Here is a 72,089-nt window from a genome sequence, read left to right as displayed (position 1 = left end):
CACACATGAACACACATGCCTAGTTGTGCCTAGTGTACACACACACACACACACACCTCCCCACTCCTACCCGAAAGATCCTCACCAAACACGGCCGTGGCCCGGGCAAAATCGGGCCTTTCCACCCACATGAAAAGGCGCTTCGCGCAAAACTGCAATACTGCCCCCACGCGATGAAGGGGAGGCTGGAAAAGGGAAGGAGCGGGACACCAAACATAATGGTGTATCCATGCGTGCGCGTGCCTGATGCATTCGGCTGGTAAAGAGGGTTGGGGAGGGAGGGAGTGTTTTTCCCCCCGCTTCTCTGTGTGTGTGTCGGTGTCGGTTGGTTTCGCTGCAAAGTGGAAAAACGATGAGCGAGTTTTCCGACGACCCGCCCGCGGCGGCTACTTGGCTTCTCTTACCACCGGGTTTTGTGCTGCTGCTTGGTGGAGGGGAAGGAAAAGGGGTGTGTTGCTAGTGCACCGTTGTTGCACTCTATGAGTGTGTGTGTGAGAGAGAGAGAAAGGCCAGGGTGTGAGCGTGGAGTGGAAAAAGGTGAGAAATCGCTAAAGCAAATCATAGCAAAGCCGCACCACACGCTCCCAAACACCACTTGTATTTTCCGTTTTGAAAAAGAGAGAGAATGAGAGAGAGCGAGAGAGCATGTGAATGAGAGAGAGCGAGAAAAGAGGGGGAATGTTATTTTCCACCAGGGAAAATCAAACAGCAGACGTGCAAGAAGCAGTTGCAGCAGCAGCAATAGAACGGTTTGCCGGGTCCTTTCTCTCTCTCTCTCTTTCTTTGTTTAACTCTCTCTCTGTTGCTCCTTCACTCTTTCCGATGCAGTTTTGCTGCTGCAGTGTGGCGGTGTGGTGCATCTGCAGTGCGAAAAGAAGCGGCAGCAGAAGAAGCGGAAAAGCAAGAAAAACCGACTGAAACGAGTCGACCGCGCGCGCCGCTGGTAATTTACATCGTAAAGCTATGCCTTGTTTTTTGCTCGTTCTTGGGCTCTCTTTCTCTCTCTCTCTCTCTCTGTCGGTTGGATTGGGCTGCGAAATTCCCCCCCCCCCCTCGCTGTCTGCCGTTCAACAAGCTCTGGGGCAGTCTGGCGGGTTCTTTACTGTCTGCTGCCTGTTTTTTTTTTTGCTGCTGCTGCTCTAGCTCCGCGCTCTAGACGACGGGAAACCGATTCCACCCTTGGTTTTGGCACGCGGCAGGAATGCAAATGCGACAATGCAAGACGCACGCACGCACGCCCAACCGAATGGCCAATACAAAACTTCCCAAACACAGGCAGCAGTACAGAACGCTGCACAGCTCCAAAAAAAAAAAAACAAAGAAAAAAAAGGAAAGTGACTCGCCAGTTGTGAAGAGACGGCATTGGGGCCAGATTTTTGGAGAAGCAATGGGTCTGCATCGCACCGGAAATGTTACCAAGCTCGGTCGGATGGGAAGAACTTTTGCCACAGCACAGAGAGATGGGCAACGGAACATATCAAACGGAATTGGTGTGCCTGTCTGTCTGGCACGATGCAACGGATGTTGGAAAACTCAGTGAAGCTTGAAGTCGCAAGATAACACACAGCAGCGTAGCGTGCCATTGGTGAGCCGTGTAAGCACGGGTAGTGGTAGTGCTGGTTGGCAATAATGTGTGTCTCCGGCTCCGTTCGTGTCGTCAATAGCGGGACAAACGGGAAGCGACGGTGCAGTATTCAAATGGCTTGTCAACTGATGCGCTTTGCAGCATTTAACGTATTCTTCCTGTTTTCTGGGAAAGATCCTGAGGAAAACGGGCGCACTGAGGATAGTTCCACGTGGACGGCTACGAACGGACGACATCCCGGGACGTCGGGCGCTTCTTGTGGAATTGAATCAATGATTTTTTTCTTCTTTCTATCGCCTCCATTAATGTCCTTCCGTGATGTGTTGTCCCGCTCGGCCCAAGCCCGGTGCATCCACACAGCGTCCACGCGACGACGTGGCTTATCTTGGACGTGGATGGGATTTACTGGGTTAAGTAAATTGACTTTTGAGTCCGTTCAGGCTTTGTCTCTGTGCGCCTGTCGCTGTCCCATATTCAGGTCATCCATGGGAGGTTCGGGGTTCCCGGGAAGGTCCATGCGGGAGGGGTCTATGGGTGTGGCTGAAGACGCCGTGTTCTCTAGCTCACACACGGCACGGGGTTTTTGTCTTTCAAGTCTTCGCTGCGACGGTAACGTGCAAGAATGTTGGGAGCTTCCGCATGTACTTGCAAGACATCCAAGAGATGGAAGACATCCAGAAGACATTCCATGTAAGTCCCATTTCCAAAAGCCAAGAAAACATATTGTCAAGAATCGAACAGGAAATTGAACATATTTTTGTACGGAACTCCAGAAGTCTTCTCTTCGGTTTGCTTCTCCTTGCTATTGAATTCATTTGCTCAGTTCTTCCAAGCATCAACTAAATGAATTCGTCTGCACCTTCAAGCTCGAAACAATTTACCACTGCAGATCTAACTGCTGCTCGCCGAGCAAGACACCCTCGTTGAAGTCTCCCCGTGCTGCTCGTGCTTCCGATACACACGCTGCTGCGGAGGGCGAACACATTTTATTTCCGTTTTGCTCGAGATGAATATTCAAATTAGTTATTTTCGATATTGCATTTCATCTCGCTTCCCCATTGCTCCCCCCCCCCCCCCGCCCACTGAAATGCTCTGGAAATTGGAGCTCGAACGTTCGGACAAAGAAACGCTGTACCTCCACAAACCCAGCAGCAGCAGCAGCAGCAGCAGCGAGCTCTCCATGGAGTTCTCCGGAACAACGCTCTCTGGTGGTGTCTCATTACGGCCAAGCGACAAATGTGTTCGTCTGCAGTGGTCATATTTTTGCGTTTTCTTTTCCCTGCACTGTCTGCTCTCTTCACTGTCCCTTCTTTTTACTGTAGCATGGATGAGAAATTCAATTTCACTTGTGGGGGGTAAGCAAACACGGGTCGAGAAATGAGATAAATTCCCACAAAAAGTAATTTTGTGGGTTTTTTTTTGTTTTACTCATTCTCATCGTTTGTGGTGGTGTGCTTTATTAGACCGCACTAGCATCATGGTAGGCTCTATCTAGGTGCTGATGAATTGATTGCATGTCCCAAGAAGAGGGGTACCAAGGCACGAAAGCGCTCTCACACTGCGAGCCGTCCCGAAGTGTACTCAACATGGACTGCAGCTCAATGGATAGGTTTCGACGTAACAACATCGTCGACAGAAACAGGAAAAAAGGCACCTAAACGGTGGTTTTATTTGTACTTTTTATTTTCAAGCTATAAACGGTGCGTCGGCTGGTCGGCCCTTTTTTGTGTTACGTTTTTGTGTTGCCCGTTTCTGGCTTACCAGCGCTAATCCTTCCTGTGCTATCCCACCAAAACGCTTAAGTGAGATGAGGTTGCAGAGGAGCACGGCACACAAAAGGGGCAAATTGATGTGTTAAAATCGTGTCTCTTATGTCTTGGCTGTTTAAACAACCATTTATCGTGCTGGGGCAGGGGTTTCGGACAACAGCGTGCCCTTTTTGGCAGCGCAGCGTACGGGCGAACTTAACACGTACGTGCGATGAATTCCGAATGCACATTCCACCAACACTTCCATCCCAAAACTATCTCATCTCCAATAATAGACAAGTTTCTCCAGACAAGTTAGCCCCCCCCCCCGGGGTGGAGGGGGATGGTAGATGATGGGGGTAAGGATGAGCAAGTGTATCGGTTTCCCAAAGTCCGGAGATGTCCGGCAATGCTTTTGTTGTTTCTCTCTCTCCGGTTTGTTTGTCATGGCCGTGGGGTACATTAAGGATTCAACAGAATCTCTATCCCGCCACCCCGCCAAACGAAGAACGAAGAATGATGCCTTGCAAGGCAGATACGCTTTTCGGTCGGTGGTTGTCTTCTACATTTACATATTGTATTGTCATTGTCCGTTGAATGTTCCGTTTGCTGGGTGCATCAGCTTTGGAAAGGAAAAGTGCATTATCCATCCCTTGGGGTTGGGGTGTGTCTTCTTTGTTTCCGGGCTTTTTTGGGGTGCAGATCCTACCGCTGGAGGATTTGCCAGGACAACTGACAACTGTGGAGCCCCGTTTTCTGTACAGCTTACAGTATTTACTGAAGAAAGGCAAGGCGCATAGTTCCTTGCCTACTGGCGTAACGTTACACACAGGAAAGGATCATCGCTGTCGCCCCCATGATCCTAGTGCCCAGAATTGGCTATTCCTTATTGTCTGGGATCATTGGACATAAACACACACCCACAAAAAAGCAACATGATGTCACGTTTTTGGCTTGAAACCAGTGGAACGGTTTTTTTTCCAATAAAAAGGATTTCGTTCGTCTTTAGAATAATTAATGACTATTGTATCCAAACAGCGTTTAGGCTTCGGTCGGTTTGATTTGTCGGCCACAGCTACACACTACGTGATAAGCTTCCCCAACGCTCCAAAAAGCAGGGCCTGAGATATCAAAAAAGCATACCGCCGCATATGAAGAAGGGTCGTGTACTGGACAGTAATTCCCGGGGCAGGCATGACGTCGGGCGGATCGGTGTCGTACTTTTGGGTGAATGGGTGAAAAGAACTTCAACCCCAAAACAGTAAAAAGGTGTTTAGAAATGAGGAAACAAAACCCGGGGATGGAGAAAAGAGTTTTACATATTAATTTAAGCTCTCGCCAGCGCTTTTTTTGCCTTCTTCTTCTCACGGCTGTTTGAAGACGACGGGCGCGTTTTAGGCTTCTCTTTAGGCCGAGTTGGTTGGTTGATTTTTTAAATGTAGATAATCGCTTCCCTTTCGCTCTTCGGAGTGCTTCATTCGGAACGTTCTGAACGGGCAAAAAAAAAAACAAGAATAAAAGGGGTTGGTACACCGTACCGTAAACATAGTTTTGACATTTGCATAATGAGGCGATGTTCTCTCTCGCTTTCTCCTTGTCGCTCACGCGTACTCAGTGCGATGATTGACACATTGCGCTACGTACGTCTTCATCACTTGAGGGAAACCTTTATCTTTTTTAAGGTTGCTGTTGTTGAGTGGCATCCTCGCCCGGGCAAAGCGTTTGTTTGCGGCTCTCTCGCTCTCTGTCTCTCGTCATGCTAATCATGATTTGTTTGTTTTATTTTCATTAGCCACAGCCACACAAACTCCACTCATCATTCCCACACTGTGAGTGAGGAGCAATTAATGTCATGTCACTATTTTTAATCGCCGTCATTGTTTTGTTACCTCTTCTCCTGCCCTTGCAACTTGGGGTGTTGTGTTGTGCACAGCCAAATCTCCGCGAGCGCGAAGCTTAAGCAGCTTTAAGACTAATTTTCTTGCTTCCCTCCCCATGCCGTCTCCATCGCACTGGTTCTACAAACAATTTTGTAGGAAAATTCAATTCCCTCCTTCACAGGCATGAAAACGATTGCAAAGCGGTTCGTCTTGTTTTAGATGGGGCTTTAGCAGAAAACAGCAGAAAACAAGGTCGTGATGGTTTCGGCTGCATCGTACCACCATCTCCTGCTCCTGTTCCACGTCCACGGCCAGGTTAATGGACGGCGCTGTATTAAAAAAAAAGGCAAGACACACACAGAAAAGAGTGACCCTTTGCGCGGGATGCTTCTGCTTCTGCTTGTTGGGAGACTTTGTCTGGAAAGACAATGTCTCGGGTCATTTGTTGGTGGGTTTCTCGTACCGAGACTCCCCCCCCCTGTTTCGGTCATGTAAATATCGACCTCTTTTCCCCCTTGCTGAACTGGTGTGTGTGTATGTGTGTGTGTGTGTGGGGAACACTGTACTTCGACGAGATTGGGTACACACGCTGGCCGGTACGGTCCACCTTTCATGCCTTCAGGTCTGTCTGCAGGAATTGAAGTACAAGACGAACCGCTTCCCCTCATCAGCTCCCCCCCCCCCCTTCCCCTGGTATCATCTTCTTTCCGATGGGCTTCCTCGGGTGTTACTGTACTGTGTGTGTTTGTGTTGGAGTTGTTGGAAAATTCTTCAACTTCAAGAAACACGAGCATATGATGGGCATGGTGGCTCGTGGTGAATATGCTTGAACTCCGGACAGCATGTGTGCGTGTATATGTGTTGCAGGAGGCCTGTTTTGCCTTTTGGGTACCTTCCATTCATTCTTTTCCGCCGTCTCCCGTCGTCGTCTTTACGGCACGAAAATGGAAGTCATAAAGAAGAAAAAACAGTCCCCGTACGACGGTGCTGGCTTTACCGTGGTGTGCGTGTACCTGCCCGTGTGTTCGTTTCCAACCACCGCTTGAGAAGGGTGGAGAGAGGGGTGCAGAACTTGAGAACGGGCGCACAGCAGCGGCAACACCCTACTTTGAGGGGGGCGTGCAACACATCTAGAGAGAGAAAGAGAGAGAGAGAGAGAGAGAGAGAGAGATAGAGAGGATCGAAAGGAAAAACCGGTTGCGGTGCGATGAACGCGAAAGCCCAAAATTGACGCAAAGGGAAGAAGACTTGGGGCGGAGGGAGAAACAGGGCCCACAAATCGATCGACAACGACGCGCGAGGAGGCGTTTGGCCTCCTCTGCTTCCCTCCTTGTGGTCACTTTCAGCCACGAAGAGAGAGAGAGAGAGAGAGAGAGAGAGAGAGAGCGAGAGAGAAAAGAACGCATGAAAGAAAAAAAAGGGTTTCAGGCTTATGTTTTCGTACGGTTTTTGGGGTGCTTTCTGCTGTTGCGGCTGTTGTGTGGTGGAGCAGCTTTAGGGTGGGCAGTTGGGGAGAGGAAGGTCCAAAAGGCTCGGTAACACAGACATAAATTAAGTGGTGCTATGTTGTGTGTGGCGTGCGCGTCTCCTCTGTACGGGACGGAACAGAGAAGAAAAAAAGGCACCCGGGAACGGGCGGATTGGGGATTGATGTGTAGCTGTGTGTGTGTGTAACGAAACAAGAAAATTAGAACGCACGTTTTTATCGCTCTCCCTATCGTTCTGTGTGTGTGTGTGTGTGTGGGGGACGGTTTTTCGGGACCCTTTTCTTTCGGGTGGGGGCTGCTGACGAGCATGGAATTTATGTTTCTCGTTTTCTCATCGCAAGCGCAAAACGATCAGCTGAATTTGATCAGCTCCAACCCACTGTATGGGAGGGATAGAAAGAGAACAAGAGAGAGAGAGAGAGAGACAGAGAGAGAGAGAGAGAGAGAGAAAGAGAAGAAGAAGAGCTGTAAGATACTTAAGAAGCAATGCACGTGCAATGCTGTTCCTGCTGTGGGCTGCTGCTGCATTCTCCTTCGTGCTGGGAAGCCGCCTTCGTGCAACAAAGTCATTCGTGCAAAAGGCGCGTGTGTGTGTGTGTGTGCAAGCTTTTCAAGCTTCCCCAAAACGAAGCCAACCGCGGTGCCCAGTGTGTGCATCTCCATGATTTATTTCTTGTTTAATTCCCGCGCCGGCTCCGCTTTCACACAAGCGTCAGGCGAGCCGTTTTTTTATGGTCGTACCGTGCACTGGGCCTTTGGAAGACGTGAGCCCAAGACGGTTGCATCTAAGAGCTTCTCTGTGTGTGTGTGTGTGTGTGTGTGTGTGTGTGTGTGTGTGTGTGTGTGTGTGTGGATGTATAAAGCACCCGCGCGAGCCCGTAAAAGATGATCGGTGCAATTAAGAACAACTGTCAAGTGATCGCTTCACCGGCTCAGCTGCTGTTTCTTCTGTTGGGGTTTTGGGAGGGCTTTTTTGTCCATTTCTTTTTAGAGGGGTAGATGCAGGAGACAACCACCCTTAAAAGAAATGGCATTTTAGTGTACACATTAATAAGAGAGGGCTCTAAATTAACCTGAAAGTTGCACCGTGCAATTTAAGCGTGGCTTAAAAATATGGCCTTTCCACTTGGCTAGAACACCAATTTTGGGGTTGTGATTTATTTGAAGAACTTTTCAAACTAATTTTTAACGTGAAAAAAGGAGCATTTGAGGCCCCAGAGCAGCAACACCCAGCACAGAGCGGGTGCAACACTAGATAGTCGTCGCGCCGTAAGACTTCCGGTGCGTCAGGAGCAACCGGGAGAATCCTTTCCTTGCGAACGCGCACCAGGGAAGGAAAACCCTCGGTGAAATAAAACCTCTTGGCTGTGCCGTGGGGTGCTGTGGGAGGTGGGCTGTGGGTGGTGCATAAGCCATCTTATGTGCGTCTGGAAGTCGGCCTACTCCAGACGTGCACACATACACACACACACACACACACGTTCACAGTGAGCAACGCAGTGGCAAACGCAAACGCGTACGTCGCATAGAGGGATAGGCTTCGGTGAAACAAAAACCTTTTTTGCAAGGAAAAACTCCTGGAAAACCCCCCCCCCCGATGGAAACACAACACTCTTGCACACGTTTGCACACACGTACGACTTATTCCTGCAGGGGTTGAGGGGTTTTTTTTGCTTTGCTAGAAACACATAGAAACACACATAACGGGGGGAGGGAAAAAGAAAAGCGAGTTTGCAAAAGACAAGAGTGTGCAGTATGGGTGGACGACGGTTCTTGGGCCGGTTGGAAATAGCAAAATTGTGCTGCTGGGTGTGTGCGTAAACAGACGACGCTAGTTACTTTGTGTGTGTTGACTTTGTTGCGGGGTCCGGTGCAAAGGCCTGGGCAAAGGGGGAGTTAGAGAAATAAAAACCCCGTGCAACACTTGGCTGAACGCATTAACTAGCCTTCGTATATGCGTATGACGGTTGCAGTCGGTGATGTGATTTACGATTTATTAAATTGGCTCTGGTTGTGTGTGTGTGTGTGTGTGTTTGCTGAAGTGTGTTTTTGTAAGGGATCATGTGCGCTGCGCGTTCTGTGAGAAATCTATTCAAATAGCGGAAAATTCATCATTTGCTAAATGGAAGGGTGCAAGGGTCGCCAAAGAACAAGGGTTTGCGCTTGGTTGTTTAACAAGCATGGATTAATATAAACATAAATAATAGATAATTATTTTATTTTAAAGAAGATAAATGGTATTCATTTGAGAATTTAAATGTGATTTGCTTCTTTTCTAAGCATCCAAATACATTGTCGATGGTTTTTGGGATATTTCAAGTATTACCCCAAGCACAGTACAAGGGTAATACAACTTCCAAGTGAATCCCAGATATATGCAAATCTTCTTTTTCAATACTTTTGACACTCAAATATTTGAAAAGAAAAATCCTTTAATCGATTCTTTAAACCTTTAAGAAGCAAAATATTAAAAAAAACGAGGCATAAACTCAGCACTAAATCCTCGAGCAATTCTCCAATTTTTAGGGTTTGTTGATGTTGAGTTTAAGCGTTCTATTAGAGATAGGTTAAGTTGGCAACAAATGTGAAGTCGTCGCAGATCCGACTCCGAAAATTTTTGAGCCAACTTCGAAAGGTAGATCCGCCCAGCATTATCAGGAACCGTTTTGAATCGTCTGGAGCCATCTGGAGTTCCGGAAGTAGGAGTCGATCGAAGTCTGGATCGTCCGGAGTTGTGCAGGTCGTCCGGAGTTGTGCAGGTCGTCCGGAGTTGTGTTTGGGTCGTCTTCTCCAACTTCGACTCCTGAATGGTAAAGTCGAAAGAATGGTCTGTCTTAGAAGCGCACGCGCAAAGCGACTGAGGAAAAAATACACTCAAGCATGGAACGTCACCGGTCAACTTACGACTCCGCTCGACTCAGGACAACTCAGGACGACTCTGTCTCTGGGAAGAACTAATGATTCCGACTTTGCTACAGCCGAATTCGCACTAACAGTAAGTAGCCAGAGTCGGATTGGAGTTGTGAGGGATTACTTCAAATACTACTGTCGATGAACTCCTCCCAAAGAAGCGAATATTAAATCAGTTTAATTTTTTACATCATTTTCGCTTCCATTTTTAATACAGAAGTACAGTCGGTTGTCCTTCTGAGATGTTTTTTTTAATCCTTCAACCGAACTGGAAAAAAGTTTCTAATGGGAAGCCTTGTTTACCAAAAAAATATCGCTTAAACCATTCGCTCCAAAATGAATTAAAACCCTTTTTTCCTCACCATTACATCACACCAAACAGACGCTTGGCAGACGCCAGTACAGCCAACACTTTCCATCTTTAAAATGTTTTTGGGAGTTAAAAATCCCTTACCTCACCCCCCCCCCTCTCTCTCTCTCTCTCTCTCTCTCTCTCTCTCTCTCTCTCTCTCTCACTCCTAGTTGCTTGTTTTCCCTTCGTCCTCATCGCTCGTTCCAGCTCCGGTGGCACCGGAAAAATATCCGGAAGGTATGCCGCCGGGCAGACGCGGCCTTACCTGACACAGCTCGCTCGCTTGGACTTCAAAACTTTTCCGAGAAAATAACAAGCATAGCTCAGAAAAGAAGCATAAGAAAAAGAAGAGACTACCAAACAAAATAAAAACCTCCCACATCAACCTCCACCAAAATAAAGCACAAGCAAAAAAGGTCGTGCGTTGATACCGCGATAAAGAAAGGTCGCTCCAGTCCTCCCCGGGTCTAGTATGACACCTGTCAAAAAAGAAAACGGCCAGCGGGGCAAAGCGTGGAGAGATGACGCGTCCGAGGGGAAGGGTCGGGTGGGGTGTGGGGACAGTGAGAAATATTCTCGCACCCTTCGCCCGCCCGGCGAAGGTCCCCGGCCCGGCCGGCGTTTGGCATTGGCCATGAATTATTGATGGCACTTCCATAAACAATCTCATCTTCTTTTCAAACCGCCCTACTACCCCATTCACCGCCCCTCCCTCCCCCCACAAACTCGGGGTCGGACATCCGGTTGTTCCGGTCTGTGTTTTTGTGTGTGTGTGTGTGTGTGTGTGTGTGTGTGTGTGTCTATTTGCTGCTGCGTGGCCTCATTTTCGGGTTTTGTAGCCTTTTTTCCTCTTTCTCGCACTCTCTCTGTTCATTTCAATCGATGAAAAAACACGGTGGGAACTAAAAGTGTGTGTGTGTGTGTGTGTGTGGGAAAGAGGAGGAGGAATGGAGGAAAGATCCTTTTTTCGCATTCGTCAGACACTAATTGTGTTCCTGGCGTGAGCGGCCGCACTCGTCCCAGCTCCGTCCCATTTTACGCTCTCTTCTCCCCCAAAAATCACTCATCCAAAAACGAGGACGATTGAAAACTTTCATCGGAAAACACTTTCCCTAGCGCTACACCGTGGGGAGGGGAAACAAGGGAGGAAGTTGGAAGGTTGCTTTTTTTTTTGCTACGATTTCCCCGGGCTAGCTGAATTCGATCCCGTTGTTAGGGCGAGCATTTTAAGGGCATTTTTGGTTGCTTTTTTGGGGAATTGCCTCCATTTTGTGCTTATATGCTTTAGATGTCACTCAAACCTCAATTCCAGGATACATGAAAGAGGGATGGAGGTGAAAGGGTACGATGTGTGTGTGTGTGGGTGTGTTTCAATTCTAACAGCTTAGTTCCTGCTGCTGATGCTGGTAGAAGAAGAAGAGGATGCGGAAGAATCAGCTCAGTTGACGTTTAATCGATGTTTCAAAACTCCCCCCGACCAGAAACGCATTGATGAAGGACGCGATTTGTTAAAAGGAGCGGTTGCTTTCTATGTGTTGTGGGTCACGCAGAGGTGAAATGAACATTTTTGAATCATTGCGTGTCATAGACACACACTCACATACACACACGTTGATTGAAAGAAGTAATATGCAAAGCTGGTGCCTTTTTTTCGGCAAAAGCCTGAAAAAGCACAACGGGGCGATGGAGGAAGTACCCAATGACGTATACGCATGTTGACAAGAACATTTGCGTGTATGTGCTGCTGAGGGGGGAGGAGTGGACCATCACCAGCAGCATGCCAAGTGAAAGACATGATTAATCATCTTTTTTTTGCCTGCTCCGCCGGTGTTTCTCCCCCCTGCTGCTGCACATACATTCTAGTTTTCTATTCAATGCTGAAGGGCGGACTTTCGGCGGCACTCGGCGGTGGAGACATTTTTCCATAAATCTTGCCCCAAATGTCGTCGATCATTGAATACCCGATGTTACTGTGTTACTCGCTCCTTCTTCTCGATGTAGCTTGTAGCGCTGTCGTCGTTATCGTGCCATCGTGCCCAATATTGGACGTCGTTTGCGGTGCGGTGCGGCGCCATTTGACAGCGCGGAACACAAAGCGTTCGACGTGCGTTTATTATTATTTAATGCCAAATGGGACCCAGCATTGACAAGCCTCCCGAGGGAGATGGAAGAGGTTCGATATTGTAAATGAAAAAGCATTAATTTAGGCACATGTGTGTCAGCTATTCAATGTATATTCTGTACTTGGTCCTCATCAATATTGTTGTAGGATAGCTTTGAGTATGGAAAAATATCGAAATAATGTATTCATAAACAAAAATTGTTATTTGGACGAATATCCCAAGGATATTCTAAATCCCAAAGATATCCTGAGTCTCAAGAATATCCTGAGTCCTCATCTTGAGGATCTCTGCAAACTCTGTTTCATAAACCTCAAAAAGATATCAAGCATCTTCAATTAGGTCTGCATGTAGCTGTGAGCTCTGAATAAGAGCGAATGAGTGATTTGAATCCAGCAATGTAGTGGGAACTCAATTCTGCAAGATTGAACTCAACCAACTCACCAGCACTCCGAGCAGGTTATCGACTCAATCAGAGTGATTTGAATCGTGAAGGAGTGATGAGATACTCGGCGTGAAGAATCAGAGTGAAATTAATCACAAAAGAGTTCTTTCGAGCGAAGAATGAGCGAGTTGAGCTATCAAAGAGTAAAATCAGGAGAGCTAATGAGTTCAGTAATACGTACGAATGAGCTGCTCTGAAGCCCTCCAGGACTGTTGTGGTGCATTTTTGTGTGAACCTCAAAAAAGTGAGACAAATATTGTAATCCCTGCAACCACTGTTCCAATCCTGACACTCCAAATTCCAACTGAAAAGAGTGATTACTCTCCTCTCGAGCTCCGCACAGGCGCTCTTATCACATTGATTTATTTTTCAACAAGGAAAAATAGATTTTCTGGCCCCGTAAATACATTGGCCTGTTTTTTGGGTCTCCACTGACTGACTCCTCGCTCTTTCCTTTCCCTTCTCGCCCTGTCGATAGCTTGATTTGGGTTCCACGGGTTTTGCACCTCCCCCATCCCATCAACCCACATAATCAATCTTTTGTTTGGCTCCGAGTTTGTTTGGAATTTCCTTCGGGAGCTCTTCCTATTCTCCACTAACCGACCAAAAAAAAAAAGTGTGTCTTCACGTAACAGGACAACGATTGTGTTTGCAAACACAAAAGCCCGATTACAACCGAAGAAAAGCCTTACGAGATATGCCCCACTGCAGCTCCCGAGATGCTGATAAGGTGAATTGAAAGTATTTTCCGTACGCTCTTTGCCTTTCACAGGGACGAATTTCGGCTTGATTTTCTGGGCTGAGTCGTCGACATGTTCCCCGATACCCCCCAAACAGCCCGCTGATTTGTGTTCACCGTGAATGTCACAAAATACAGCAGCCGCCGCCACAGGATATGCATACCGAGCGCATTTTTATGGTGGCATTTCTTGGCCACCCGAAGCACACGAGATTTATTTGCTGTCGAGGGTGAACGAAAAACGTGAAAAAGAACAAACTGTCGGGATCAATCCTCCCCTGCGCTAGCAAAAGAAAAAGAAAAAAAAAACAACAGCAGTCCCCCACCCGAAAATCTAAACAGAAAATCTTGCAAAAAATCTACAATTCAAGATTCAAGAGCGACTGGTGGGAGGTGAAAGTTTCACTCGATAGAAAAAAAATACCCTCCATGCATAGGAAAAAAAAAAAGTTTGCACACAGGGAACACACAGGGCGTGGAGCGCGACAACGCACGCTCGCGCAATTCTGGCTGCGACGGAAGCAACGGAAGCACAAATTTATTTTATTTTGCCACAAACTTTTCCCTTCATCACGTTCGGCGTGGCAGTTTTTTTTTGTTTTGCCCCTCGAAGGCAATGTGATTAAGGCGGAAGGTTTTGTTGTTTGGTTAAGTTCGTGTTTTTTTTTGTTCTGTCTCGGTTTGCTGATCGTTCCTTCGTTCGTTTCGGTGGTTTGTTCTGGCAGAAATTCAGAATCCTCGCACTCTTCAGTAAGTTAAGCGGGTGTGTGTGTGTGTTGGATAGAATTTGCTTTCCCGGCACGCATTGCTGCAATCGTGTAAGCGATTTGTAACGTTTCCTTGTAGCTCGCGCGCGCCAAAGCAAGCAACAACACAAACCCAATCTTAACGTAGCTCGAGTGAGTGTGTCTGCTTTCCAAACGCAAAAAGTTCAGCCCATGGTGGTCTATCCCTCATATCACCACACTCTGTAACTCGTTTTGCTAAGAGTTTTACTATCCGCGCCACTCCACTCGTTGGCTCGCATTTATCTGCGCTTAAAGGCATCCCGATAAAATAAAGACTGTGATTCTGTGTGATGTTTTTCCCTTCTCGCTTTGCTGGGCCTAATGGGAACGATTGAGTTTTTTAAGTGAGCCAAACAGCATGAAAAGGAGGAATGGAAAATGGGAAAAGCTCTCCAGCTCTCTAGGATAGGTTCGTGTTTTTGTTTTGTTTTCTGTGGAGATGTTTTATTACTTTACTGCCAACCGAGAGCCTAGTTTGGAGTTGCGCTGCTATTTTTTGAATGGATAGCTGCTGCTGCTTCAGAAGGATGTTTTCTAATGGCCCCGGGAATGAGGAAATGATTGGCGACATTTTTCATTGCCCAAACCACGGCCACCGATCCGATAATTCCGTGCGATAGCCCGCCGCATGCCGCATCCACATTAGCTCTGTACTTTCGCTTTCGTTAAAGACGACCAAACAGGAAAAAATCCTACCCAGGAGACCTACTTCAAAGGTTCCTGTATAACGCAAGCCAAACAAGGCGTTGGCTGAAGCGCTAGAGAGGTTGTGTTTTGCTTTGTGATTTGCATAATTTAAGAGCGTTTGTTTTTATATTATCAGTTTCCGTTACTTTGCAAAAGCCTCGTACAAATTGGCGCCTTAAAGTATGCAGTTTGCATGACACAAGCGCGCTTATTAGCGCTTTTCCAGCAGGCTCCTGCTTGTTGCCGCTTGGGAAAACACGGACCGGATCGATCGTAGCGCCCGTCTGTCGTTAATTCACGCTGCTGCTCCATTCACTCCATCCTGCCATCATCATAAAAAAGCTTCCTTTTTTTCTACGAAAAAAAAAGCATCTCCCACAGGAGTAGAAAAGTTAGGCAATCTTTCCGGCCTTCTTTCCCTCCCCTGCCATGCTTTTTTGTATTTTCTATTCACCCGCGGCAGAACCCTATTCGTTTGATTTATGCGCCCGCGTAATGAAATCTTGGTCCCATTTGCCCCCCCCCCCCCCCTAAACTGCTACGCGAGGTGATGCGAACGCCCAGCAGCGTTTAATACGCACGCAATACAAATGGCGCAAGCATTAGCGTTTGCCGGGGGAATGGTGGTGGTGGTGCAAAATTGCTCTAAAAGCCAAAACAGCACCGACCATTCGGGGAGGGGAGGGTGGGGGGAAAAGGGATAAGGAAAAAGGCATAATAATATGCTCCCTTATGGGCCCCAGCGCATATTTGTGCTCCGCGCGCAGCCACACGCCGTTGGCTCTTTGGCGCTGGTTTCGTGATTGCTTGTTTGCTACCCGCTCGCTTGAGTGTGATGTGTACGGCGCTGCTGCACTGGGCATCTGGGCGTGTGCGGCATGCCCAGGGAAAAGTGTCACACACTTGGGCCTGTCCGCGGTTGATTGGCCGCTTTTCCATCTTGCTGTTTGGCGCACGATAAAATGTGAAGCGAGAGCTAATAGTCGTCGTTAGGTGTCGCGGGTTGAAGCTGTTTCGCTCCTAAAATGATGTCCCCCGCTCGCTCCTGCCGGTACAAATTCATTGCCCGGCCTGTGTCGTCGCGTGTTGGTTCTGTCATGGCTGCTGCTCAAATAAGCAACAACCAAAAAAAAGAAAAGAGTCAACCTCGCGATGGAGACGCATGGCCTTTTTCGTTACCACGTGGAGTGTAGGTTGTTGCATGGGTGAAAGGGATTGTGGGATTGGGGGGGGGGGGGGTGTAAAAAGGGGTGACAACCCCCAGTCACAGTGCTGTCTGTCAAACGGTCGACGTGTGTGTGTGCATGGTTGACGCGCCATCATTTGCTGCCACTGCTTCACGCCAGCCAAACGGAACAGCTTGACAGCTGAGAAAACGGGTGCCTTCGAATTCGGTTTCTCTCACCTGACACACACACACACACGCCGATAATGCCGAAGATGGATGGTGACAACAACAGAAACAGCAAAAAAAAGGTACACACTGAAAAAACATACTGATAGGCAACTAAAGAGCAAAAGAGATGGGACGACGATGCGTTTGTCACACTAATCTTTCACACGTGCGTGCATTGGTTTGCGTTGTCAAGCAGTCGCTGCCTGCCTGTCTGCCCCTTGATCGGAATGATTGATGTCTGTATGGGAAAGGGGGAGGGGTAGGTTTTGAGTGCTGCTGGGTGGTGAGTGGTGGGAGCTTCTTCCCTGCCTGATTGGCGAATAGAAATGGAGAACAAAATCGGCACCAGCTAAAAGAAGATGTAAAAGAAAAGTGTATTGCAACGCAACGCACGGCAGAAACCCGCCTGCCCAGTCGGGATGAATATCAAATGCAGGGCAAGAGGAGAGGTGGAAGATGGGGTGCTGTGGAGGCTTCCTGTAGGTCTTGATTTCTGAGGCGCTGGGAGGAAAGCGGGGCAAGCCCTCGTATCAAAGCCCGCTTGTTTCAATTACCGTATTCTTGTCACCTAAACCCGTTCGTTCCCCCTTTCTTTCACTCGGTTGTCTAGTTTCTTGCGTGTGATGCCTTCTTTTCTGCCTTCTTTTCAGCGAAAAACTCACCCACAGTTGAGCCGAGCTCGATAGATCAAGATAGGACGGGGAAAATAGAAAGGGGCACCCACACACGCCTAGAGTGTTGCTGTGCCTCTGTGCCTCTGTGCTGTAACGCCTACACGCGATCGAGCGAGCAAGACAGACAAAGAGCAGGAAAGGGAAGGGAAGCAAGATAAAAACATGCGACGCCTTAGGTGGCATGATGATGGTACGCTCCATATTTGGAGTGGCCACACACGCCAGCACATTTTTTACAACAGGCGCGCGCGCGGGAACGCTTTTTATGCGCGCCGTCTCTCTCCGTCGTCACACGCTGTTTTGAGCTTTTCAGCGAGCCGTTTGAATCTGTTAGTGAGGCAGCGGATGCGTGTGTGGCTTCTGATTTGCTATTACAGCGAAGAAAGACACCACCATGCGGGATTTTACTGTCTTGGCAAAACTGTTTATGGTGCAGCTTCTTCGTCCTCTGAGGTCTGAGGTCGGACACGTTGGTACGAAGTATTTGGTACGGAAATTTGTGCTGTGGAGATCACCATGACGTGTGTTGTTTGGTGTGCTTTTGCAGGGTAAGCACGCGTTGGTGTAGTAAGTGGGTGTAAAAAACTACTACTGTATTGCTATTTTTAACGTTTCTTTGGGTCAAAAAAGAATTGACGCACTAGAGTGTCTTATAAAGGAGATTTAGAAGATGTTAAGCTCTTTTGCTACTCTGCTCTTTGAAAAGTACAAATTCCATCAATTTGTCTGCTGAAGGTTTCATTCTGCTTTTGCCTTACTTAATTCCATGTAATAGACCTGTATGCGTACACGAAAAAGCCGTAGTAATCCATTTTTGTGTTGTTTCATTTTGAGATTCGATCGCAGAACCGCAATGTCAGCAGTACGCGTACTAATTGATTTGAATACGAGCGCTGATCCTTTCCGGATCGTCTCAATTGCACCAGTATCGTACTATTTCAATAGAAATGCTATTCTAAAGAAAGAGAAATTCTATATTTCCATTAAAAGCACCCCAAAACAGTTTTATAAAGTTGCTGTAAAAGCTTAAACTGAACTCTTCATGCTCCAGCAAGCGTACGGAATACTTTTAACCCATCCTATTCTAATGTAATAAGCACGTGCTGGACAGAGAAAAAACAACAACTGTGAGTCCAGATTTGTGGAAAAAAGTTTCCATTCTTATAGCGGGTTAAATCCCTTTTCCCCATTGTAAAATGCACACATTTTTGCACGCTCCGTAGTGAGTAAATGCATCGTTGCACTTAGTGGCGTGGAGCTGCTTCTCCTAACCCTGTGCGACAGACACAAAACACACACACATGTGCAGTAGCTGAATGCAGTTCTTCCTTTAGTGTGGGGAGAAAAGGGAAAAGAGGACAATGAAAGGATGGGGCTGGTGGCTGGCAACCCAAAGTACACTAGAAAAATGGCACTGGGCGACTGGGACGTTTCTTTTTTTTCTCTCTTTTCCTCTGTAAAGCATACAGACGCACACTGACGACAAAAAAAAAATACTGCCGACCACCGGAAAAGTAAGTACACGGCACAAAATGTTGAAAAGGATGTGTTGGAGAAGAGGTGGACACACGGACACACATACGCAGCGGGGGGGAATTGGAGTGGAAAACCCCCAGCAAGAATAAGACCGGGTGTGCACACACATGGTGGCTTGCTGGGAGGCGAAGCAAAAAGTGTCTCGCATGAGGATTGTAATTCTAGCGCAAAGAAGCGGGTGGAAGAGGATTGGTAGAAAGAGGCTTGGGTTATGCACTTGTATGCGCTCTTCACACGTCGTTGCATTTTCCCCTCCTTCCCTTCTGGGGGAGGTGGGTGGAAGGGGTTTGTTACACCCTCTTTCCTCTTAATGTACTTTTTTTTGTGCGCGTTTTGCTGCTTCCTTCGCGGTCTGTTCGTCTGTAAGGGATGTTCGTCCAACGTTCAAGAGTCGCCCGTTTTAGTCACATTTTCTTCTCTTTACAACACCCAGCGCTATTTTCCAACATCTCTTGTCCTTTTACTACACACACACGCACGCTGGTGACGCGTCACTCATCGTTTACAATGTCTGGTGTGCCAAACAAGGTACACACACGCGCGCGCGAACCTTATTCTTCTGCCCGGACAGGAGACAGAAGCCTGGGGAGTGTGAGGACCTAACTTCCGTCTGTCTATCTGAGGACACACACATGTGGAAGGTATGTGTGTGTGTGTGTGCATCCAAAGAGACAGAGAACAAAAAGAAGACTACATGGGGGTGTGTGGGTGTTTACAAAACCTTGCTGAAGGTGCAAAAAGCAGCCTATGTCGTCCCATTTTTGTTTTTTTTTTGCTGAACCTCTACCGATTTTCCTGCAAACTGCGACGACCCAACACTCTCTGCCGGTGTAAAATGTATCATCCGCGTCGCGTCTAGTTTGAGGGTTGACTTCTTTTTTTTCGCTGTCACACACTGCAACCCTTTCTCGAAAGGTAACTTCACTTGTTTTGGTGCACTGCGAGAGTGACTTCTATTCACATGAACTCCGCAAGACCTCGTGTGAGGGTGTGTTTGTTGCCAGAAGCGAAAAAAAGGGAAGCAACTAGCTTGTAACTTCGCTGCAGTTTACAGTGTTACATGAAAGTTTACACTTTCGTGTTTTTTTTTTGCTACGTTCGCGGACGACAATGTACAAATTTGGGCTAATCCCGACCCATTTGCGCCTGTCCGCCTGTCTCCCATCGCTTCTAGGCGTCTTGCAGCAGCACCATCTCGGGTAGCGAAGGCAAGTGGATGGGAAGGGTTTATTTCAGCACCTTTTAAGGGTGAATATTTGGCATTATTTTTCAATTTTACGACCCGATGTGTTTTGCGACCAATGCATACTGACATGGAGAGGTGCGAAACGTGCTGGAAGCTAGAAACTGCCAACACGAAGCTGAACCTAAAGGTGGTGGAGCATTTTTTTTTCTTCTTGTACCATCCCGTCTCGTTCTAGCCACTAATGGGAGGGCGTTTGAGAGGTTTACCTGTGGCCCCAGGTAGGAAAAGGGGAAAAAGAACGAATGCCAGCGAGCAAAACACATTTGTAACTGACTTTATGACGTTTTCACTTCACGCTTTTATGGTGATGATGATGACGGCGATGGGGCGGGGTAGGAGGGGCACTGGAAAGAGGTGTATGGGGAGCACACAAACAACACCGATCGATACCGTTGATACACGTTACCTGCTTGCGTGAGCTTTTGCCGGTTGTAACTTCTTAGCCTGCAAGCGTTTGCTCACTGCGGGATCCGTGTGCTCGCGTGGAAACCGTGCTTTGAAGGGTTATTTGGTACAATTTTTATTACTTTCTCCTGTGCGGGGAAGCAATAGAAAACGAATTTCAAAGCACAGCCCCCGCACGCACACACACACACACAGGAAGAACTTGCTGTCTGTTTGTACTCGCGTACAGGCAAAAGTTCTGCGCGTCGCGAGTTTTCACACGTTTACGACGGACGACTGCGGAAAAACCAGCACAACAGTCGAATTGGTTTTCCAATGGGTATTTTCCCTATTCTCTCTTCAACTTCAACATGACTAACGCTGTGTAACACATGTTGAAATGTAGCCGAAAAAACCAAAAACAAAAAAAGTCGTCGCACATGATCCTCACCCTCGTTACGTGCGTAATACGATAATAATGTGTGTGTGTATGTGCCGTGTTTCGAGACGGGAAGATGTATTTTTAATCACTTTCCTTGTTTTTTCACACCCTTCTGAGTTCGGGGAGGGGGAGGGGGGAAGGTATACGGGATGCTGCTCACTTTAATTAGGAAGAACAAATGCGACAAGCGCGGCGGGGGCACAGCGCAGCAAAAAAAGAAGCGATGAGGAACGCGGCGAGTTAAATGGAACAAATTTCTCATTTTACACCGACCGCGACATCCGCTGGTGTGTGCGCCCAACAACAAGAGAGGAAAAGCATACACACACACACACTAACACAGGGGAAAAAACCACCCATCCCATCCACCGGAGGCCCCAGGGCGCATACGGCGCAAACAAATGAATGGGTTGAAGTGAAATTATTATGGCACACATCTGGTACCACCGTGCCCGTTTGGCCCGGCTGGTGTGGTGGTCGTTGATCGTATAAAATAAACATTAAACAAATAATTAAATAGTAGCTACGGTCATGGGGACACAGCACACACACACACACACACGCTATGGGGTCGGCAAAGATGGTGTAAACCGTGCTGCTGCTAGAGCGTTTTGTCGCAGCGGCCAATGCGCTTTACCGCTGCTGGAACCGTTCCAAGGCGCTACTGCTGCCGACTGTTTATGTCGTGCTGGCGCAGTTGTGGTCGTCCGAGAGGAGGGGGGGATGATGATGGTCTAAGCGGGGAGCAGCAGGAAATGCAATAAAACCCGATAAAAATAACCCAAAAGCAGCAAGTCACTTCCAATACCAAAGGAAATGATGTAGCAAGAAATGGGGATTTAAGGAATTCAGTCTTTCCAATGTTGAAATTGGTAGCTTGGGAAGTAAGTTTTCTTTAAAAAGTTGCTAGAATGGTTTAAAAAGTGTACATCGTAATGTACCAAGCATAACTTTAGGCGTTTTGCTACGTGAGTTGCATACTTTAAGGCGCTCAATGTAGTAAATGTCGTATTTTATCCTAAATTTAGGCAATTCTAGTGACAAAAGCAGCTCGTTTTGCAGTTTGAAGACATTTTTTTAGCCCAACCCAGTCCCAAACCAATTGGAAATTGGTACCAAGAATCAATAATCTACTGTCCCAAAAATGCCTTCCTCAATCGTCCTGGAACTTTAATTTCGTTCCATGACATTAAATTTCTGGGAAAATGGAAAACCGAAAGGTACCGAAACTTCAACCTTCCACCAAAGCCAACGCAACGCAAGGTGATGAGAAATAGACTTCAGGCTTAAATGTCGTCATTATTATTGCCTTTCGCTACGTGCCTACGAGCCAGCCGGGAGGTATTTGGAGGAGAGAACGGAAGCAAAAACAACAAAATGCTTCCCCCCAAAATCATTTGGAACGCAGCGGAGCCGATGGTCCTGACTTGCATAACCCAAATTGTCCTTTCTTGAAGAAGCAGGGACAGGAGTGGAAGGATCGATCGATGGACGTTCCTCCCCACGTTTCCAGCTTCGCCAAGACACACACACACACGCACAGGTGCCGTGCAGGCAACAACGATTTTCGTCTGATAATTAATTTTCCATCGATCTGTCCTTGCCCGGCCACCGGATGGCCAGGGAGGGCTGGGGAATGTGACCACCCACCCCCCGGGGGTGGTGAAAGCAAATGGTGAAGAAAACTCCGGCCTGTGTGTGTGTGTGTGTGTGTGTGTGTGTGTGTGTGTGTGTGTGTGTGAGTGTATCGTAAAAGGCAAAAAGTATCAATTTTCCCGAGTTTTCCTGGGCAGTTTTGCTTTTCCGTCCGTGGCAGCCTTATTTGGGACAAATGAGAGACACCGAGCAGGGGACAGTCGTCGAGAAATGCGGAAACAAAAAATAGGAAATCGAAAATCTTTCTCTCCTCTTGCGCGGCTTGTTTCCATTCCGCCTCACCTGCTGCAAGTTCTTTCCACCCCGTCCCGCACCATGCGTTCCGTGTTTGACTGGGCGAGTAATTGGTCTGGATTTATTTGTGTGCCCTTAGGCCGGAATGGACGTGGAGGGTCGGTAAAACAGGCAGAAGCATCTCGTGTCTCGTCGTGTGCGCTGCGTGAGCCTGTCCTTTTAGGGCATTCCAATCCCCTCGAGATTGCCGACAAAAGAAAAAACCGTAGCACCCGGAAGGAACTGAAACTAGTACAACACACACCAGTAGAGCTCTCTCTCTCTCTCTTCCATGCAAACGATACGATATTTTGACAAACTGCTGGTTGACTTATAAGAAGGAAAGCGAAGAAGAAAGCATACCGCTCGACAATAATAGTCCTGACGAAAATGCTAAGAATCAATTGAAATCGCTCCTCTCTTCGGAAGCAACACGAAACGGCAATGGTACAGGTACAATGGAACCTCCCGCTCCCGGACCCGGAAACAATGTGTTCAATGGAGCGGGGAAAAGGGCACAGATGTGGAGCGGGTCGGGGGATCGATGGTAGTCGTCCTTTTGCTCGTTGATTTCTCCCCCCGCCCCCTGCTTACGTTGCCGAGAACAATGCAACCGTTTGCTTCCACCGTTTGCTCTCTGTGCAGAAAAATGGGAAAATTGCGCGGTGCGGGGGGGGAGGGTGGCAATCCCAGATAGAAATCATCAGTAAAACGGAAGAGACATAATAAAAGAACGTCTTTGCTGTTGTTGTTCGCTGTTCGCTGTCGTCTTAGATTGGTGCATCTTGTAGAAATTTTTGGCTGTTTTTTTGTGTTTTTGCTCTGCTGTTGTTTGGCTGAGCGTAAAAAATTTGTAACCGTTGAATTCTTTCATGTTTTTTGCGTTCCGATTTCGATCGGCGCCTCCACGCGGAAATTACCTATCTCGGTACAGTGCGTGCCGTAAAAATAGGGCGTTGATGTAGGGGAGGGATTATTTTTACTTAATTTATTTTTGTATTTTTGCAATTATCTAGTACAGGCGTTTCCCGAGTTACGACTCCCTAGAGTCACGACGATTCGCAGAAACGGCGATTTTGACTTTGACAGATGAAAGTTGTCATTGAGAATAAATATATTTTTTTTAATTTCTTACTGATAAACGTTACATTCACATTTATAAAGATTACCCAGCTACAAAAAAGATTAAATCGTGTAAACGACTTTTGAAGTAAAATTAATACATTATCGAACATTGTTTTAAATAAAAAAAGACACGATATCAAAGATTTCGATTCTTCAACCTCGGGCATAAACGTTACATTCATAGAAATTTGACATACAACTATTTCGACTTACGCCTTGCTTTGGGACATTGTTTAGGTCCCAAATACATTCGTATTTCGGGGGACACCTGTACATACGTTGCTTTATCAAAATTCGTATGGTAAACACTGACATACTTTTTATGTACGGTAATTATCAGTTATTACAATCCTACATTTGTCAGTTATTTAAGAAGAAGTATCAGTAGTCAGTCAGTATTTAAAGAAGAAGATACAACTAGTAACGAAAGATTACTATTTACTTTCAGGTTACATTTCATTAATGGTAACAGTAACTAGTAATCAATAACTGGTATTTGCATCTGTGCATCTGATTATTGAAATCATTCAATCGAAATCATTGAACGAAATCAAAGGAGAAATTTATTCAGTAAAGTAGCTAGTTAACTATATCAAGCTATAATAAAGTAGTTACAAGTAACTTAAAAACGGATAAAAGTATTGGCCAAAACAACCAATTACTCAGAAATTTTGCAACTATGTACTGAAATTTAAAGAAAATAATTGACCATATGTTGTCCAGTTTTAGTAAATTAGTCGCATCTCTGCCGGTACTGTACTTTGGAACTGGCTTCCTTGAAACTCATTCGCAAACATTGCGCTAGACATCCTTGCTCTTAAACATCCTTACATGCGATACCAAAGCTCTACTTCATGAGTTATGAAACCGTAAATTGTTGGCTTTTTTGACAGGTAAACTTTTTTGTCACACACTGTACCACAATTTGTACAGTTTTGATTTCGGCTTACTTTTTTTTCTTCTTTATATCCTGCACGGTCTTTACGGCGCAAAAAAAAAGAAAGAAAAATTGGCGCACGTCGCCCTACCCAAGAAGTGCCATTTTCCGGATGTTCTTTCAATCATCAATGCACACACACACGAACAACCTTCAGCACACTGTTGTCTCCTTGTGTTCCCCCTGCACCAGCTCTGCATCGGAAGAAAGAAAAGAAGGTTCGATTATTCGTCTCTAATGGCAAACGGTGGGACCAAGGGGAGAGGTTTTCGTCAGCCGCTTTCGCACACCGTGATTTGTTTGTAATGAGGAAAAAGCATCGCTCCAAGAGACGACATTTCGAAACGAAGGTGCTAATTTAGGGACGGTGAAAGCCCGAGAACCTGCTCCTGTTACACCACGACTTCCGGGAGCAAAGGGAGCAAACCGACACGAAGTGATTGTCATTTTGCGCACACACACACACACACACACACACACACACACACACACACACACACACACACACACACACACACACACACACACAACGATGTGCTTTGATGCTGCTGAATGAGCAAGGGCAGCATACCACTCGCACCGAAGGGGGAAAAGCGCGTAACAATGGCAATCGATCCAGCATCGATTGACGACCGGGAATCGTAGTCCTCTTCGTCGTCGTCATCATCAACGACGATGCTTTCGATCTATGTATATGTTTAATGCCGTACTTTCCTGCCGTGAAATGCTGCCTCCTGCCTCGGCCCTCATTTCATCCCTCGTTCGGGAAAATGGGCACGCTTTGTTTGTCACTTCCCGTACTATTTCCCGTTATATCGGTTTCCTTTTGCTTTGCGGGGGTTTCTTCCGTGGAGCAGCCCGCAACGAGTACGAGACGATTGGGCACGGTAGATAAGGTGCGCGTGTTCGGGAGCGGGCTGCTCACTGCTACTTTCAAACAAAAACGCACACACAAAACAGGGGGCCCCGAAGGGACTGTAATGTCCACCCGAGGGGAGACAGGGGGCTCTTTTTTTCGGGGTGCGTTTCGGGACGAGTTCTTAACCGGAGGGAGGCCTACGCTACTTTGCATAACAATGGGCTACTGAATTGGCTGCTGATGGTGAAGATCGATGCTTGGCTTTCGTCAAACTCTCCCCAACTCCTCCCACAAGACAACATTCAACAGCAACAACAACAACAACGAGATCCTAATGATGGTTGACGTTTCTGCCGAGCGGGGAACATTCCAACAATTGGCCGCCGATCAACCAAACGAGATCAGAAGCGCACCAACACCAACCTGGAGTGTCACTCCAGAGCTGTTTACTGGGAAGGTGAAGGTTTTGTGGGAGTTTGCTCGAGTACCTATCTCGCCAAACCGATCGCGTGCCCGATCAATTTCTCGGGAGTTCGGTCGCGGGTCGTTAAAAATTTAAATGAAAGATGATAGATTGGTACCAGCTTCCGTCGCTGGTTGCAGTTTGGGGGGAGGGGTGATGAGATGCCCGTTTGTTTGTATGTTTAAACGTCCGACGCTTTGTACGCGTCCGACCGGTGTTCCGTTAGTGCACGGAGCCCCTCTGGGTCCGGCAGCAGTTAATCTTGATCGGTTGGTGTGTGCCACACTCTGTCACACTGTATCCAGGAGCGGGTTCTCGGAGGTTCGCACCTTTCGTTGCTGGTCCTACCGACTTTCTGGTGACGTGTAGGGACATAAATGTCGCTTCGTACGTAAAACCGGTAGCTGGCAAACAACCAAACACACTCACACAGACGTACCATTACCGGGTGCTTCCGTTCTTATCCGCGTGTACGTGTACGTCCATCAGCACAATGCTTTTAGCTAATGTTGATAGACACATACACCTCTATTCAATTTACATTTGCAATCTATCCGCTCTCGCCCTCTCTCTCTCTCTGTCTCTTGCCCTGCACTTTGCAGTCCAGGAAACGGAGGCAAAAATCCCCGCCGATATACACACTGCGTGTAGGCTCAATTACTTCGTCTTATCTCAGAGCGCTCAACCCCGGTTTTGTGTTGTGTGTGTGCCGCACGCACCCCTTTTGTGAAACCAGCTCCGAGACCAGCTCGACGTTCGCCTACGCGACGACGACGACGACGACGACTTGCTTTAACGCCTGCGTTCATTACTCTCGGCCCGTCCGTCCCGGAGACACCGGACCGCGACACGGAACGGCCAGAGCAGCTACCGTACGCCACATCAAACCGGGCGCCCATAAAGGCAAGTCGCCGAGCGGCAGCGGCCAAGCACCCAGACACGGGCCTGGGCCTGAAAAGATGAATAGATTATTTATTATTAATTTTAATTAAATGTTTATCGCAAAATGGAGATTTGCCGTGCCGTTGCTCTGTAGAAAACCCAAATAAGGAACGGGAGGGTGGGACAGAAGGAATAGGGGGGGGGGGGGGGGTGTTTGTACGCGTGTTTGTCCATATGCCCATCAACAAAAAGGCGGCCCGGTGTTGTTTCGGATGCTTGTCCTCGTCTTCGGATGGACGGGGTCCATATGGACAGAGTAGAGTAGTAAAGCAGCAGCAGCAGCAGGCAAACCCACACGCATTGGCAACGCGTTTTGTGCAGGTCTTTGGGCTTTGAAGAAGCGAGGGAGTCTTAATCCTTCGCTTTGGACTTGAAGTTTGGAAGGGAAATGGCGAAACAATTCACACTAGCTTGACTTGGAGCTAGAGGACAGAGGGGATGTTGCAGGTCGTGCGTATCTCTACGAGCCTGTGCGGTATTGAAGCCTGTGCTTTGGAGTTTCTGGAGACGGGATGGATTGGAGGGGGAGGCTTTTGTAGTGTAACAGAGAGCATAAGCATCCGTTTATAAAGGTCTCGGTCTTGGGCTGGAGGTGGGAAGGTTTATATGAGACAAGAAACGGTAGTAATTGTTGCTCTGTGCCGCATTCTTGCGGAGTGCTCGGACGCATTGGAGCATCTTGGAGTTGCTGGAATGGTATGAGGAACTTGGAGTTGCTTCTAGGTTCCAGAGCGCACAGACGACAGTACGATCATGTTTTCCAGTCTTTCTCAAACAGATTGAAAAGTGATGCGTTTGACGTTTGCAGCTTTTTGTGGTGGTCATCAGATTCTGACATTGGGAGATATCTTTATCTTAGAGAGCACACTAAGTTATTGGATGTTGGTATTTCTCAATATCTTCAGGGTCATATTAACCTACAAAGGTTTTGTACAATTTTGAAGAATGATGCCTTAATCTTGAAAATCCTTCCTTGCAAATTCCTTATTAATTTCTTAGGCACCAGACGTGCCCCAAGTATATCTGGAACGATCCAACAGATGAGTTGAGCATCTGTACGATATCAGACATACACTGCACCTTCAGACAACAGGCTTGCAAACCCCTGGAACTATTGTTTTGCCTCACATTTAATGCATCCGTGTGCCATAACCGGAGACTTTCCATTTTAATGCAACCCTTTTTCATCCCAGCCCGCAGCAGCAGCAGTCCACATTGCTCCCATTGTTGAACAGTGAGAGAAGAGTCAGTTTGCAGTGCACTCTGCTGGTGCTGCTGCTGTTGCTGGTGCTGCTGTTGCCGCACCAAAAGTGCAATTAATTGTCGTGGCAGTTTATGGCTGGCCATGGGGAACCACTTGGTGCCATCTTTTAGGCGCACACAACGAAATCGCACATACAAAAGTGCACAGTCGGGATGGGTGGCCGAAAATTAGGTCATGCTGGCACAACAAACACAAAGGAAAGCCCACCGTCTGTGCAATTGTTTTCTTAAATGTATATCAATTAATGTCGTACGCATTACTGCCTGCAAAGAAGTGCGAGTAGTGGCCCCGGGCAGAATATGGTGACTGTCGCATCAATTTGTCTTCATTGTGCCGTGATTGTCCCGGTGCCGGTGCAATGTGTGCTATGGAGGAAACGCAAACCCATTGCGCTGCATCATCCTGCCTTTTGCCATTGCCCTTGACCCCACGGTGGGTGGCTTTTTAAGACAAGCAAACTCAATCGAACCGAGGCAGAAGCGACAGCACCATTAGAAGCAGACGGTTGTGTAACATTTGGCGTCACACACACACATACTCCAATGCTGGATCGAAGCTGCAAAAACAAAAAGCATTCATTTATCAATCAATCGCGCTGAGTTGTTTATTTTGCTGCTTTAAAGAGCAACCTCCCCGCGCACACCCGCGTATGGAACACGGCGCGCGTTAAGTGATTTTAATTTATGCCATTTGCGTACTGACTCGGTGTGTTGTTGGAGTCGGGCGTTTTGTCGTCGTCGTTGTCGCCACTGGTCGTCTGGCCCAGTGCTGGAATATAAAGTGCAAAGATTAAAAGACACGCTCGCGGAATCAATACTTGGACGGTGGAAGCGAGACGAATCCGATTGCCCGAAGGAATTTCAATTCTCCACGCTCGATCGCCGCGCACTGACTGAAGCGAGGGTGAAATCAATTTGTTTGATTAAAAAATTAATTAAAACAAAACCACTCTTTGCTGGGCCGGAAAATCCCAGCCCACAGCCAACGGACGATCAGCCACACTTAGGGGCCACACGATCGCAAGTGGCCAATAAAACGGTTCTAGGTTCTAGGTGCTTCGGGCGAGGATGCTGCGGGCCAGAAGAAACAAAAAAATCCTCCGAAATACACATTAAAGCTAAATGAAGCGTATCGCGATGGGAAATAGTCGGCAGCAAATATCCTGCTGGCTGTTCTTTTCTTTTTGTCTTGTTTGTGCTTCCTTTTTCTGATTTCTTGGAACGGATTTGAGCCCCCGTAGAACCGGTAGCAAGCACAGTTTTCCCTCTCCCAGAGCTGATTGTAGTGAAATAAAAATCCAAAATTGTTCCCGAAAGAAATACAGAAGCTATTACCTTTTCTCCCCCTTCGTTACGCAGCTCGTACAATTGCAAGGATTCGAAATTAGGTTTTCCAACCGGGTGACCGAAACACTAATCGACCTCCGGTGCGATTTGTCAGACGTGTGTTTTTTTTTTTGCTTAGTTGCTCCTTGACCGAGACTCTCAAGAATCTTGCTCAGTGGCATATTGAAGAAGGGGAAGCACGCGACCCATAATTAACTTGCAACATATTTTCCACCGCCCGACTTCGGATTTCGTGTGCCTGTTGAGCTTTGGATAGAATTTCCGTTTAAATTAACAGTGGGAAATGGCTTAAAAGAGGGAAGGAGAGAAAGAGAAAGAGGGAGAGTAATGCCATAAGACCTAGAAAGAAAGGCTCCTGATAATAGTGTGCGCAATGCTTTGCACGGTATCTTTTCCTAATTTTCCTTCAAAACCCGTTTAAGAAAAAAGGTTCCTGACGCATAGGGGAATAGTAAGGACACAGTGCTACGTATGTGTATGTGTGTTTTTATGAGATAAATAAAACTCTTGAGAAATTGTCGGGCTCGAAACCCGGATGAAAAGGGAAGAAAAAGGTGGCCTCTTGAAAATTGATCACCGATTTTGGTGGTGCGTTTTTTCGCTCTCTCTCTCTTCTTTAAATTCCCTTTCTTGAGGGCCATGCTTCATGAGGGGTACGGTAACAATAGACTGACACACATAATCGAGCATGTGCGTACGGTGTGTGAAGAGAGAAAGGTGGTACACCCGTCGAGTGCCGCCGTGTTGAGTGTCCCGTCCCTCGGGTGGGGTGCGCTGGGTCTAATCACATTCGTAGCACCGGATTCTCGCATCCCGTCCCGTCCCGAAAAAGGTGATCATACGCGGATTAAGAGGCTCTGAGTGGAAGAAATTGGGTGCAGGGAAAAGCGGGTTGTTTAGGGTTTTGCTGAATAGTTGGAAATGGGGAATTCCGTTTGAACTTTTTGATCAAGTTCTTGAAGATGCAGTAGCTCGCTGTATTTCAGCTTCAAGAGCATCTCAAGAACCTGTAATAGAGCATATGCAATTATGGTTGGGAAGTGGACATCAATTCTTCCGATACATCATGGGAATTAAGTCGTAAAACAATTCAAATTTAAAATGTTTAATAGAAATGTAACACAATAATACAATTTTCTTTAGCAAAAGTCGTACTGGAACATTAAAAAGACAGGCGAGACATCATACAATACATGTTCAATTCATTCTCAAATCTGCTTCAATTCCAGTTGTCTAGGGAAGGAAAGCGATCCCTCTCGAATGAAAAAATAAGAAGGCCGTTAGCTTGTTTTACACACCATTATTGTGTTCCGTCTGCTTACGAGTACGCTGCATTGGGAAGTCGTTTACCATTTCGGTTCGGACCCAGCAGTCTTTTTTACGCATTTTGGATCTTGAAAAGCGAAGCGAAACCAGCAACAACAAAAAAAAAACACCCAAACGAAAGACAAAACCACACCAGTAAAGGGACCACCAGACGCACACACCTATCATTCGACAACGAACACACACACATACACACATCTCGTAGAATCTCATATCCCAAGAATTGTTGTTAGAATTGTGTGTGAGTTTGGAGTGGAAAGATGGAAGAGGAAAGAGAAAAAGGGAATACCCCGAAAGGCCCAGGTATGCCAGTAGAACAACCTTCACCTTCTCCGCGCTCACAGCAGCGGAGAAAAGATTCGACTTTTGTGATTGTTCGACCCGGGACAGCGAGGTTGAAATGAGGGAAGAATTGGAATAGAATTGAACGGGGCAGGCACAGGGGAGACGATGGGAAGATCTTTCACAACGACGACGACCAAGCCAACGGGATCATTCATCGATCAGAGGGACTCGCAACAGCCGAACTGTCTGGGCCTGGCCCAGAAGCCGCACTCGTCGATGGGTCGAGGGTCCGGCCCATTCCGGGAAGGTTGAAATATTGTGTCTTACCTGCCCGGTGCCCCGAAGTGCCGTGTTGCGAAAAAAGGTAGACCCGCACGCACACGCAAGACATTCCAGTGCGCAGCTGCAGCTGGTTCGTCGCAGCAAACCGTCGATTGTTGTGACCGTTGTATGTTGAAGTGGCACCTCACCCTGGTGGTGCTTTGGGAGCGAATGGCACGTCACGGGATGTCGAGAGATAGAGAGAGAGAGCGCGGTGATGGATCTTGAAGGATTCGGTACACCTCAAAGGATCTGTGCTAATTCTGAATGAATAGAGCGCGGTCGTTTATGGGACTCTTTGTGCGTGTGTGAGTTTGTGTGTGAGCTGGATGTTGCACTTTCGGTTGGCGGTGTCAGCTGCACTGGCTCGGGGTTTGTTCCCGGTTTGCCATGTGTTTCTGCCCTGTCGGTGCTGCATTATGATCCATTCAGGCTGGGAGAGCTTGAAGAGGATATAATGAGCATCAAACGATCATCAAAGTATGTTGGTGTGATGCTGAGATGGGCTGAGAGCGCTTTTCATCGACCGCTCACCAGTCGATGGTGTACAGATGTTTCTGTCCCGTGTCTTGACTCTGAAAGGTTAGGCACTAGGTCATGTTTGATGTTGCATATGGAAAATCTTTCTTTGTTGAACAGTATGACAGTTGTTCACATTTTTTGATGCGCGCTGTTACTTGTCTAATCAATTCATTGCTCATTTATTTGTCCCTTCGTTCGTTCATTCGACATTCAATCAATGGGCAGTTCACAAAAACCTACTGAAATAATTCATTTTCTACTTGTTCATTCGATCGTTCATTCGCTCATTTGATCGATTATTCGTTTGTCCATTCCAATGGTATGCTCTCTGGAGCGCGCTTACCACTCCGATCCGACTCCGAATATTATTAGTCCAATTCCGTCTTCGGCAAAATCAGAACCACTAGCTTGAGTTAGACTCGCCCGGAGTTATCCACCTGACTCCAGCCGACGCCGGACGACTCCGACTCTGGAAAACTTCGGGAGACTCGGACTGATTCTAGACGACTCCGAGCGACTTGGGCTGACTTCAGACGACTTCGGATGACTCCGAACGACTCTGGATGACTCTGGATGACTCCGGTCGAACAGTTAGTTCGTTTCTTGGTTCGTCCGTCAAACGAGTAACTTTTATTACATGTTGACTCACAAACGAGAAATTGCAAAACACTTTGGTAAAGTCACTTCGTTAATTACCTAATGGATTGACTACTTCTACTTCATTCTTTCCAAATTGAATTGGAAGGTCTGAAAAATTAAAGAAATGCACTTGAAAATGGCTACATGTCTTTGGTCCTTCAGAAGTTAAGTCTCAATATGGTTTGTTTTAAATTAATTAAAAGCGATATCATTGGCATAGTCGTTAAGCGTCATTATTGTGACACAAAATGCGAACAAAAATATTAAAAAGCGGTTCTTCTTTTAACTAAAATAACTTCTTCTTTTAACTACTCCAAAGTAATGAGACTCTACTGAACAATATTGAAACTCATTCCCAACGTTACTCAAAACATTAATCTCAATTTGCGACCCAAGCATCAGAATCCGCAAATAACATACTGCCCGTCATGTTTTATTCCTCCCAATTTGCGCCTCAATAAATTCGAGCTCAAGAATCCAATTCCACCACTACGGGGCTCTAGCAATTACCCGCAACACCCGAAATCGTGCCTAATGACAGCCACCGCATTCATCCGTTACCTCATTAAAGCTCCTTTCAACCGGTCGCGAACTGTCCGCTTGCTGCTGCTGACCCGAAAAAGGGAGCGGGCTGCACCGAACCGAACCACACCGAATGAATGAATGAAAGCGCGCAATGTCAAGTTGAAAGTTATTGAAAGTTCGAGCGGGCTGTTGCTACAGGTCGCGTCCTATTCCTTCGGAGAAGGATGCCGTTGGTAACTGGATGAATTTTCACAATCACCAAACTCGTTTCGCAGACAGCAAAACGAGACCGATACATATAGAGCGGATAGGGAGCTGGGGAAGACAGGTGAAGGTGGGACGCAAAATGGATATCTTACCATTTAGTTTGCAACGATGGTTGGGATTAGCGGAAAATTTGAATATCTCTCGCAATGTGCATCGCGTCGATGGTGTTTCGCCCGTTTTTCCATCTCAAGAGGTTCGCTCGTTCTTCTGCTCCTATGCCCGGGACACTGCATCTTTTCGACCCTCGTCCTCAACAGATCGTTCCTTCTCCTACTGAATGTCACTCCCATTCCCTAACCCACCCTCACACACACCGAACGTACCGCCGACGGTTGTAAATACTAGACTGTGTAGGTATTAATAAATTAATTTAAACCGAAAATCGCGCACGATGAGGACGCATGGGGCAATGAGCCCACGGACGGACAAAAAAGCCATCGTTCGCCGGCAAGAGCTATTCGTCCCTCATTAACGGTGTTACAACTCCGTGATGGTCTTGACGTGTCGGTGGCTTACATCTGACCGATCCTGGTACGGGAGTTCGGTGCTATCGCGAAAAGCGCGAAAGTAGTATTATTATTAGGTCGGTTCGGTTCGATGCACCGAGCTGAAAATCGCATTCCCCCGAAATGAAATGTTCACACACACACACATACACGAGACACACGGGTGTGAGGTTAATTTACAAAAAGGCGATCGATCGCGCGACCCTGGTTGGGGTTGGTTGGTGCCCGAGTTAAGAAAGCTCGTTAGTTAAACAAAATTAAAGCGAAAATGAAAACAAACCATGTCATCATCGTCGTCAGCAAACAAGGGCCAGCGAGGTGGAACGAAATCGTCTCGGTTCTCGGTCGGTGGCCTGTGCCATGTTGTGGTGTGGCGTTTGTGGACATTGTTTGATGTGGACCATCATCGGGCAATAGGGGTGGGGATCAGATTAATGTGATGTGTGAGTGTGTTTGTTGAATCTACCAGAAACCAGGAACAAACAAACAGAAACTAAAAACACAAGTAAAAAAAGGGGCACATAGAGCAGATTGAGCGAAAAAGAACAAGAGAGAGAGAGAGAGAGAGAGAGAGAGAGAGAAAGAGAGAGAGAGAATGAGACTCAAACGTTTGAATGATTGAATGAAATAATTGACCGAAAAATGGAAATTGTTAAATGTATGTCAAGCCAACCAAAACCAAAAGCGACGACGACGGTTCATGGTGACGAGACATTTTTTTAAGCTTGTGTAAAACGATCGTGGGCACGGTGTGTGGTGTGTGTGTGTCGGTGGATTAAGTTTGCGATTTGAGCGAAGAACAGGAAACAGATTAACCACCCCTGAACAGAACAAAAATCATACACCCAAACAAACAAAAAATAACAAACCCAACAGGAAACGTTCACCCGACCCGCGAATGACTGTATTTAAATGTGATTTCGAAGAAGGATGAATTAATGTACGTGGAACAAAAAAAAAAGGGGCATAGATCACGCTACCAAAAATGCCATGCATGCATGAAGGGGACGAAATGGAGGGCTTTAAAAAGTGCGATGAAAAGGAAATGTCATGTAAAATGTAGAGAGAAAAAGAGAGAGAGAGAGAGAGATGAAAAAACCATTAAAGAGGGACGATTTTACTGAACTGCCTTGAAATTTTACTAAAAACGGCCTGAATATGGCGTAAAACGGTCCCAATTTGCGGAAGCGGGGGAGTGGTGAGAGAATAAAACCACAGAAATTGTACGTTAAAGAAAAAGAAAAGAAATACACTCATCCCCCCCCCCTCTCAACAGCGAGTATATTTAAATGTATTAATATGTAATGTAAAACATGAATGCAAAACACACAGACACGAAACATTAGGCTAAGTATTAATAAACCGGTGAACGGGAGCAGATGAAACGAGTAGTAAAACCGGTAAGTTGTTGGTGTTGTAAAAATAACAAAATAAACACAATGCGAAAGTAATGCAAATAAACTATAAAACAGTAGTGAAAAAGTGAAAAGAAACACACGACACATGAAAACGAGAGAGAGAGAGAGCGAGAAGGGAGAGAGAAGAAACTAATGCATTTAGAAGAGAAAAGCACGAAAACGGTTGAATGTGTGTTGTTGTGTGTGCGATAAACAAGTCAAAACACTCGAATGCAAACAAACTGTAAAAAAAACCGACGGGAGAGCGAGAAAGTTAGCAGAACAGCAATGGGAGAAGAGCTCCAACAAACAAACATAAACTAATGATGGATCGTGAAAATGGTCGGATTTGTTTCGAATGCGCGTCTCTTTGGTATCCACTGCACGCCCCCCCACACACACACACAAACACTAAATCCAGCCACACACGTGTTTTGGAGTTTGTTTTCCCTGTGTTTTCTGGGGAGGTTTTCCCGTGCCCCGGTGGAAAGTACTGTGGACGGCTGCCGTGATGCCTGTGGACACCGGTGTAAAACTTCAATGTTGTATAAATATTTGAAGCGTGTGGGTCTCAAAAGCGGGGGTGCTGGATCGGTAGTAGAAGGTGTGAAAGTAGGTGAATAAGTCATGCTGTCATAACTTTAAAGCTGCCGGACTTGGTGGCAATGGGAGGGACACACAACGACGGGGCCCGGGTGCGTTCAGAAAGAAAGAGGAAATTAGTAATTTATGGTAGTGTGTAAGGTGGTGTAGAATACAGTACTGCACTGCTGCGAGAAGAATCGGTGGGTGTGATTGTGTGTGTGTGTGTGGTAGTAAACTAAAGGAATACGAACGTGGGAAAAAACACGCACGGACCGGTGCAAGTGTCGTATAAATATATAAGTAGCGGAAAGATGTATGGGCGCGTGTGAAACTAAAACTAAACTGTATCGAAACCAGAAATTAAACGATTAGGTTAGAAAGAAGCGGAAGGGAAGGGTGAACTGAAGCAAGGAGAAAGGTGATGGTGTGTTGCAGCTAACAAACAGAATCAGTCAAGAAATCTCCAGTCCGTCGCGATGTTCCGTCTCTGTAGGAAGCGGAAACGAACGTAAATATAAATATATATATATACACATGATCGAAGTAATGTGCGTATGGAGGTGGATGTGTGTGTGTGTGTTTGCATGTGTGATAAATACGAATGAAAGGCCATTGAAGGAAAAAGAGAGGAAAAAAGATAAAAATTGTTGTATAAAGATAAAAACAAAAGAGGAAAATACTACATGAAAGGAAGAGAAAACGGAAAAAATAACTAGTAGAGGAAAATAATGTAAAAGCAAACGAAAAACTAATGAAAAACAAACGGTAGAAAAGGAGAAAAGGAGAGTTGAAAAAAGGAGTAAAACAAATGAAACGAATAAGCGACTAACAGACACCGCAAAAAACACATGTAAAAACAGATACCGAAAACATGCAAACATGAAACGGATACAAACAAATTGTTGATCCTTCCAAGCAAAACCAAAAAAAAAGGAAAACAACTGAAGAAAAAACAAACAAACAGCTAACAACAGGCTCCACCTTTCACACATTACCCCCATCAACTACAGATAGAAAACAACAGATCAGAGTGTACCGAAACAGCCGAAAAAGGGGATGTAAGGGCAGTGAAAATGAGTGCGGTTTGTTTTTGGGAATCTGATCTGCAAAACCAGCGCGAGCAAATATTGTAGCCATTCCTTTTTCGCCTCCCACTCCCCCACAAAAACAAACACACACACATACAGAGCAATAGAAGCAGCAGCAGCAGCAGCAGCAACAACAATACATAAGTCATAAAAATGCAATAGTTTACAGTGAAAGGAGCGTGCGTACGTGTGCGCTTCGCCGGTAATATGAATAAAATCCACCCAATCCCCAAATTACAAACCACGCCAACAACGGGCAAGCAAATAAACACAGTGGCCGATTCGGAATCGGAATCTCTTACAAAACACAAACAAACAATAGTTACAAAGCAAAGTATACCGTGCACCGATTGCAACAGCAGCATTCTATCACCCCGTTTCCCTTCTCATTGCCTTGCGGGGCAATTTCTACTCCCCACCCTGCTAGAAACTACTCTGCATCTGCTCTCAGCTCTTGCCCGAACTCGGCCAGCGAAATCGAACGATGGAATGCAAATAAACATCGAACCAGTGAACGAAACACGATTGGCGCACTAGCTGCTGGCGAGGACGGCGAAAACTCACCGGTAGGGAAAATAATGCAACAGTATACAGAAAAAGCCAATGTATAAACAAAAAAAGAGAAGGAAAATAGCAACTCTGTGTAAAGAAATAGATAATTATGAAACAAACAAAGAGTGAATGCAGCAAACAGGAACAGGAAAAAAGATTAAACAAAAACCAAACGAAAAAAAAGAAAAACGGGAATGCAAATAAATCACATGTAAATTGATGAAAGACACGAACAATTGATATTAAAGCAGAGAAAAAAGAGAAAACATAACACAAACAAAAAAAAAATGAGCAGAGTGTGTGAGTGGCAGATGAGAGTTAAATGAGGTAAAATGAAACAACCCCAACAACCCTCGTGTCCCGCGTGTCCCTATGCAACATCACTTACAACATACCAACAGGAGAAGAGAAAAGAAAACTGGAATGATAAGAAATAATATAACAAAACAAACAAACAAACAAAAAAACAACAACCCCATTGTGAAAGATTGTGAAAGGTCGTGATGGAAGGAGTGAACAGAAAAACCTGCAGAAATAAACAGTTTTATCGTAAAAAAAAAGTCAAATAAAAAATAACATCCTCCAGGGCGTTTTGATTGCCTCCCGCTGGAAGGAGGTGCCATCGATTGATAAAATAATATCACACAGCTTAGATCGACAATCGGCAACCGACCCTCACTCACTGCTTCGGACCGCAAAAGCCGTGTGTGGTGCCGGCGGGCGGCGCATCATAATTTGTCCATTTCCGGTCCCGCCGGATCCAAAACTTGCCCGAGCGACCCACAAAACGGATGACGATGAGTGTTCGTGGAAGAATCTGTTCCGAGGTCTTCCCCTTTTTGCTTTGCGTCTTGTGGTCGTTGTTTTACGGACTGCTTGTGGTCTTATCTTGCGTGCTGTATCGTTGTGTGTGGTACGGATGGAAACCTTCGAGGGATGTGTCTCCGGAGAGGGATTTGAACCGGGTGCGGCGCTATACCCCAAAAAAACAGGCAGACGATAATCGATAAGACCTTGCTGCTGCTGCTTCTGCTGTTGCTGGTGTTCGGTGTTGGGTTGTTGTTTCTTCGGACGCACGTCGGCAGGTAAGTGTCACATTTATTAACCTTTGCTGTTGCTAACTTTCCGTTATTAGCCCCGGCGATAGGATCTTCTTAGTGAACGGAGGTGGACCTTTTTCTTCGGACTTTCGTTCTAACTTTTTATGAGCTTGTAACACTTTTGTTGTCTGTCCAGCTTTTACGACAATCTGGGGTCTCTGGTGTCGTCTTCCTGCTTAGTGTCTTTTTTTCCCTGGAATTACCTCTCCCCCTTGATCGAATCCTAAATTGCATTTTATTCAACTAATCGCCGAAGCAAAACGACTGCCAACGATGATGTCGCGTGCAATCGCACACACACTTTGCTGTTTAAATATTTATAACCATTACCGGTCGATGGTCGTTGGCAATTTGTTCCGTCCATCGGGCAGTGTCCTCGTTGGTTGGAGCGCGCGGAGGAACAGCCGTTTCGCTTCTCGGAAAACCGCTTAAAAGGGTCTTGATCATCGCGGACATTCGATGGCGGGAAAGTTGACACTCGAGCTGGCCGCAACGTTAGAAGAAGAAAGGGCGTTTTGCGTTTGAGGCTGGTTTTGCGAGGCACGTCCATTCTACGTCCCGGTGTCATCTTCTTAACCGCGCGCCGGACCGGGGACAACCATGTGACAGGCGGCTAGGTGATTGCGATTGGCAGCCCATTGGCAGTCGGGCGTTGGTTTGGGACCGACGGTTTGGGACGACGGTATCATTAGTGTTGTGGACCCGATGTTCGGTAAAAGCTCATTACTTATTTAAGCTCGGTACGCTTGGGAGCTTCGTCCATTTGATGGGGTGAAAAGGTGTGCAATGCAAAGTGGAAGTTTGTGTTTTGTAACAGACGGGGCCTTTCTGTAGCAGCTCGTTGTGGACCGATCGAGTGACCGATGGAGATGTCGCGTTGCCAATAAGTTAAATTAATGTGTTAATTGCCTGTAACGTGGGAGACCCAGATAGTTTCCACCAAAAAGTGGTTGAGATTGTATACAGCGAAGAGTGCTATTCAATAGATCCATTCATGCTTTCTTGAATATATTGTTAGAGTAAATGTGACAATAGTGACTTAATTTGTAGCAATACAGATAGTTTAAGATTATTTAAATTTATTTTTTTTTGGCAAATTTTGAGCATATTGATATAGAAATACGCAGCATCTATTTAAAAAAGAGGAATTCTTGCATTAAAAAACCATTGAATTAATGAAAAAATAATCTGAAATTCCTGTTCAACCAATGTTCAATCTTACGATTTCTGGTAAATTTATCTTTCGTGTTTCGATGTAACTAGCTAGCGATGTAGTAGCTTTTTATAATTACCGGTGTTTGTGGATTGTTGAGTTGCCAAATTAGAAGACAGTTTATTTCTAGAACTACACTTATACTTATAAACTATTCACCCGAGCCGACAGCTTAACGAAACAATCTTCGTGTTTCGTTAAACACGGTCAGATTTATTTACTTATTTATTTATTCGTTACATTCAATGGATAACAAGGATTCCGGAGAATGATCTTAGTTTCTTATCTAATTTAAGATAGCTAGGTAGGTAAAACCCATGTTAAAGCTATTTTTGAAAGATTGGAACGTATCGCAGCAATTGAACAAAAGATTTACCTTATTAAATGCCCTACTCATCGAACTAAGTGGATCATTGTGGCCGTAGACAGTTCGCCATCGAGTCATAGAGAGTTATAGCCGAGAACGCAGAAAAGTGGTAGGCGCATACAAATTCAGGTGTCCGAGTAGGGATGGGCTGTCGATGTTCTTCGTTAGCAGGGCAGCCACGAATTGTTGTTGTGCTATGCGGCGACGAACGGAAACTGGTTAGAGACCGAGAAGCAAGAGCTTCGAATTATATGGCGGGAGTTGGCTATTTGGCGACCAAGGTAGAAGGCGGATCGCGAAGAGCAAGAGTCTTCGCTGGACAGACTCAAATCTCTTAGCTTGTCGTAGGGTTGCTGGCTTCCAAACCACCGACGCGTATTCTATTACAGGACGAACAATACTGCAGCATAGCGACTTACTACAAATTGGGTCTTTGAGTTCTTTCACCGTACTGGTTAGAAACCCCAGCAGTTGATTACACCTGGAAATCACTTCAGTTGTATGCCGTTCAAAGGTCAACTTTGAATCGAGTATGACTCCAAGATGATAGGGATTCCGTGCCTGTGTCTTAACATTCTCTGAAACATATGTCGTAATAATGATGATAATGATGTGTCCATATCAAATTGTTGATAAAAATGCCAACTTCGACAAGTTGATATGAAAATTATCATCCAGGATAATGCGTTTCTACTATGCACCAGCTCCACCAATCATGGGGCCCTTTCAGCACGTTCTGATAACGAGAGATTGTGCTATTCTGCTTCCTGCGAGAAGCCTCTGTAAATCGGTGTGTGTAGTGGATCGATCTTATTTGAGCGATCTCGACCAACAATCTTATTTTTATCTCTTAATAAAGCTCGTTAAAGTTAAAACTCTTGTGTTCGAGCATGGAGCGTGGAGGAGAAGGATGAACCACGAGCTTGCTGAGCTGTACGGCGAACCGAGTATCCCGACGGTGGTGAAGGCTGGGGGCATGTCATGATGTCATGGATGCCGGACTCATGCCCCACCAAGAAGGCGTTGGACAGCGATTCCCAGTTAGACATAAGGCGCTGGGGAGCACAGGGAACTCGATGGCTGGACCAGGTAAAGTGAGACCTGACGGAGATCGGGTGTCTGCATGGATGGGAGGATGCAGCCAGAGACCGAGCATCCTGGAGAATGATTGTTGACCGGGCCATGTCACATCGACGTGCTCTATCGCGAGCAGGCCAACAAGAGAGAGAAAGAGAAAGTTAAAACTATCTACGAGTAAGTGTTCCACTTACAAGTTCTTCCAGCAAAAGGCTTTGTGCAAAACCGGAGGGCAAACGAGCCTTTTGGAGATCATATGTGCTGTTGCTCGTCTTCCCTTACGTAGACAGTATATTGCTATTACTTCTTTATATGTCGCAACACAATTGTTAGGGAATTGTAAACTTCTCAATAAATATTCAAGAGAACATGTGTTTAGAAAAGCATACATTAATATCCTATTAATTTCTAATAATCTGAATTGCTCCAAAGCCTCTATTAATACATTCACCATACTAGTACAGGAATAGAATTGAACATTGAATTGAGCAGCCCCCTTATACACTACCCAACCAAATTAACCAACGTCAACCTGATTTCGAGAAAAGGGCAGCGGCAAACCACACAATCAACATGCCCGATTCTCCAGATATCTCATTACTTTAGATACCCAGAAGCGCTCTGGTGATGTCTATAATTTAGTTAAAACATTTCAACCTTCCTGATTCATCAGTCCACCACGTTCACCCGAAATTGCGCTCTGGGGTGAATATCACTTTCCCACGCACACTTCGGCAATGACCTCATGCCAGGACATTCCATTCCAGCAGTCCCAACTGGTTTGGAATGTTTCCACACCAGTTCGACTGCACCAAACAACGGCAACGACGACGTTGAGCGACAGGAAATGCATGTTTGCATCAATCACAATCACTCATCGAGCGGGTACCGTTTCGGAACTCGTGGAACTCGCCATCGCACCAAAATCCGACGTCCGATAAACAACCGACCGATATTTTTTTGGGATGTATCATCATCATCATCACCATCGACAACATCAACATCGTGCCCCGGACTATCCCGTACCCGCGATGACAGTGACGATGGCGGCGACCGCCGGTACAGTACAGTGATTCATTTGTGCCGAGGCGTCCGTGAGTTGGCCACATTTCCAACAGTCCACAGTGATTCGCCTGTGCGTGTGTGCGTACGCTTCCAAATGATCGTTTGATGATGTGCGATAGCGCGTGAGTCATCGAATCGCCGCAAATAGGGATCTTCTCGCGCGAACGCGTTGTGATTGATTGGGATTCCTTGTACCAGGTTCCCCCCGGGAGGATGATGACCAGCGGAATTACGTATCTACGTACGCACGAGGACGAAAGCCGAAGGAATGCTTCGATGGGAGATAAAGAATTCTAGCGTACCCTCATGTAAATAGACCAGACATTCCAAGATGCGGTCCGCCAATCAAGCAAGAAAATGCGGGTTCCTGGTCTTCCTGATGTCTTGCAGTTCCCGTCTTTTTTTGTGAAGGAACATTTCAAGGGGTCCCATCGTTTAATTAGCTTCATTTGAAATTATTTTCTCTCCCCACTTTCATTCCCAGAGTGTGTTGGCTTTGCTCTGTTGCTGAAGGCATTGTAAATTGAATTTGTATTCGACAAAATGTCACAACAGTTTGAGCAAACACAGCCCCAGCAGAAGACTGGGTTTCTGGGGGCTGGAAATGCCTTTGCTGCTGCTGCTGTGTGTACCGAGCACAGGTATTTGCAACCCACGAAACGTCGCTGCTCACTGTATTTACCTTGGGCATCAACACCACACTCAAAAAACGGGACGTGGTAAGTTACACGAATTAGTGACACGACACCGATTATCCTTGCCCGGGCGCGCGTGTTTGAAGTTGAACCGACACCGCGCTGGAGCCGCTCACAAGTCACATTAAGCGCCACCTTTACGCTGGCGGGCTTTTGGGAAAGAAAAACAGAGCGGAAGAACAGAAAAAAAGCCCCCACGTACACACACACACAGCGACACAGCAGACCACACACACGCTGTGCGGGAAGCTGACGGGGCACTCAAGCGAAAGTGCCGGAAAAACGTGTTCGTGGAGTTTAACTTGCCCTCAGCCGCACGGACGAGGGAGAAGCTTTTTCGGTGGTTTAGCCAGAGCCTAAGTCGCTTCGGGGACGGATTAACGAGCTGGTGGGTATCTCCGTGTGTGTGTGTGTGCGCGTGCCCACGTACGCACAAACTTGCTCGCTTTGGAAAGATTTGTATCACTCATTACGTGTCACGTCATACGTGGTCCCCGGTCCTCCGTCATCATCGTGGCGCTTTGACACTTTCGCTTGACTTGACGCTGTTGTTTACCCGTACCAAAAGGACACACCAGTGGGAGTGTTTCGCCTTCCTAATTGAGGGGGGTGGGTGGGAATGGTACGTTTTAGTGGAATTAGCATTGCTTCAACGCTCGCCCTAGCATTCTTTACCGACGCTCCATCCCGACCCGGGAAGAACTTCCGCTCGATTGGTTTTCGCTGGAAGAGCTTGGCTTTCCGGTTTAGGCGTAGGCCGCCATCTCACCCAGAACAGGTGAGATTTCCGGTAGAAAGATGATTAAAATTAGCGCTTTTCACGGCGACGGATTGACTTTCAGCTCCTCAGCAGCACTCCTCGTCCGAAGGTTCCTTCTCCAATGTCCCGCTCTCCAGCGCTTGGTTCCGCGAATTGGAGCGTCCTGCCTGTGTCGAGTGTGTCACCGTCGTGTGTCGATTCGGAAAATTTGCTAAATCCCCTCTTACGAACACAGACACACACATACACACAGAGGCATTCGCACGCTCTGTCAACGGTTTAAGGATTTAGCTGCTTTTCGCTAATCGGCCCAAAAACATTTCCACTCAAACGCGCCGGAGCCGCCAAAGCCGCTCGAAAGCGGCCCTGTTTGCTGTTTTCGGGAATTGTTTTTCCCCCAACCCCCCAACCTCTGGTGGTCGTCAGAGAGGGTGGGAGTGTAGGGAGAGTATCATGGCGCCATCGGCGTACAGTTCAGTGCACGGGAAAGTGGTATTAATTAGGTTAAAATAGGGAATTAGTATCTGCAACGCTTCCCCGGGACAACACGCGAGCGAACGAACGAGAAGGTACAGAATGTGGAACACAGACCACAGACACACACACACTCATCCTCAAATATATGACTTTGTTTGGTGCTGCACTTTACCCGCACACACAGCCACGCACTTGTGTAAAACAAGACCTTCCCCGCTGCACGTGGCGTTGGGCATGGACACTTCGGAACCGATGCGCAAACCGAGAACGTTAGGTAGAGGTGAAACCATACTCCCGGGGAGCAGGGGAAAAAAAGAAAGCATTCTAAGACCCACCAGCAGTGCCGACGACAACAACGCCGCCCGCTTGCCAGCACCCGTGGTAAAGGTGGCTTGATTTAATTAAATTAATTTTCCGTTTTCCTCCAGGGCCGGTGGCGAAAAAGCCGCGCGAGCGCGTGCGAAAGCCGAAGCGAAAGCGTGAGCTTAGTGGTTAACGGTGAGGTTAGAATTTCAAAACTACTACACCACACACAGTCACACACTCACACACACATGTAGAAGCGAGTACACCCTGTGAGTAAAATCACATTAAAACAGGACACCTACCCGCACACCCCCCAGTGTCTGTGGCATTCGGCAAAGGCGTCGCTCAGTGTGTGGCCATGTATTCCATGTAAGCCATGTTGGTATATATGTGCCACTTGAGAGTTCAGGGATTGGTATCACTCGGACTCATGGGGTACAAGAGCACCAGGGAGCCCGGAAAGCACGCAGCAACATACACACACACACACATGCCGTTCCGGCGCGCTTTTCCGGTTCCAGCTGGCAGCAGCTGCTGCTGCTGCTGCTCGCCCTTTTTTATGGACGATAATTATATACAATTTTCTAATAATCTTACCGTTACAGCGTGGTTCTGGATCTAATAAGGGGCGGCGGTATCCTTCTCTCTATCTCTCTCTTAGTGGGTGTGTGTTTGTGTGTGTGTCCTCCAATGGATACAACGTTGACTTCCCTTCGAGCCGAGAGCACCTTTTATTAGGCTCGTCCTCGCTGGATAATGATGGTTCTTGCTTCTCTTCCGGTGACTTCTTGGGAGCAAACGGCGGGCAATTAGGATACGATGTCCGATGTCCGATAGACAAAATAAGGCTGGCTATCTGACTGTACACATAGCACACAAACTGCAGAATCTATAATTATCCGGTCTGCCGACTGCAAAGAGCAAAAGGTTCTAATGTTAGCGTAAAGTAGACACACCTTTAAATAAGGTTACCAATTTCGCCCGGGATATCAGGATTCTACGTCTTGAGCTTCTCGGGTTGCTTTAGCGCCTGTCATACAACTCCGTTTGCGTCCTAGAGCAGGCGCCCCTTGGAAGAAGTAGGCGGTGACACACGATAGACTTCAGGGCACACCTGTCAGTTGCTACGCGCGTTTCAGCCGCTGTTGTAACGTTGGCTGCGTTGACCCGTCAATCATAGCAGGCCTTGGACAGTCTCGAACTCCACTCCCGATGCACGGGAAGGTGCTCCAAAGACCCAGACGTCCCAGAATTCGTCCTTCCGGTGAATCGAAATTCAATTTCCCTCTCAAGTTTTGTTGTTGCTCAATTCCGTCGCCTGCTTGCTTTGATGCGACTTCGGTTTCTTTTGCTTGTTGTTTGGACGAGCCGAGTACCTAAAATGTGTGTGTAGGATTCGGTTGTGTACTTGGAACCACTGGCCTACATATTCTGGGTTGCAAGCTTTTCCCTTGGAGCAAATTTAGCTGACGGGCGTCACGAAGCGGCGCCAGACATTTAAGGATAAGATACATAGAGAGAGAGAGAAAGAGAGCTGAAAAGAGAGGATAAGGTAAGGATAAAGGCTTCCTGTTCCACCCTCTAAATGCTACAGTTTGATCTTTGAAGCTTTGTGTGCAAACGGCAGGATCTTTTTTTTGCGTTGGGTAACTCGGGATAAAAAATAAAGCCATACCTTGTGTCCACTCGGTCTCGGTATGTCTCGGAGCGGATATTGAACTGTGAAGACATCCCAGGAAGTCGTGTCATGGGGATGTAGAGGTGTAGTATGTGTGTGTGTGTTTGTGAATGTCGTCGTGCGGAAAACAGCTTCCGGAAGAATACATAAAACATCCGGGCGCTACATTACCTATCAACCGAACCTGATTTGATGTTTGTGTTTGGGGTTTTTGCTTCCCCTTTTTTTTTTTTTGGAAGAGTTAAAGAAATGGCATTCTCCTGTTATTCTGGAGACCGCCTCTCTCCACTGCACTCCGTTACCGCTTGCTGTGTCCTCAGAAGGTCCTGCACCGCATGTGTTCTTCGAGAAATTGGAAACGAAGGCGAATTCGGCTATCGCAAGACTGATCGCCCGGTTGACAGGAGCACCTAAAAGCCACGACCTTCCCGTCTGCTGGCAGCAAGCGAGCAAGCAAAAACCCTCCTCTCCAATACCTCCAAGATAATGTCCTGACTGGAAAAAAAACCTTGATGCTAAAATGTGAGTCACCAAGCAACAAAAAAAGCCCCCAAGCAGCAAAACTACCAATCCAAATTCCTCACTTTGTACTCCGGAGGAGGGGCGGTTTTGTTGTTGTTGTTGGGGCGGTTGGGATATCATGTTTTTTGGATGTCCCTAACCCAATGGGGTGGCCTTTTCTTGGAACGTTTTAGTTTTCCGGATCACCATCTTCCCGACGCCTGCATGCTGCTGTGACCAAATACTCCTGGACACACTTTGAGTTGTTCAGACTTTGCTCGATAGAAATTTGGAAGACGCTGCGTGCAGAAAATCTCACAGTCTCCCCGGTACTGGGCCAGCTGTCCTGATTTTCAGCCCTCGATAGATTGGCCCTGTTGCCCCCTGCCACGTGAGTGGTCTGCTTTTTATTGCCCTTTTTATGTGGTATGTTAATATTATTTTATTCCACTCCCACCGCCGAATGAGCCGGAGGAAGATGTCGCCCGAGAACCGCCTTCTCTGAACACTGTGGGCTGTTGGTAGTTTTCAAATTGCGTCACAAACTGAGCTTCAGCTCCGAATAAAAGCACAAAAATCCGTAAATTCCTTTCCGCATTCTTTTACTTAACAGAGAGAACGAAGAGAGCTCCAGAAGGAGGATTTAACCTCCAACAAAGCGCTCATTTCGGTGGCTTTAACGATTTATCTGTTTGCCCATTTTGCCCTCCATCTTTTGCCGCGCCGGAACGCCGCTCCAGAAAACCAGTTACGCTTACGCACCCGCCAAAACTCCAAACAGCATCCTGAAGTGGGTGTGTACATCACCTGGAAATTATCCTCGCAAATCCTCGCACCGTGACGAAGCAGGGCAGAAGAAAGGGCGACAAGGGCGCCAAACAAAAACGCCGGCGAAAAGCGAATAAAAAGCCGGCCACAAGACGCACAAGACCGTTTTGCACAAGATTATTACACTCAGCGGCAGAAGAAGCCGGAACCGCGTTTTTCTCCTCGTGTGAAGGTTATTTTACGCTTTTTCTTTGGCAGATGATGATCCCCAGCACCATTCCTGCCGCCGGCCAGGCGTTCCTCTCGCAGACGCGTCCGGCAAAGGTTAATTTACGACACTTCACCTTCATTTTCGGGAGTTGTTGGCGGAGGAAAGTGCTGGCGGTTCCTTTTTGCTTGCCAGGAATTTCCTTCCTCGCAAATCGGAATCCGACTGCCATTTGATTTGATTGTGGTGGTGGTGGTAGTGATACGGTAAAAACGCGACCTTCTTCCTTCGCATTTGTCAGGGAAAGGAACTGCAAAAACAAAGCAAAAACCCACCGGAGCAAGGATCGTTAAAGGATTGAGTGTGATTTATTTAGTTTTTTGTTGTTGTCGTGGTTGGGGGAGCACTTTGTACCGGCTCGGTGGGTAGTTTTTGTTGATGGATATACTTAACGTTCTTGCCGTGCCGTGCCGTGCTTTGTACCTTTTGGAGTGTGTGTTTTTTTGTCGGTGCTGCTGAAACCAGGACAAGAACAATTGCGTTGCAATCTTTGTAACGCGCCGCTGCGCTGTGGATGGATGCAGGAGCGGCTTCAGTTTTTGTGCCCGAAGCGGGACACAGTTTAAACTGTGCTTACATTAGCTAATAGGTCAAGTTCGTCTCACTTAGCATGATTAACGGGCAGAAGAGTTTCAGGAGCACAAGCGGTTTACACTATCGCAAAAACGGTGCGCAAATGTTACAAGCAGCATCTTTACCGACATTACGTCAGACGAGGAAGACAAGGTTCGTAACATAAAAACCATGTCCACCGATGATGATGAGTTCATCTAGATGACAATCTGTCGCTCGTTAGCCTCGTGTCTAGCACGGTGAAGCACGGTGAAGGGTACAGAAAGGTCACCCATTTGCCAGACAGACAGCACCGGAAATAGCCGATAATCGTGCGGAGAATGCGCTTTAAACTAAGCCCACAAACCGTCGTGCTACCGATTGTCACAGTGTGTTGTGTTTTTTTTCGGTGGCAACATCTTTCACCTTTGACACATTTGACAACCACACGCGTGTTAACCCGGTTGACGTCGTAAAATTTCATCATTATTTTCCTTGCCACGTCAATCGCCAGCGCCCTGGTGTAGGGTTTTTCGTGCAGCAAAATTGGAGCACAGTGGATTCTGCCTGCTTAATGGTCCGGAAACGGAGCACTCCGTTCGAACGGATTGTGTAAAGTTTCGTTTGTTTTGTTTTCCTCGTTCACCGTTGATAAGGTGCTTATTTTGAAACAGAAACTTGGCCGTCGAAGATCATTTTTTTTGGGTGCAGGGGGGGTTTTAACATTTTTTCGCTATTTTGAGCGCCGCGTCTTGCTGTCTGGAATCGGCCGATAGATTGCGGTTCGTGTGTTATCAGTCAATTTTTCGTAATACGGGTTTTAATTAGTGAAGCACACAATCGCGCTTATTCAATTTAATGAATCAATTTGGGTCGAGAATGTTGGCTGAATGTTTGTTTGAATTCTGCATTTTATTTTTGAAAACTCGGACCTTGCCTGAGGTGCCCTGGAATTGCTACATTCATCTTGGAATGGAATTTTGAAAAAGACATTGAAGAATGAAGCGCATAGGCCGAATAAAGAATTTAAAATTAAAATCATGTAGGGTAAATGTACCTATAGTGGTGCTAGTACCAATAGTGGTGGTATTGCACTAAAATGTGGTTCATATGGCAAATTAAAAGTAATTAAGTTATTTACGTTAGTGTGAAATGTTCTTTAGCCTTTTACAAAGATTTAAAAAATGAAATGGGGCCATTCCGTTACTGAGTGACCGAAAAATCCATTATTTTGTGAAAGGTATCAACATTTTTCCAAAATCCTTAGGATTTCATAACTATACTCATATTTTTGTTAACGTTCTAAATGACCACATAACAACGCAATCATTAGTTTTTTAACATAATTGTTAACAAATGATATTATTTTATTCAAACTTGTTGGATTTTGACCATATTTATGCATTTTTAAGTGTTTTTTACCGTAGAGCCATTATAGGTACACAAAACAGGCATATTCCTATAGTGGTTATAGTTATAAAATCAATAAAAACAGGTCGTTTTAGATTTTTTCGAGAATATTTTTGACATTTCGTACTGTTTTCACTAAAATAAGCAACAAAGATGAGTTTTCTGTTAGTAATTTACCTAACAAATGCCGAAATTCGCTTATTCTACTGAGTGAAAAATCGACTTCCAATCAAGCAAACTCTTCTGGGTATGGGTTGAGGACAGCAGTACTTTAGTCAAGAGTTTCATCGATCATATTTATGCATTTTTTACGATCAAATTACGAAAGATATCATTATTATCGCAGTAAACCTTGCTATTCACACGAAAACAGCTTCAAAACTAAGTTACATTGATATTATATACTGTTTTGAGTATATAATACATCCTTGTTTACCACCACTATAGGAACACAATACGACGACTATAGGAACCATACCACCATTATAGGTACAACGAAGCAGTCACAAAAATATGTATTTTTTCGTAAATTTGATGTGCTTCCTGATGAAAATGATTGTGATTGCGAAGATAAAACATATTTCAATTGCTTTGTGTTAAAATATTCAGAAATTGTCCTTCCTGACACTTTAAATCCATTTAAACAAATCGGTACCTCTACAAATTGCACCACTATTGGTACATTTACCCTACGTCTTTTTTGCCGAGATACGACTGTATTTGGGATCGAATGCATGTCAGTAAGGTGTAGATCGAAAAAGTCGTACATCGAATATCTGTCAATATATAGTTTATATCCCAAGTTGAAGAGTCGAAATGTATGATATCGTGTATTTTATCTAAAATAATGTTCAATAATGTAATAATTTTATTCTTCTTCTTCTGCTATTTGGCGTAACGTCCTTAGCGGACATGCCGGCCTATACAGGTTTTCGAGACTTCATTCATTACCACGCAGCCGGATAGTCAATCCTTGCTACAGGGGGACGGTCCATTCTAGGCTTGAACCCATTACTTACTTACTTATCCGGCGGTACAACCGCGTTGCGGTCCTGGCCTGCCTCAGGAGTGTCCCAAACCGCTCCCGGTCTCGCGCCTTCGTCTGCCAGTCCGTTATCCCGGCCTTAAAAGCCTCCACGCCATCTTGTCACCTCAATTTGGGCCTACCACGCCTCCTCTGTCCTTGTGGACGGCCTAAAAAGACTTTACGGGCTGGGTCGTCCGTTTCCATGCGTACAACATGGCCAGCCCACCGGAGCCTGGCGAGCTTGATACGCTGTACAACAGTGAGGTCGCCGTACATCTCGTATAGCTCGTCATTTTAGCGGATCCTCCATTGTCCTTCCAAACATACGGGGCCAAATATCCTTCTGAGCATCTTCCTCTCGAACACGGCTAAGAGGGTTTCGTCTGATTTGGACAGTGTCCATGTCTCAGAGGCGTATGTGAGTACCGATACCAGCTTCGTCCGTCGCGACAGGTTCTTTAAGGTGAACTGATTTTTCAGGCTGTAGAATGAAGGCTTGAACCCCTTACGGGTATGTTATTGAGTCATTCGAGTTGACGACTGTACCATGGTACCGCCCTTGGATAATTTTATTACACAAGTCGTTTACACGATACAAGCTTGAGTAGTTGGGGAATCTTCAGAAATGTGATTGCAACGTTTATCTGTTGGAAATTTACCAAAAAATACATTAATTTGTTCTAAAAGACCGCATTCATCGGTCCCAATCAATGTCATCGTAGCTGCAAATTGACGTAACTTGAGGGTTGCCTGTATTTAATGTTCTTTCTATTACTTTAAATGTTTTGTAAAATATTGCTGTATGTTGATAATTTGATGATTCTACCTTTTTTTTATTCAGTTGAAATATTCTGCTCGATCGAGGGTTTGGTTGTCTTAAACGATTTCAACTATGTTTTTTTTTAAGTTTTTGCCATTTTAATGGCCATTCTTTTACTCAATTGTATTTATACTTCGAAGCCTCTAGATTATAACAAAAACTGACCCAGAAGGTATTTTACTCCTTAACATTAAATATATGCTGTTCTAACAAAACAAAATTAAACTTTAAGCTTAGTTTAGATTTTATCTGTTTGCTTTTCAACCTATCGTAGTTTGAATACCATTTTTCCAACTTTTGTCCTTCTTGGACGCTGCAATTCTCCCACTGTCCCGAATCAGCATGGTCAGCCAGGATCAAACGCAGCGTGGAAGGTAAAAATATCCCTTTTCCGCCATCAGGCGGTAAGGCAAATGGCCAATCGATATCACCATCTACAGCCACCACCACCGCACCTTCCACGTCTCACCTTGAACATTGACTAACCATTACCTTTTTCCCTCCTTCCTCTCGCGCATCCCCAGCACACTGCGTAGGCAAAACTGGACAAAGCGAAAACGTGATTCTTTACAAGGAAGCAGCGGTGAAACACGACCCCAGCCCAGCGCGTGCTCTTTCTCTCCTCCGCAACTCCATTTTCTATTGCGATTCGATTATTCCAGCCAGCATTTTCACATATTTTCCTCCCTCCCCCTCCCGGCGGCCAACTGTGCACGATAAAATTTATTAATATTAGTTCGAACCGTACACATTCCTCGCGCCGTCAGGTTTTGTTTCGGGATTGTTGTTTTTTTTTTTTGGCTTGGTCCATAGCAAAAGCCGACTTTCGATCCACGTGGACGTAGCGCTTTCCTTCCTTGTCCGTGAGGGAATGGGAAGTAAAGAATTTCCGACGCCCGGCGTGATTTCAATTTTTCCTGCATTTTCTTAACCCCTTTTCTCTCTCTACCTTTCTTTTCCTTTCTCACCCACAGCGAAAAGGCGAGTAGGTACTGGATTCTCTTCCGGTTCTGCAGATTATGGTGATGATGGAATCCGCTGGAATGCTACCGGTTTTCGGGCGGCTCAATGGCTTCAGGTATTTATTACGACGTTTTACTTACACAGCTCCCTTTACCCTTCACGTTCTGGATACGGGCAAGCAATAAGAAAACAATTGTACCTTGTTCTATTGTGTTCGATTGGCTCGAAACTACACAAATAGTTCTCTGTTGGGTTGGTTGTTGTACCTTCAGTGAAATACCGAATTCAGCGTGCTCTGGTGACTATTACACTGGTTAGAATCAATGTTTGTTGTGGTTCAAGGAAAAGGTACAAGGGTAATGGTGTTGTGGGGCACATTTTTGGGCCGCCTAATCCTGGATTACAGTGACTGCAATAGTAAGAGAGAACTAAGCCCAAATGTTATAATTATCAAACATGAACATCAATATAGGCCAAGGATGCCCTTTTACTGCCTTAATTCAATTTTTCTTTTCCAAAAAGCGATGCTTTTAAATAAATAATAACAAAACTTTGTGTTGAAAATGAACGAATGCTGTAAACTGTTTGGTGCCGTGACCAGGATTCATTCAAAACTCATATTTAAAGTAATCGAATGGATAACGATCTCGATCGCGCAACAAGATTGCAGTTCTACATCAAACAATCCAATTTCTTTAAACGAAAATTCTACATCACCCTGAACGGTCTATAATTTTATTTTTAATTAAATCCCAGTCACGGCACCATACACCTTAAAGTTCATTCATTCTCTGCGCCCATAAATAAAATTTCAATTTTGCGCCTCCCGTTTCGTAACGTTTTAAGCTAGCTTAAGCTTGTACTGGTGTACCATGGTGAGAAAAGTGCACGCCACTGTTTTTCGTACACGATGTTCTAAAGTGCAACACGAGAGAGAGAGAGAGAGAAAAGAGAGAAAGAGGGACACAGCAGCGCGAAAGACGACCAAGGTTCCCCCGAACGTTCTTCGCATGTTTTGATGCAATTGAAGCAATAATAAGGTAGAAATATATGTTTCTATCGAACCATGGCCGCTCGAGGGCACACCATTGTATAACGCCTTCCCCTTTCTGGTGTGGCGAGGTGGTGCGCTTGAACCACAACCACCCGAAACAACATCTCGCTCTCGGTAGCATTATGAGCGTGTGTATATGATTTGTGGTAACGAGCAGTTGCTCCCCTATTCGCCGTTTTAGAAAGCGATAGGAGAGCGAGCAGGCAGGGGTACTGAAAACCATCACACACCATCGTGATCGTGATTGGAATGTAAGTCATCGTAATGTGCCCTCCCCCCTCCCACCGTCTTGTTTTGAGATCCCTTTGGACGCCCCTTGCGACGAAAAAAAGCAAGAAAGAACGCGCCCCATTCAGCCAGCACGACGACAAGTCGCTTTGTCGCTGCGACGATGCTGAAAAACAGCAGCTCCCCCAACGCCCCATAGAACATGCTCGGTGTATACATTTCCAAACTGGATGGTCACACCAGGAAGAGGGCAAGCTCCCGAAAAACTAAACCCGCCTATTACACCATCAGCCGTCGTTCGCCGGCACTGGCACAATGGCGCACGGCGGACAAAATCACGGTCCCCCGCGTAACCGACCAAAAGAAGAAAGCCGACCGGCACGCACACCGGCACTCTTTCCTTTCCCACTCCGAAAAAATACAGACAGCTGGCAACGCGTTCCTGCACCGCCGAAACCATGGCCGATGGCGATTGCATTCAAATGAGCAAACGATTGCCTTCCCAAGTCTCCGCAAGTCGCCCCGCAGTTGGACCCACTGGTAATGGAACTTCCGGGATTTGTTTCATTGCTCGTTTCGTCGCTCGCTCTCGTTGATTTCCATTTGTGATCCACACGCCGGGACACACGGGACAGGGGTGCTTGGCTGGTTGAAGTAAGAATCCGTGCTTCGTTAGCGTCCCCTGCCCCTGAGAAACTGACCTCCGTGGGCGCCTGTGTCCCAGAAAGGTTTGTCGTTCTTGTGTTTTTTTTCTCGGAACAGCAAAGGTAAAACAGGCAATTTCCATACAAAACCGGGTTCGTGAGAAAAGCCAACACCAACACCAACGAGGAGGGAAGATGAATCGAAAATCGGGAAACCGAAAATGAAATTCAATCAAACCAGCTCACGCACGCACGCACCGGCTAGTGTGCGCCACGCTAGTACGTGCGACGTGTTCGGTGGGAAAGTGGTGGCCGAAATGGGCGACAAGGGTTATTTAAGGGTGTTTTTCCCCACCCCGGGGCGTTTCGGGGGGGGGGGGACATTAGCTTAAAAGGTGGGAAGGACAGAGAGGAGGGGCACATAATTGTGACGATTAGTATGCAATCTTGGGCGCGCGTAAGAGTGATGATTAGATAGAGGTTGCCACTGACTTTTTTCCCCGGTAAGAATCCGAGAGGAGGAGGTGTGAGGGATTCCATGGGATGGGAAGTCATTGGCTGATTGTGTATTGAAGCAATTGGGTCCTCGAATCACCATAAGAACCTGTTCCTTTATTGGGAACGATAATGTTGCTGGAGAAGATTGAAGTTAGATCTTGGCCGTGCGCTGTGCGGAATAACTTATGCCAGACACTAGTTGGTGCTTAAAGGGATCATTTGAACATTTTTATATTTACTTTTCTTTTATTTTATTTTTCAATTAAACTGAAAGCTGCATATTTTGACAGTTTGATGTGTCATTTAAATTCATTTACAATTGTGTTCATTAAATGATATGAAAATGTTAAAAAATATCAAAATATATATGTTGCTTATGAAAAATCGTCATAAGCCTAAATATTTAATTAAAAAGAAGTACGAATATATTTCTCAAAATTGAAATAAAAAATAAATAAATAAGTAAATAAATAAATAAATAAATAAATAAAAAAATTAAATGCATAAATAAATAAATGTATAAGTAAATAAATAAATAAATAAACAAATAAATGAACAAATAAATAAATTTATTGATTTGTTTAATTGTATAAGTGATTGGCCATCATTGATCTTATCGCTGATCTTATAAACTATTTAAGTTGTCTAGGGTAGCAATAATTAACACAAAGCATCACGGTAGAATATAGCATCAGCACAAAATAAATAACACAGAGTTTCACAACAAGAAATACAGGTTAACATAGGGAATTCCAGTCAAAAGAGTCATAGTGTGCATTAAAGTGAGTGATTTATAAATAAATAATAAATAAATAAATAAATAAATAAATAAATAATTAATTAATTAATTAAATAAACAAATAAAAAAAATAAATAAATAAATAATTTTAAATCATTATTTGATAATTTGTCTTAGTTTTTATGACTTTTATCGTTAATATGAGTCCACTCTGGCATCTATTCCTGGGGTACAGCTAGTATTACCACACCACCGACTAGTGTAAATCCTTCCCCACCGCTCACTCACGCTCAATCGGCACTAAGAACGCTCAATCGGATCAAAGACAAAATTAGGAGGAAGAATTATTACGCCCAAATTGAATGTCACCAAGGCACAAAATTATGGCCGGCTATACAAGATTATGAGATGTATTAATAATTATTTCGAATGTGATTATCCTTCCCTTAGCGAATAGCTAATAAACACATTACACTGACACTAATCCCTGCTGAGTTACAGCTTAATTGTCGGCATACGTGCACAGGCTCGCAGAGAGTACCAATACAGCAAGCCTATCAATCAATCTTTCGGGAGAAAAATGCAATAAAGGGTACATTTGGTGCGGGGCACTAATGGACCTTTCCCGATGCGATCGGAAGTTGTAAAACTGTTTTCGAAAAGCAAAGCTAGGAACAGGATCGCCATAAATTGCACACGGCAAACTTGCCGCGATACAAAACGAACGAAACGAACACGGCGCGCAATCCTCGGCCTAAATGGCAACGAGTCAAACTATTTATGAAGTTCTAGTGAAGAGAAAGAAGAACACGGTCGGAAGGCTGGAAAATCATCTCCGGAACGTTGAGCCAACTTTTCTGTGCCCGGGAAATGGAAACCTTTCATTTCATTCTCTTCGCTCTTTGTGTTGTACTCCTCTCTCTCTTTCTTTTGTTTTTTATCAACCCAAAGTTTCTGCTCATTCCGCACGAACAGGTTAATTTTAAGTCATTTGGAAAACTTTTCATGCCACTAGTAACTTCCTCCCTTCGGCAAAAGGTGGGCTGCGGGCGGTGGGCTAGGTGTAGCCCGCTGATCAGCGCAAAAATTGGAACAACATTTCCGGCTCACCGGAGACTGTGGCTCACCTAGGCGACACTTTCAGCCCAAAATGAGCAGTGCTGGCGGAGATAAAGTTTTGCAGCAAAATTCCATTCTTGACAATAAAAAAAAAAAACAAAAACTGGATCGCTTTCCGCCCACAAGCAACCGGCAAGCGCAACGAGCTGGCGTGGCTGCAACCATAGAGTTGAGTTGTTTAGCTCGGGGTTTGCGTTGGAACACAAAGTGTGCAAAACAATCAGAAACGGGGAAAGCAAAGGGGGTACAAAAGCGGGTACGAAAAATGTAACAAAAATGGCGATAAAAAAATGCTTAACTCAATTGTGCTTCCCTGGAACCAATAAATATTCTTTTCGATTCAGTTTTTTGTTCCTTCCCTGTGGATTGTTTTCCAATAGGTGTTTGGATGCATATTTTCAATCGAAAACTGCAGTTCAATTTTTCCTCCGATTCCGAAGCAGTAGCAACAACAACAGCAAAAAAATTGGAAGGAAAATAGGAAGTTATAAAGAATAAAGAAGGACGCTCCCAACGACTGCGGGCGAAACACTTTTGTTGCACGATAAAGTGAAGTGCGAGATGGACAAAACTTTTCCTATTTATAAATCGTTAACATCATATTTCAAAATAGATCGACTAGCAGCCCCAGCAGCACCAGCCCAGCAGCATCCGGGCAGCAAATCGGTGTATCGCTTCCGTGTCTAAGTCCTCCCCACACCAGCCGCCCATTCACTCACTCCCTCTCACATTCCAGTGCCCTACGGGGGATTCGGGTTTTTGCATCATCGTCGTCGTCGTCGTCGTCATCGTTTGCGTATTGCAACTTTTAATTATGTTGTGTAAAGTTTTTCTCTCCCTCTCCCCCCGTTCCTCAGTCGCGGGTACGGGTTTTACGGATGATGATTCGATGCGGTTTTCCGCCCTCACCCTATGCCCTTCTTGCTCGCTTACTGTTCGCCGTGCCGTATCCCGGAGTACGCTTTTTCCCGAGCGTTTGTAAAAGTTTACTCTTTATTGTGTACCGTGCAATTTCCATCCGTCCGGGCTACCGTAGGGAAACAAAACAAACCTCCCCAAAAAAAAAAAGAGAAAAAGAACTGCAAGAAACACAGAACGTTCATGCTTCATTCTGCTGGTCGCAAACTCACCCATTCCCGTTCGATTTGGGCGGAGTGGAGTGTTCCAATTTGGTAAATTTCGACAGCAAATGATTCAAACGTGCGGCATCGGTGTCGGTGGTGTGTGTGTGTGTGTGTGTGTGTGTGTGTGTGTGTGTGTGTGTGTGTGTGTGTGTGTGTGTGAGTGTGGAGCTGCAGAAGGCTTGCGAGATGCGTACGAGATGCACCGATTTGTGCCGGCCTTTTTCCCGGAGAGATTGTTCAATCGGGAAGGAAAGCGAGGAAAGTGGGGATAGAAGAAAGAATCGTTCCATTAGTTGTGAAAAGCAAATTTGTCCATATTGCAAACTGTGTTGTTTGGTTTTGTTGCAGAGCGTGTTTTGTGTTTTGGCTTGTGTAACGGGGACGGTTGCTAAAACTTGTGTAACTTGTATTGTTGAAGAATTGGAGAATGTTTAGAAACGGAATGGCTTATGTTTTCATTCTGTTTATTCGTTGTTGTGGAAAGATATAATATTTTTGACTGTTATTTCATTTATTATTGTTACTCTTTTTATCGATTGTGTAAGAATGTGTAATAGTTTTTCAATTATTTTCTTTTCTTTTTAGTGTTTTAGGTTTTATGAATTTATTTTCCTATTGTCTTATTTTGATACATACTCATTATTGTATTTTATCTTTTTGGTTCAATGATTTTGTGTTTTTTCCCCTATTCTACTTGTAGCATATTTAGTATTCTGTTTTCTCTTTGTGTGCTTTTCTGTTATGATTTTCTCTATATAGTGTTTTTATTGCAAATTTTGTATTCTATTTTCTCTTTTGTGTTAGTTTGTTATTTTCTCTTTTAGTTGTATTCTTTTTTGTGTTTTTTTTTTTAATTTTATTTTCTGTTTTACTACTATTTTCTTTGTTTTTTTGCTTTATATTTTATTTTCTGGTCTTCGACAAAAGTGTAAGTGCAAATTATACGTTTTATGGATTTTGTAATCAATTTTCTGCTTTGTGTTTTTCCTTATTCAATGTTTTTCTTGCTTATTTAGTTTTCTATTTTCTTTTTTTGTTGTATTTTCATTGTTGTTCTATTTTATTTTCTTTTCAACAAATTTTTTCGTTGGTTTCGTTCGCTTTATATTTCATTTTCTGGTCTTTGACAAAAGTGTAAGTGCAAATTGTACGTTTTATGGATTAATTGTGAATTTATATATTTATTATGTTTTTATCATGCTTTTTACTACTTTAGATTTCTTTATATCTTTCCCTTTATGTTACTATTCGTCTATTATTTATTTTTGCTTTTACTTTCGATCGAAATTATCAGCTTTATTTAAAAAAGTGTTATGCACTTCTATGAAATTAATGTTTTACTACCACCCGAAACCAGCTAGTTTCCGGTTCAACTTCTCATCGCTAACTTGACAAAACACTCTCCGACTTTCATAAAATCTCATTAATAAATCATTAAGAGCAAAAGTTTCAGCAACAGCAAATTGATTATGTTGCATAGCAAAATATAACTCGCCAGGCCAGCAGTAAAGCTGCACGCATAGACCAATTTATTAAACACAATTTGATTACACATCCCACAGCGGTGCGCGGGACGGAACGGAACGGGGGGGAATGCGTTGTAGTCACCGTTGGAGAGAATATGGCATCCCTTTAACGATGACTGTTTCCTACCGTGCAGGCCATCATGTACAACATCGCCCTCCCCCACGACGACAATTTTGCGGTAAAGCAGAGTGCAGCCAGGGGTTTTTACAGCAAAAAGTGACAAAAAAGTAGAAAACAAAACCATTCCACCCCACCGAAACGTAGCACAACAGCAGTGACACTCGAGAGCGATGGCTGTTGCTGGAAATAGGGCGATAGATGGCGCTGTTAAAAAGGAGTTGGGCGATAACTTTTCCGATAGTGTGGACCCGAACCGGGGCACCACCGAGAACGATGGTGACGCGAACGGGGCTAGAGCGGGAAATTAATTTCATATCGCACTGTGTGCCTGTGTGCCTGTGTGTGTGTGCGCGTAGAGACCACCCACGATTTTCACAACGGTGTCTGGTTTTAGCTTTCTTTTCTATTTTCTGCACCGCACAAGGGGTTGTCGTTTTTTTCTGTTTCTGTTTCATCGGTGGTGGTGGTTTTCGATGGTTCAAGCACAAGCCCGGTTTCGGGTTGGGAGCATTCCCTCTCTTTCGAGCTACCCCATCTCTATTGTTTTATAAGATAAATTCAAATAACGCTCCCCGCGCATCACTCTGTTAGCCGAATGCATCCGACCGAACTTCAGGGGCGAGCGATACAGACGCGATCCTCCTTCCCCGTTCATTCCTGCTCCAACTGCCAACCGGAAGCACTAGTTGCCAAAGTGCAGCCCCGGCAGAACCTTCTCACTCGCATCCTTTCTCGGCCATTTTTACCGATTTTCACTGCTGCTGGGTTCGTCGGACCAAGTCAACACGCCCGTCTGGGATGCAAGTCCGGCATCAGATTTTCACTGTTCCCCAAACACCACTCCAACGCCCTCCGAAATACCGAACCTCCATCGTCTGCGGGGTGGAGGCTGCCTTTTGTGTGTGTGAGTGCTGAGCTGCCTCTCTCCCTTTCCCTCTTCCATATCCTCGTGGACGCTGAAGTAGAACACTTACTTCCGGTTTCGGCTTCCGCAGCGTTTCGGGATAAGGAGGCGGACACAGAAGCGCTAGTTGCGCTCGCAATGCGGGCTGAAATTCTAAACTTTCCAGCACGGGAAAAACCCAGAGTGTGTAACCCTGGGTGACGGCGACGGTGCGAAACCGTGTACAAAGTTTCATCGACCGTGGAGGCCGAGTGGGATGAGTGGGGCAGGAGCCAATGCCACTGGCGGCCATATTCTTTCCATCCCGGCCATATCCTCCTAACGATCTTTCCCGGACGCCTCACGGTGACGATCCTTTTCGGTAGCTTTTTGTATGCAGCATCAGCATAAAACTCGCCAAAGGAAAGGTAGTTTCAACGTCCGTGTGTGCTGTGGTGTAGGAAGCTGTCTGCTATTTTGTGGGTATTTCGCTCTAGCGATGGATGGTTTTGCTGCTTTTTACTTCGGCTGCTTTTTTTGTTGTTGGATACTGCTCGAACCTGCCTATGCTACCTAGGTGCAAGCCGGTGACCGTGTGCATATGCAAATGTGGGTGGTTCCCGGTTCACGCGTAATCATATTTGGTGCCGGTGTAGTGTTCACACGGGCATGGAATTTCGCTTTCGCCCTATCGCACGAATATCGCGTGCGAAAGTTTTGTAGCGCACTGTGTAACGAAACTCCCTGCTCCAAAAGAGGGTGGGAGGGAGTGTCGCTTTTACCATCCGTTAACTGACTGCCGGGGGGGAGTGGAGCAGTACGCGGACGAAAAAGTACACTTTTTCCACAACCGACACACACACACACACACTCTCGTTCGCTCCCGGAAGCTAGCAAATCAGTTTCGACAAAACCACTTTCTTGCCTTTGGGAGCCCATTTTAGGCAGGGTGGATGGGTCTGGCGGTGGAGACGAAGGATGAGTCATAAAATATGGCATAATGAATAATGGTAGGCGAAAAAATATTTCAAATAATTCGCAAACCCCATCCCCGAACCCCCCCCCCCTCCCTCACAACCGTAGCCCGATTGAATATTCGGTACATCAGGAACGGGCACGGTAGGATGTTGGAAGGACAAATGTCTTTTTTCTAATGGATTTGGGTTTGTAGGAATATTTAACAAAAAAAACTTTTTATGTGTGTTTGATTATTGCAATAATTGAATACTTTTTTATGTAGAATATTTTCGAGCTACTGAACTTCAACCTTATGCATTAATCATTAAATTTGTAGTGTTTATAATGCATACGACAGATGACTGACTGTTCATTAATTTGTATGGGAAATTCTTCTTCTGCTTGTTCCTTTTCTTCTTCTTCTTCTTCTTCTTCTTCTTCTTCTTCTTCTTCTATTTCCTTTTTTCTGTTTCTTCTTACTATTCTTCTTCGAATGTCTTTTGTTTTTCTTTTGTCTTTTACTTTTTTGTATTTGTTTTTCTTTTTATTTTCATTTTATTGTTTTTTCATCTTCTTCTTTTACTTCTGCTTATTTTCTTCTGATTATTTTCTTTTGCTTATGTTCTTCTTTTTTTCATTGTTTTTCTTCTTAAGTTCCGTTTCATCTCCTTTCTCGTCTTTGTCATTCTTTTCTTTTCTTCCTTCTTCTTCTTCTTCTTCTTCTTCTTCTTCTTCTTCTTCTTCTTCTTCTTCTCCTTATTCTTCTTCTTCTTCTTATTCTTAGCCGCAAAACCGTTATCAGTCAAGATAGTAGAGGGGTTTAGCTATCAGTGACTTATTTTGACTATCCACAGACTTTGTTAACTATCCACAGACAAAAAGATTTTTTTTTCACTGCCAAAAAACATATCTGCCAGACAAAACTGAACATAACTGCTAGAATATAGATTAAAACTAAAAAAACTAGCGATGGGTTAAATAAAAAAAAAACGAAGATTGTTATGTCTGAGTTAACTCAACGACAATTACATGACCAGAAATATCCTTGTTTGGTTTTCATCAAGTCAACTATTTATAATATTCCTTTTTTAATGTAACCATATAACATATGACCACCATTCTACCTATTGTGCAATCCTTTCTGCCGTGCTGCAAATTCGCATATCGCCGGTTTTACCGCGTCGCAAAGTCCTACCTAAAAAAATCCTACCAAAGTATAGTAATACAACGATGAAAATGGGGAGTAAAAAATCCATGCAAATATCTACGTCGCGCGCGTGTTCGAATCGGATGCTGCCACTGCTGCTGCTGCTACTGCTGCTACCGACGTGTCCTGTTCCGATGAATTCGATGCGCTAAAATGCCATTCCGATGTGATCCGGCGCTTCCCTTGTCTCCCGGCTTCCATCCACTTGTGCAAGCCAGTCGCCCATCGGTCCGTCCGGATATTGTCACCGGATGTTGGACCACTCGGGCCGTGGACGGTGGAAGCGAAGCGAGTGGTCCAAAAGGTCGACCGGATTTCGGCATCGGTAGAGTGATGATGGATGTTGGTTTTTGGTTACACTTTTCATATGGCCTTTTTTGTTTTGTTTTTATTTCGGTTGTTGACGTTTCGATTTGTTTTCCCCGCTCCGTGTGGCGCTAAAATCCACTGCTGTCGCGGAGAGCCGCGCAGAGAGTGAGAGTATGGGGTGACAAATACATTAATGGCCTGGTGGATTATTAGTTGCCTGTTAGGTCTGGCATGCAGGAGAATGCTTTTTTTGGTATAGTTTATGTCATTTTTTTAAGTTATTGAAAACAGAACCTGGCGATGGATGCATATTTATGCGTCGCAATTGGTACTAAGAGAAAAATCTGGCTCACGTTTGCATTTATTACTTCTGTCAACACGGGGCTTTGCGGCGTTTTTTGTCTGATTCGTGTGGAAAGATATGAGGAAAGCCACCAGCCTCCTGCCGGTTTTAGTTATTTTACGAAACACAAAGTAACGAAAAAACATCCGACGTATTAAGTTAATTGATATTTGTAGTCAAACAAATTCGGGAAATGGAACTTCATGAGCAATGCTTTTGGTTTTCTGCTTCAGAATACCTTTTTTGGTTATTGTTTTTGTTGATGTTGATTTATATGTTTGAATTTTGAGCGATAATTTAAAGGTGGAATGTACATTGCAATACTTTTTCGATTATTGTAATAGCTATTTTAATTAATAAAGCTAGACTTGGTTCCACTGTTTAGTTTCTTCATCTTCACATGGTTATTACCATTACCATCATTTCCTTCAATTGTTAAGCCATTGTAATATTTATTGTTCCTGATTTCACATCTCCTCTCACTTGCACTTTTTAAGTTTTTTTTGAATTCGTTCATTGTAGGCTTTTATTTATTCTGTATATTTTCGTAGAGATTTAAATCTCTGCATTGTTTGTATTTTTCGAGTTTTTATACATTTTTAAATCAAGTTTCAAACAAATCTCTAATCATACCATGTTGTATCATATCTTTGTTTTGAAAATCAAAAGTCATTCTTAAACTTTCTTTACAATATCTTCTATCTGGAACTCCAATAATCCTGCAACAATGGCACCTTCTCATGTTGATCCTGATCCTGTATCCTGTATCTTCAACAGCTCATCATCACACGAAAACTGTCACCTTAACCTCTCACTCGAGTCTCTGTTTCATGAAATCCATGAAAAATACGGATCATCACTTCGTTAAACGAATGTCACCGGTTCGAAACGCACATTAACATAAGCTAATCCCCTGTACGGCACTGCACCTCAGCAGCTCATTATCTTCCAAATCGCTGCAACCTAATCCGCAACGCGCAATGAGTCAGGGACGGGAGCACTGCCAGCGCAAGTCAAGTAAACCAGAAGTGACTCATATTTACAAGGCCATTAGCTACCATGACGTGCAAACCCCGGGGCTGCGCCGACCATGACCCCTGGGGGGGACGGTTAAGACCGTTCCCCGGGTGCAGCTGCAACTCGTATGATGTCGATCTCTTGCGCGCCGATTCCATTTGACCTTCCCGTTTGGTGACTTCCGTGGTAAACAGTTTCCAATCATGATGCACCGCTGGTGCATTCTTCTGGTAAACAGCGGCTGCGTTCGAGGTCGGTTCGTTTCGCTACGCCCCTGCCCCGTCACAGCCCTCAATCACCAGAGGCGGCTTGCGTCAGCGAAATGTGTTCAAGTGCAAGGCGCCACCCGCAGTGTTTGTCAACGGCCCACCGGTCCCGGGGCGAAGCGAATGGAACGAAAGGTTATTTGATCTGTGTTGCTCCGTTTTTGTTTTTTGTTTTTGGCAGATGTTTGCGATGCTTTCAGGGTTGCTGGGTTCAAGCTCTTTGCTTTTGAAACAATGTGTGAATAGTTAAATTGTTGGTTTCTGTAAGAAAAGCCGTGGGTGGTAGAGAGACCCAAACAACAGCAGAAAACCAAGACGCCTATTAACATTTCCGTCTGCTCAAGATGGTCACGCGTTATAGTGTTTTGGTGCTTTTATTGAATTTTGCAGCTCATATTTTGAGGTTCTATTGCTCATCAGACAACTGGGAATCATGATGAAGGCATCTGCGTGGAAGCATTAAGCTAGCAAAATGGCTCAAATGGATTGGAAACTACCGGCAACAGAAGAATTTCGCCTTTACGTTTTGCCGTTCGCTTCGTGGTCGGTTTTTTCACCTTTCCAGTGGAAAGAGAATTCCACACAGCAAAACCCAACCTCTGCCGGATGGAAAAACAAACACACCAGGGTCTCGGCTGACTCGGCGAGAAGATGAAACAAAGTGCTCGCCACGAGAAGGTCGCCAGCACCCTCTTAAACCGCATCTCGACCTCTGTTTGGGTTTGTTTTTGTTTTTGCCTGTGTTTACCTCCCGGAATAGTTGCCGCTGGGCTGTGGCATGGACCCCACGCTCGGACTTCTCCGCAACATTGATACACTTCTAATAGACATTTAATAGTGTATTAAACGCTACACCTACCCTATGCCGTGTGCCGTACCGTTGATGTAATGGCATCCACTTCCACTTCACTCATTAATTGCCATTTATAAACCTTCCTGTTTGTGCGATGCGCTTTCCATCTTACTGCCATTCTGGCTGGCTGGCCGTGACTTATCCACCCTACCGAGAAGCCCGTGGGATGATGGTCCAAGGGATTAGGATGTTTTTCCTATATTTTTTTTCTCTCTCTCCGTTCCCTTCTTGCCACCTTACCCCATCATCTGCTAGCTTAAAACCGCGTCCAAGCGGGCGCTAATGGAGTGCGAGTAGAAGCGGAACGGCTAAACAAACGGAAACCGGCATACACAGAGAGAGACAGAGCGAGAGAGGATGAGAGTGGATGAGGCGGCGGTAAAACAATCAGTTTGACAGTGAAGCACCGCACCCGACCGCGGCTTCAGTCTTAAGTGGCCCAGGTGTATTTATGAGCTTCACACACACACACACACACATACAGAAACCAAACCGATCATCCCGACCTTCATATCTCATCGGTCTGATGGGCTCCAGGGGATGGGCTAAAAAGGTTTCTTCAAACTATTTACTCAGCAATTTTGCGTCCCGTGTGTACCTTTCATATTCTCCAAACCCTTCGGGATGTTTTGTTTTTGTGTCTGTGTGTGTGTAAGTGCTGGAAGGCTCATCCTGGGTTCGGTGGAAGTAGGTGGCCAAGTGTTGGTACAGCACCGGGTTGGGGGTTTATGCAGGATGTTATTCTTTTAATTTCTTCCCGACCGCCCCCGTGGAACTTTGAAACCACCGTTTACGATCGAACTCTCCTCATCTATTGTGCGGCGTTCCTGTTTTGCTTGCCATTAGGAAGTGTGCGAGAAAGCAAAACAGACCCGGTATGTGCACAAATGTGTAGTGCTATATGAGCTGCAGAGATGAAGGATGGGAGAGGGAATTACTGGCTAGTGGGATGGGTCGGGATGACAAATACACTACTTGCTTTTTCTGCTAGCTGAGAGAGTGTTCAGACACACAGAGTTGCGGACTTGTGAGGCCTCGTCAGGAGGTATGTAATTAGGAGGTAAAACAATTATTAAACTAAGTGCTCTCTGTTCAATGTATGCAAATCATTACATTGGAATATACAGTAGGAAATAAGATTGGTACTGAAGAAGTCGTTGAAGACAACTGTATGCGACTCTGTTCCTGGATCATGGGACGTTTGGCTCAGAAGTTGAGGTAGAAGCTTAAGAATATTCCTTTGCAAGTTGTGGAGCTTTCAGCTTTAATTGTGTCTAGTGCATGGATTATTTTGTATCAATTTGAATATGTCAAGTAGATAGTTACTTTTAATTTCCATGCTATATTTGATATCAAGAATATTTCAAGTTCTTTTGAATGAGAATAGCATGTTTACTCAATAGCAAAATGGAAGTTTCGTTTTTTTTATCTCTTTGTGATGTATATACTCTAACACTCCGCTCAATTAATAAGCTCCAAACACTCAACGTGGCTCGCCAAGCTCCTCATCCTCAACTACATGAACTACATGCTCTACACACTCAATTTAGTTCAGTAAGCTCCTGTACATAATCCACACACTCCATACGCTCTATAAGCTAAACGCAGCTACAGTTGCAGCTATACAGTGTACACGCTCAATGAATCTATTCAAGTTCCTAACGATCAATGAAACTTTGAATGATCTGCGTGCTCTACAAAGTCCATCTACCTCCGCACGCTCCAATACGTTCAAACGCTCAATGTAGCTCCAAATATTTCACACGATTTTCACTAACCGTAATCGTAATTTCACACATTGTATATAAGATCAATAAAAGATGAAGAGATATTTTGACCATTTGTTTGATGCCACAGTACAAGCGAAAATCAAGTATAAGAAACCAACGAGCAAGCTCAGACCTCTGACTGAGTGGTCCTTATGACACTTGCGCTCCCTACACTATGATTATTACAACAGTTCCTGTAGATGTTATGCAGCATACTTAGTTACGATTGCTCCTCTTGTTTGATTCTGGCTTGATATTTGAAAATAAACATACGCGTTTTAATTTCATTAAAATATTTTTATTTTCATTTATTTCCAATCAATAATGTATATCTTGCAAATACTGCGTTTACGAAAAAGCATTACTGTACCTCGTTTTTTATCAATTTGTGACGTATAGCCATTATCTTCTTTGTGTATCTCAGAAGTTCATTTCGCACAATGTTTCCCCTACCCACAGATATCCATTTCCCTCGAACTACCCGAGAAACGCATTAGCCACTCCCGGACAGTGGAAGGTGGATTATGATTTTATTCACTCACTCATCCAAACACTCCGGATTACATTCGTTGATGTCCTTCCCGATGGCTTTGAAAGGTCGTCAAATGCTAGGGTGACAATAGATGCTGTGATGCCATTCATGCTCTATCAAACGACAACCCCGTCCTGCGGACATTCACTCACTCACTCACTAATGTCGCAAGCAAGCAAGCAAGCAAATTAATCATCCCGTCGTGGCAACAGAAAAGGGCACGGCTGAAAGAAGCTGATACCATTTCGTCACAGCACATTTCGGGGAACCAAACCGGGTGCGCTTCTCTGTCACCATGCTGTCACTCTTCATTTAGCTCTGTTTCTCATATTTGAAGCCGAAGTTTTTATGCTTATTTTACGAACCTCCAGCCCCGGATCAACTGCTCGAGAGCCCCCTCAAAATGCGGGGGTTGGTGGCTGCAATAAAACTAAAACTTTCATAAACCATCAAGCGCTCGGCGCTTGTGTGTTAATGCATCGGTGACGAGAGACAGAGGCGCGGGCGCTGTGATGCATCCCATTTACAGCAAGCTAAGGTTGCTGGCTTTTTTTTTGTTATAATTTTTAGAAGGGTGAAATTCGTTTGCTGTTATTGCACGTCTTCAGGCGAAACACAGCAAAATAAGCTGACGACAGCGCGGACCCGGCGGCATGATGCATTATTAGTACATGGTCCGAATGAATCGGATTCGCGGACGCCGGCGCATAACCTCACGTTCGCGCCTCGCTGAAGCGTACCGATTTACGACGTGCGATACCGCACCTTCCCCCGGGTGCGCACTGATGCTGACCAGTTGCAACCGACCCGGAGACCGTCGACGTCGGAAGTTTCCTCGGTTTTTTATTTGTGTTTTATTTAACCCATTTTTTTTTGCGAGTAACGCTTTGGGTTCGCTCGCGTGTTTGCGACCGCTCGGAGCGCTCGGGGCGCTCCTGCCGAAACGTGCGCACTGCAATAGAGAATGCTTCACCGAAACCTGAAGAAACTAAAGGGTGCCCGCGGGCTACAAATATCGTCATCATCACGGTCGACGTCGTGCCAAAGGAGCACAAAGGAACCGAGAACGGAGTTCGTTCCCCCTCTCTCCCCCCCTGCACAGTTTGGTGGCATTCCGCCCGCGCGCACATTCGTGGCCAATTTCTGTGTGCCAACGTCGACGGATGCTGTGGTTTAGATCGTCTGACCCGCCTGAAACCTAGAGCTGGAAAGCAAAACTCCGCCACGATTCGGCGATTCGTGCCACAGTCGATGCAAGGAGGGTGACTGTGAGTGAGTGGTGGAAGCAAATAAAAACATCAGACCCACAATTTGCACTGACCAGGAAAGGCAATCGGGAATAGGGACGAAGAACGGCGGAGGCATTGCTTTCACTGTAAGGTTTTGTTTGAATGTAAAATTCCATTTTCTACACGTTTTAGCCCACCAGCGGACACTTTGGTGAGTCGTGGCAGGCACGGCAACAACGGTAGAAAAAAAGGCCGGATACCTAGCACGTTCCGCGGCGTTTCTTCACGGCGGCCCAACCGAAAGGGACGATAATAAATGCTGGCCCATCGAAACGGATGTAATCTGCTGGGTTCTGCCGGAGCGGCATGTTGGATGTTGTTTTCAATTTAAAACATTCGTTGTTGTTGTTGTGTGGGGGAGAGAGTGCCATATGATAGGAGATGTTTCCTCGCTGTCAAGTATCCTGGCGGGCAGTCGGAGTCAAAGAACAGTAGAGCGTGAAGAGATATGTTGCGAAAAAATGGTTCTGAATATGATAAAGTGTAGCTATTTTCTATTCTCATTCAGCTCGAGCAGGGCTTTGTAGCTCTTTGTTAGCATATAGGACCTGCTGACGGGTTGTCTAAGTTGCAGTTACATGTCCAGCCCAAAGTCTATTTTGTATTTCAGAAGTTGCTATTACGCCAGCTCTGTTCCGATGCCAAGGCATTTACTTCAGAGCATATGGCTGGACAAGTCTTACTGTCATCCAAGTTCATTTTGACGTATTTTTCTTTGGTATTAAGTGTTTAAAACCAAAAGATTCTTCTTTTTCGCAATCGATAGAGGCCGATTATGAGTAACGAATGATCAATTCATTCATATATAGTAGGGGTCTCCAAACTTTTCAGTTCGCGGGCCGCATTGCTTCGTAAATAACGTTGTTGAGGGCCATTTACGCGTTACTTTTGGTAATGAGAACGTTTAAATCTCGTTTTGACAAGAAAATAATTAATAAATATTTTTAAGTTCTGCTTTTTTCTTTATAGTTACTTGATTTTTGTTTTGGTTTAGTAAAAATTAAAATATGATGAAAACTGTCAAACATATATGATTTTTACATTATCCTTTACAACATCATCGCGTGCCGCATTATAGGCTATCAAGGGCCGTAGTTTGGAGACCCCTGCTCTATAGGAAGATGTCCAGCAATTTCTCCAATCTAGGTACGTTGCCAAGATTTCACAATTCACTCTTACTATTTCTGGGTTTGAACTGGAACACTGAAGTCTTGAAGGGTATGCAATAATCAATACGCCTTGATTCGCTTTTTGGAATGAGGCTTGATCTCACTTGATCACGGTACCTTCGATGTGCTTGAAATCTTAGAGAATGTTGAAGTTGGAAGAGTATCGTTCTGCAAAGATCATGAGGCCTCAGAACCAGCATACGTGCTGATGATCTGCAGCCAATAAGGAAGCTCCAATTTGTTTCAATTTAATTGTTTCTAGATGATGATGTGACAACAGGTGTGGAAAAATTTTCTAGACGACAACATTCTCTTCTTGAGTTCATCAAGATGAGTAATCCCTACAACTTCAACACTAAACTGAGTAAATTAAGTACAATACGACAACTGATGACTGGAAATATATCATGTCTTTCCCAATAAACAACTTAGATTTTAAAAAGCTCTTCAAAAAATGAACTCTACAATCGTGTTTAAACTAGTGGTGTAAAAAACGGATCTTTTTAATGATCGGCTCAGTTCCGGTTCATTCATAAAGATGGTCCGGATCATTTGATCGGATCAATCATTCAATCGTGCGTTCTGTGCTAAACCTCTCATTTAATCTCAAATAGAAAGAGAACATCTTTTATAGGGCTCTACCAAGGTTTTTTGGTTATTTCCCAATTTTTTTTAAATACTTTCCATAGTTTTTGGTTCGTTCCCACTATTTGTTGGGCGTTATCCATTTTTTTTGTAAATTGTATTGATTTCCTACAAGATGGTACCAAAATTATGAAAAAAGAACCACATAAATCTATTCTGATATCTGAAGAGAGAAGAATGCTGATCCGAAAATGATGCCTGTTCACTTGCTCATTTGACGTATTATATCATTCGCCGCTGCTTCTCTCTAGGAAGCGATGATCCGGATCTTTCAAAAACTGATGCATGTTTCACTCGCTCAGTTTACTGATCCGGATCATTTTAACGAATCCGGATCTAATCGTACATCACCAGTTCAAACTGAAGTTAGGGATCTTCAGAAACCCAATCATTAAGAAAACAGAATTAATGTCCAAAACTGTCTTTCCTTGTGTCTTGTCTAACATGATCTTACCTTACATGATAGCAGCTAGACAAGAAGAGATGAATGTCTGCATATGTCAGGAATAGAAAAAAGTGCATTTCTTCAAACATTTCACCTCAGAATCCTCAGTTATTCCCACGATGGTTCTAAATCTGGGCCAAAGCTCTAACCACAACTTTGCCATTTGGTGGGTTATTAAACCGACCCCCCTTACAATCGCTTCTACCGGAACTGGGGCTTAAACCTCAGTTATGGACATCTAAAAATACACTCAATTAAGCTAATGCTATTCGCGCGTTCCTGTGTGAATTTTATGCCCTGCCAGACCTAGAACTTAGGTCGCTACAAAACAGACATTTCACCATTTATCAAATTGGCACCATGATTCTGTGAGGGAGGGGATTTAAGGAGAGCCGAATAAATAAATAGAGCTTCCGCGGCATTCTATCTCTCAGGCACGCACCGTAAAAAAGCAGCTTTAACTGTATACGCACGTTTACAACACCCCCCCACACATACACAGTGAGGGGTTTAGTTAGCGGCCACCTTATTGGGTAAATTATTTCACAATTAAAACCACTAACCGTTTATGTGTCGCACGCTCTCGCAGCTCGCCCCACTTCCTGCACCGATAATGGCCCTGCACGGCGAAGCGTTTGCGTGAATGCGCCGGTTTATTGATCGTAAAGCTTTATGGAAGCCAGGGAAGCCGGTGAGTGGGTGGACGGGAGGCGGCCCTTTCGGAGGTATTAGAATTTATGATTTTACGAGACATCACGAGAGTTCACTTGCTCGGTTCGCTAGCTTCTCGAGGCAGAGGCGTCTTTCGAGTCAGACCTTTAGGCACGCGCCGCTGGAAAGTAAAATTGTGCACAATTAAAGTCCAGCCGGAGGAATGGGACGGCCCGGTTTCGGGTAAACCGTAAATCTTCGGCACACGGGAGGCAGGAAATCAGTTAACTGGCACCGCTTGTAATGGGTCCGTCGGAGCAGTATCGCATCAAATCATTAGCTGAAATTATAACTTCG

The 72,089-nt window shown here is 45.3% G+C and overlaps 2 long non-coding RNA genes across 2 annotated transcripts; one reads left to right on the top strand and one right to left on the bottom strand.

Annotated features, from left to right (window-relative positions):
- Positions 1 to 31,918: 31,918 nt before the first annotated feature.
- On the bottom strand, positions 31,919 to 45,388 carry LOC121597378. Its single transcript, XR_006005406.1, has 3 exons — positions 45,330 to 45,388; positions 44,955 to 45,268; positions 31,919 to 32,485 (listed from the first exon to the last, which is right to left on the bottom strand). It is a non-coding gene; the product is annotated as an uncharacterized LOC121597378 (long non-coding RNA).
- An 89-nt stretch (positions 45,389 to 45,477) lies between these two features.
- Positions 45,478 to 64,683, top strand: LOC121597379. Its single transcript, XR_006005407.1, has 3 exons — positions 45,478 to 45,909; positions 52,356 to 52,459; positions 63,874 to 64,683. It is a non-coding gene; the product is annotated as an uncharacterized LOC121597379 (long non-coding RNA).
- The last annotated feature ends 7,406 nt before the right edge of the window (positions 64,684 to 72,089 follow it).

This window comes from Anopheles merus, chromosome 3R, assembly GCF_017562075.2.
Source record: "Anopheles merus strain MAF chromosome 3R, AmerM5.1, whole genome shotgun sequence".
NCBI lineage: Eukaryota > Metazoa > Arthropoda > Insecta > Diptera > Culicidae > Anopheles > Anopheles merus.
This window is presented reverse-complemented; position numbering and strand designations above follow the sequence as displayed.